The 72089-nt window shown below is 33.4% G+C and overlaps 1 long non-coding RNA gene across 1 annotated transcript; it reads right to left on the bottom strand.

The window, feature by feature from the left end:
• Nucleotides 1-48080: 48080 nt before the first annotated feature.
• LOC110350395 (uncharacterized) lies at nucleotides 48081-65680 on the bottom strand. Its single transcript, XR_002396937.2, has 5 exons — nucleotides 65551-65680; nucleotides 57838-57929; nucleotides 52122-52189; nucleotides 51891-51935; nucleotides 48081-48249 (listed from the first exon to the last, which is right to left on the bottom strand). It is a non-coding gene; the product is annotated as an uncharacterized LOC110350395 (long non-coding RNA).
• Between the last annotated feature and the right edge of the window lie 6409 nt (nucleotides 65681-72089).

The raw sequence follows: 72089 nt of genomic DNA, 5'->3' as shown, positions 1-72089 counted from the left end.
AAGTTCATCTGAATTATGTTCAATTTAAAATAAATAGATATTTGGTATTTTTTTCTTTACATTTTGATTTTTCAAAACTAATTTACCACCATAGTTTATTTTTCATTTTACTAGCAATTCTAGGTGGAAAAAATAAAGAAAAACAGGTGGATAAAATTTATATAAAAGGAATTAAACATCTTTATGATATATTTCACTTAAAAAGAGGTAAAGAACTAACAGTCATAGAGTTTATAAAACTGAAAAGCAAATTCATGTTTCAAAAGTTATTTACCATTCCTGAGATCCCATCACAGTGTGTATTATTCCCTAAAAAGGAGTATATGATCACTCTATTAAACCAGGAAGCTAATATTTATAGGACCAACTGGGCTGTGTAAAGCAGATTATTTAAGTGTTTTTTAAACGACCCTATAATAAGATATCAGGTTTGCCTTTTACAGGTCCGGCACTTTTAAAATGTACCCAATGCCCAGGAGTGGTAAGTAGCTTACTCAACGTTTCAGTCCACACTAATTGTACAGAGTCCAAATGACCATATACACTGTCCCACGCAGCCTCTCCACCTGTGTACTCTGTCCAGCTCCGTGTGTTTACAAAGTGTGACACATTCTGCATGTGAACCACTGGGAAGTAGGCAGAGGAATCGATCCTGAAACCCAACTGAAATGCAAACCATTACTGAAAATTTTATTTTAAAATGTAATAATGGAATCTGGTCCTGCATATTCGATGAAAAATCAATGCCCAGCACATGTTTCTTAAAAAGTTTACATGGTATTTGATCAGATTATTATAATTTATGCTTACTTAATTATTAATCCATTAGAGTATACAAAAGAATACTTTACTTGCTCCTTGACTATAGAATATTTATTTATAATTATTGGAATAAATGTAAAATAAAGGACTATCATTTTATATTTCTGTACTTTAAAATGTGGTGGCTACTAGACATTTTTTTCCTGTTGAGTTGGTATGTTTTGATAGAACTAAAACAATTCAAAGAATATTGAATTTTATAATAATTTGAAATTTAAGACCATAAATCATTATAGAACTAATATATTCCACTTTCTTTAATTACAAAAGCCTCTGAAGAAAATGACACCAAAAATATTATGAAAAGTGAAATATTGAGAACATTGTGAACTCTAAAATACTTTAAGATTTTTGTTTGAAGTTTATAGGTAGTACATACATACAAATATAACTGACAAAATGCATTTTCTCAAAAAAAATTGCTAAATTAAAAGAATGTAACTCAGACTCCTACTTTTCAGGAAAATCCATATATTTCATAAAAGGTATTTATTAGCGTCATCATGAGCATGAGGACAACTGTGAGATAACATCATCTATGTAAAACTAGTATCAGACATTGTTAACATGTTTGTTCTTTTTTAAAAACTTTTTTCTTAATTGTATGTTTGCAACCCATGACTATAATCAGCATGGGGAGTTCATAAATGCATATATTGAATCCTAATCCTTTTCACATCTCCTTCCCCTGTCTTTTCTATTTTTCTTCCGCATCCTTAGATTCCCTTCTCATCTTCAAAGTGTGAACCCTTCTGGTAGCATGCCCATGACACATTCTCTTGAAGACAGTTCATGCAAAATTTCTGCAATTCTTTTTTTAAAAAGTAATTAATTAATTTTTTTGCAATTCTTTCAGATTAATATTTCCTTAGCTGTGCATTAACAAAGAAAAAGACCTAAGACTACTTGTCAAAAGTTATTTAGGACTTAACTATCTTTAATACTCTAAAAGAAAGAGATTTAGATGGGGTTGATGCACCACTTCTCATAAGCTGAGACAAATTAACATGAATAAGTATAATATTTAACTAGGAATTGGGCTACTGCATTTGAAAACCAAGATAGTGAATGCAGTGAGTTTGACACTGAGTGTATTGTTGTATGTGCTGTCTAAATTAGATAAGGGATAATTTTGATCAAGGAAAAGTACAATATCTCTGTGTGGTAAGTAGAATTTCATAGTTGGCCCATTGGTTTGTTTTTAAATGTTTACTCTTCAGCAGACTCTCATGTTTCACTGGGACTTCGTGAAACACTAAATTATATTGTTTAATGCTTCTGGAAAGGTATGGCTGTTTATTTAGATACAATTCTAGAACTTCACATATATTCATACAAAGGCAAAGTGCTTGAAAATCTACAAAAAGGAGAAAAGGTAACTATTTTGAAAAATATTCTAAAGATTATCAAACAAAATACAATGAGAACAAAATGAGTGCCATCAATCTCCATTACTACTGCCTGATGTTTTCCATAATTATGTAAATGTGGAAAGCGCGTTACCAAGGACATTTGAAGGTATGTGCAACGTGGTAAGGGATACAGTTCTCTTAAATTCATGAAAACATAATGACAGAAAATCTATATTTCCATTCTTTCCAACAATTGCCCATGTGGAGTGTACCAAGTTATTTTGAATTTTATATCTTCATTCCTAAAATCCAAGATTGAATAATTAAATAATAGCTGAAGTTCATGGTCACTTTGAATATTTTAGTATTTTTAGATTTTCATTTTCCTCTTGTTCCTGTTTTCTGGTATATTATTTTTTAGCACTTAAATGTACTTAGTGTACTTAAAATATACTTAGTGTACATTTTTCTCTATTTTGCAGACTTAAATACCATGTCTAATACTATTTTAACAAATAACTTTTAAATTTATAACTCTATGCAGACTTTCCCCTCAGTATTTCTCTCAGAGGGTTATTGAGCTATATTTTTCATAATTGAAAATACACACAAAAAGAAAACTTCACAGAGGATAAAAATTATTTGGGCTTTGAGGTAAAATAAAAACTAATAAAATGTATGTAATCATACATTTCTATAAAACACTCATAATTTTTAGAATAAACAGATTTAAAACATTATTAGGAAGCCCATAAAACATTTTTTAAAATCTATTTAAAATATATTTAGCTAGAATAAATTATAAACTAAATTTTTATTTCAATGAAATTTTATATAAATGGTTTCAGTATGAATGCTTGGCATGAATTATGAGTATGCTAATCTATTATTTTTCCTTTAAATCTAAGTATTAATTCCATTTGCAAAAACTATACACATTTGATTACAAAAAGCAGTTGAGTATCCCCTATTCAAAATACTTGGGACAAGAAATATTCTAGACTTCAAATTTTATTTCATATATGTATATATGTGATTAGATATCTTGATGTAAAATTCAAGTCTAACAACAAAATCCATTTCTTTCATATACTGATGTTGATTGTATACAACATTTAAAAATATCAATACTTTTATGAAGCCTCTCAGTTGAAATCAAATACAGAATTTTCCACTTGTGTCATTTCAGAATTTAAAGTTTCATGTTTTGAAGAATTACTAAGATTGGACTTTTGGGTTAAAAATGTCAGTCTTATTTCATTGATGATATGGACTGATGAAATTCAACTGTTACCTAACCAAGCAGTAGAACTAAGTGTTGCCAATATTTAACTAAGTTTGATGTAATTTTATTAGTGCATGTTTGCAGCACATAATGACCACACATCATGAGGAGTTGGTGCACGTACATAAAACATCTTCTTTCTTTTTCTATCCTCTTCTGCCCATCTTCCTCTCTGCTGCCATCCTCTCTTGGCTCCCTTCCCTTTTGTAAAATATCTAGCTATCTGTTTACTATTACCTATCTTTTTTTTTTTTTTTTTTTCGTACTGGGGATCGAACTCGGGTCCTTGCGCTTGCAAGGCAGACAGTGGAAACACTGAGCTAAATCCCCAGGCCTATCTATCTTTTTATTACTCTTTAACTTGTTTATATTTTTGGTCCCATATAAGAGAAAGTATGCAGTATCTAAACTTATGTCTCTGATGTACTTTAAAATATTTTTAAAATTAAATATATTAGCAAATCCCTCCTAGAACATCAGCTAGTTTACAATGTGTAGTAAAAAAAAAAATCACACTATGTATATTATAAATTGTAACACTTCTAACATTTCATAGAACTTACAAACTAATTAATTAGATTATCATAGTTTTGTTGACCTACTAGATGATATGAGATTCTTGAATCAATGATGGACCGTTTATTGCTAAAACCAATAGCAGGAACAGAAAGATCTTCTTTATTTTAATCTTTGCCCTAGATCCCAATTTTACCAAGAGACATAAAGTTAACCAGATGACAACACATGGGATAAATTTATAATAGGAGAGGAACATTGAGTTTATTGAATTGCAATCTCTTCTAATGGGAAATTAGTGTGACAGCCCTTTGTTCCAGTGAATGACATATCTCTAGCTTTAGCCCTGTACTCTATAAAAATATCCTTAAAATGACAATTGCATGATAGAAGAAAAAAGTTTTGATGTTATTTGACACAGACCAGTGAATATAATTATCTATGATGCATCATGTATCTCAAAGTACTTATGAGAGAGAAATTTCAAGGTACTCACCATAAAAAATGTTAAATTTTTGATGTACAGCAAAGTATATGCTAATTGCACTGAGTCAATGGGCTACCCAATGAATACATGGGTTGAAACATCACATTTTAACTCATCAACATGCAGAGATATTATGTCAATAAAAAATAATGAAATTACAAAAATATCTGGGAAAAATCAGTGTTTTGCTCACAATATACATAAAACCATAAGAGTCAAGGAAAATCATCTCTCAATGGATGTTTTACATAAACAGATTACATTAAATACAAATGCAAACTTGGAATTAATTTTCCACTAAATACCTGTTGAAGAAATTAAAAATTAGAGTTAAGTGACAATATACCAATTTTCAATCAGAAAAATGATAAAATCTATTTAAATTTATATATACATAAATTTTTAAAACAAATGTAAGTACATTTCAAATTATCTTGCTGCTTCTACTTAGAGAAAAAAAATGTTTTCTGTAATAGTTACAGAATTAGATTTGGGATCCAGACTTGTCTGGACTCAAGTACTGGGCTTGCTACCCATGAATGTTGTGAATTGTTTTAATCACTTTTTCATTTTTCTACCTTAATTTCTTTCTCCATAAAACAAGGAAGTTGTGAGTCCTTAAATAATTATCCATTAACAAAAATTATGCATGATAATTCAAAAATATAGAGAGTAGAATATAAAAAACTCAATAAGTGTTATTGGTATTTCCTTTTCATTATGTATGTGTATTCAACATGCAAAGCCATGAAGAAAGTATTACAAATGACTGTATATACAACACATCCCTTTATCTCATGAAGATTATAGGACAGAATAGATACAGCCATGAAAAATAATTTTTTAATCTTTACTTATGGAAAATATAAGTGGGAACATTTCATTTTCTATTGAGAAAGATTATAATTTTTATTGATATATAAGGACAGATATCAACATAATTTATAATGTTTATAGAAAGATTTAACGCATATTAGTATTGAGCCTGAAAACTCAGTAGTTGATATCTTATTTTAATTATTTTCTTCTGTGAAGCTAATATCTGCATACTAGTCCATTTTATACTTTATTTATTATAGCCATTATCTGTTTACTTCTCTTTATATATAATTGTAACTGCAACATTTTCATCCTGTTCTATCATTCTCTAACCTATCATTCGTAAGTAAACTATAACTGATTACTTCTAGAATATAAAAATTAAGCTCCTACACACTTGTTTATTTATAATTTATCTTAAGAAAGTGTGTAAAAGACAAGTATTCCAAAGGGTTACATGTTTATTGTGTTTCATATAGACTTGAAAGAGATTATTTCTTGATGAAAAATACTAGATATTCCCAAAATCTCACTCCATTCTGTTTTGGAATAAAACCTAATTTGAAGAATTTGGAATCTAAGTCTGATTTTATTTATTTCCAAAAGACTTTTATTCTTTTAGGTTGATGTCCAAGATAATGTTTTCATTATTTTCAAAATCCAACCATTTTATTTGGATATGCCTCAGTGTTGAATGTGTTAAGTTTTACTTTACAGTATAATGTGTGTGGTTTTCTAATAGCCATATTCAACTCTTTGGAGATTTTTCATCACTTAACATTTTTAAATAATGTTATTTTCTACCAAGTTAATTATTTTTTGAAAATCTCAGATGTTAATCCAATTTACTTTCTTTCCAAAGTCTTCCTCTCGTGTTATTTTTTGCTTCTGTATCATCACCTCAGGATTTTTCACTGTTTATTACTTACTTTACTATGATTTCTGATGTAACAATTTGCCTTTGCATTTAGTCATTTATGGCGGGACTTTAGCTAGTTAATCATTGTATTCTGAAGCTTTTTTAATATCTTGCTCTAGTTTAAGTTTAGTAAATACTTATTCTGTGCATATGAAACATTTTGGGCTGCAAGTGTAGCTCAGTGGGAGAGCGTCCTGCAGGCAGGAGGCCCTGGGTTGGGTCCTAGTACTGAGAAGAGAGAGGGAGGAAGGCGGGGTGAAGGTGGGTGGGAGGGAGGTACTGAGACTTTTAAGGGATGCTAGAACTGTTAAGACATGTTTCTCTGGAGTGAGAAACTGAAACAGTAAATAAGGACTAAAAGGTATGATAGATAATGTGAAATAAGAAGAAAAGGGGCAAACAGGGAAGGGGAAGTGGGAGGGGTAGGGGAAAGGAAAGAAGGGAATGGAATATGAGAAAAATGAAAAAATGGAAACAGTGTAAATAGGGAGGGGTGGAGTGGTTGCAGGGAGGGAGGGAAATGGGGAAAAAAATAAGAACCAAGAGAACTTAGTAATGGTGCAAATTTCCAATGATGACTGTCATTATATTGTACACCTAAAATGTACCAATAAAATTAATTTTTAAAAAAAGAATTAGTGCGTTTGGGTTGTACAGAGAACAGTTATATTAGATGACATAATGACTTTGTTATCCTGTTGATTTGGAAATTTAAGTGTGGTTTGAAGGATATGATTAGGTGTCAAGTTGACCAAGTGTGCATTTGTGATGATTAATTATCGATTTCATGTTGATTAAGAAATACCTAGGAGATGTGAGATGCACAGTTTTGGGTGTGTCTGAGTGTATCTATGGAGGTGTTTCCAGTGATAGTTGGTTTGTAGGACAGGAAACTCGTTGGGGAGACATGCCCTGGATATGAGCAGCACTATTTCATAGGTTGGAGACCCAGATGGGACAAACAAGGAAGCAGAAGGGAGCCGGCCAGCACATGCTCATTTTATTTGTTTCCTAGCTGTCATGAAGTGAGGAGTTTTGTTTTATTGCACTCTGTTCACAGTAATCATTTTCCCTCACCGCAAGCCCCAGAACAAAGAAGCTCAGTGACTGTGGACAAGAAACTCTGAAATCATAAGATAAAACAAACCTTACCCCCTTTACATGGTTATTCCCCTGTGTTTTATCACAGCAATAAAAATAATTGCTAATAGTGTTTCTACATTTAAATTTCAAAAAAGAATTCTCTGTATTGCTACATATCTGCCTCCCAAGTAAGCCAATTCAAAATTACTTCCCACCTTCCTTGTGTCTTAAAGAGCTTCCCAAGCCTTTTCTATAAGATAGTGTTCCTGTTTATGAAGAATTTGTCTTGCTACTAAACTGCCTTTTGAATTTTGCCTCTTCACCTATCTTACTTCATATTTAAATTTTCAGTATGTCTATGATTCTCAGCACTTGACCCAGAATCTGTGCTCTTTGCAATATTTGGGAATTATCTTCTGTCAAGAAAAGAAATAGTTCTCTATTTGCTATAAATGTTCCTCCCACATTTCACATATTGGCATCGTCAATTACTTTGGAAATAATATTGGAACAGAATGTGCATAGGGGTTGATTAAGTCAGGAGGGCTTATTAGTGGATTGATATCATTGTGGTCAGAGTGAGTTAGTTACCCAGAGAATGGGTTATTGTAAAAATTAGCTCAAGCCAGGTGTGGGGCATACACTTGTAATCTCAGCACTCTGGGAGGCTGAGGAAGGAGGATAGCAAATTTGAGCCCAGCCTGAGCATTTTAGTGTTATACAATCTCAAAAAGGAAAAAAATAGAGAAAAGAGGAAGGAAAGGGCGTGGAGCAGCTGGGGATTTAGCTTTAGGCATAAAGGCCCTGGATGCAATCCTCAGAACTGCAAGAAAAGTGAGTTCACTGACCTTTGGACCTCTAGCACACTGTCCCCTGGCTTACCCATCCACATTCTGCCAAGGGATGAAACAGCATGAAAGACTGCATCTGCCAATACCTCTGTATTAACCTTCAACCTTCATAACTGTGAGAAATAAATATCTGCTAGCAGCACAAATGTGAAACTCATTTTTGAAAATTTGAAGCCTGTGAGAACTTTGAGATTTGTCAGTTTAATTACATTTGCTGCTTAGCTAAATGCTTCTCTTTTAGGAAGTGTAAAATAGTGGACAATATCTTCTTCCTGAGATGGGTGAAACCCTTTTTATATAATATGTGTTTCCTCTACCATTTCTGCTGAAACCTGTTAGGCTTGGTCACACATACCTAAATTCAGAGTTTGTTGGCATTTCCCTGTTAGTTTCCCTTATAAAAATTTCCATGTGGTTTTTTGCTATTACTCCAGAACTCACTCTGGAGTCGGTTATATTTTAAAAATAGAATATATTGGTTATATTTTTCAAATAAAATTAAGATGTGTTATGTACATGTACCAACTCCCTACATTGAACGTAACCATCACATATTGCAAACATGCACTGATAAAAAATTTAAAATAAATGTAAGGTCACTACTATGTTCATACATCTGTAATTCTTGTTGCTGAGATTCTATAATGATGTTAGATATCATGAGATAATATGAGGTAGACTAGTAAGAAAACAGGGACCTTGAGAAACTGTCACAATGCAGAGATTGGAAAATAGAAAAGACAGAATCAGAGATTAGTGGGCAGATGTTAAGAAGATAATGCATGATGAAACCAAAATTTACAATATTTAAACCAGATAAAAGTGCCATTGATGGGTTATGATAAGAACTTACATAATGTAGGATTGCTATATGTTAGGATAGTGAAACATATCTATAAAAGTTTTGAAGTGTGTGAATTCAAATAGATATTTAATATATGATGTCAGCTTGGTCAACATTGTAGATGTTCCACTAAAGACTGAATGAATATTTTTTAAGAATGTTCACCAAGCCCGCTGCAGACAGGCAGGTCTGTGCACGCCCTACCAAGGTCGCGAGTTGCATGGAAAACACCAAATCAGCCCACTGCAGACAGGCAGCCACCTAGTTCCACACTACAAAGATGCAGAGGGCAGAAGACACTGGACCGCCAGACCACAGTACTGAGTCCCACAGCTCCCGGCCCAGAGGTAGGGGCTTCTGAGCCGCCATCCCACTGCTCCTGGTCCAGAGGAAGGGGCTTCCTGGCCACCATCCCTCCCGCTGCTCCTGGCCCCTGTCCCACCTCTCCCAGCTCAGAGGAGGTAATCCGTGCAGGCACCAACAGCCCCCCCTCACCCTGTCGAAATGAGAAAACATGTAAATAAGTCTCAAAACCAGACTTCCAGATCACCTACAGCAACCACAAAGGGAAATGAGATGGAACACTCTGATACTCAAAACCTGGACCCCCTGAAATGGCAACAAAAGGGGATCTGTAAAAAATGAAATCAGAAATAATTTCTCAGATAACAGGAGAAATTGTGTCCCTAGTGCAAGACATGATTAATAAATCTAGAGAGGAGCTGAGGAATGGGATGGAATCCCAACATAGGAAACAAATGGAATCCATACAACATATTCAAATAGATTTCCAGGACATGAAAAACTCCACTGAAAGTCTACACAGCAGAATGAGCCAATATGAGGACAGAATTTCATATATAGAAGATATGATTGCAATTAATGACCAGGAAAAGAAAAATTGCTTCAAAATAATAAGGGAACATGAGAAATCAATCCAGCAGCTGCTAGATGATGCAAAGAAGAATAACATAAAACTGACTGGAGTCAATGAAGAAACAGGAGAGAGTGGAGATGACATAAAAAAACTCTTCAAAGAAATACTGGCAGAAAACTTCCCAAGCAGGGGAAAAGAGCTTGACATACAGATAAGTGAGGCATATAGGACTTCAAATAGCCTTGACCAAAAAAAAATCTATACATAGGCATTTAATGGTTAAGATTCCAGAAACTCAACAGAAGAACAAAGTTCTACAAGCAGTGAGAGAAAAGAAACAAATCACATACAAAGGAAAGTCCATCAGAATCACAGTAGACTTCTCAACACAAACCAACAAAGCAAGAAGATCTTGGAATGACATATTCCAAGCCCTAAAAGAAAACAGCCTCCAACCCAGATTGATGTACCCTGCAAAACTATATTTCAAAATGGATGGAGAAATAAGATACTTTCATGATAAAGAGCACCTTAGGAACTTTGTAAATACCAAACCAGCACTTCAAAAACTTTTACACGATATCCTAGCAACAGACATTGAAGATCACAACCCCAGGAAGCAAGGCAGAATGAACACATCTGGCATGACAGGAAATTAAATGTAAAGGGGGAGAACCCAACAAAAAGAAAAAGTCATGGCAATGACAAGTCAATATGTTTCAGTTATAACCATCAACATTAATGGTCTCAATTCACCAATCAAAAGAAATAGACTGGCAGAATGGGTCAAGAAGCAAAATCCAACAATATGCTGCATACAAGAAACACACTTAATTCAAAAGGAAACTCATAGACTGAAAGTTAAAGGGTGGAAAACAATACTCCATGTGACAGGAACCCGAAAAAAGCAGGAGTAGCTATCTTCTTGGCAGATCAAGTAGATTTCAAACCAACACTGATTAAGAGAGATGAAGAAGGACACTACATCCTTGTAAAGGGAAGAATCCAAGAGGAAGAGATGACAATCATAAATATCTATGCACCAAACACTAGTGCACCCAACTATATAAAACAAATACTAACAGACATGAAAAGTCATATATGCACTAATACAATTGTAGTGGGGGACCTCAACACCCCACTGTCACAAAAGGATAGATCAACTAGACAAAAAATAAATAATGAAATACTAGAACTCAATTGAACTCTTGAACATATGAACTTAACAGATGTTTACAGAGTGTTCAACACCACAAAATTAGAATACACATTCTTCTCAGCTGCACATGGGTCATTCTCCAAAATAGACCACATACTCACTCATAGAACATGTTTAAGTAAGTGCAAAGGAATTGAAGTTATCCCCTGTATATTATCAGACTACAATGCAATGAAATTGGAGATCCATAGCAAGAGAAACTGGAAAAATTTCATAAACACATGGAAATTGAACAACACACTTCTGAATAACCAGTGGGTCACAGAGGAAATTACAGAAGAAATCAGATAGTTCCTTCAATTAAATGACAATGACATTACAACATATCGAAATCATGGGACACAATGAAAGCAGTCTTACGAGGGAAATTCATAGCAGTGAATATGCATATTAGGGAAACAGAATGAGCCCAATTAAACAACCTGATGCTGCACCTCAAGCTTATAGAAAAAGAAGAGTAGGACAACCCCAGAGCTCATACAAGGGAGGAAATTATAAAGATCAGAGGAGAATCAATGCAATGGAGACTAAGAGAATGATACAAAAAATCAATGAAGCCAATAGTTGGTTCTTCAAAATAATAAACAAAATTAACAAACCCTTAGCCAACATTATCAGAAAAAGGAAAAACAAGGCCCAAATCCATTCAATTTGGAATGGAAACAGTGAAATTACAACAGACCCAGGGGAAATCCAGAGGATCATCAATACCTACTTCCAGAACCTATACGCCAATAGATGGACAACACTGAAGAAATGGACAGATTCCTAGATACATAGGAATTACCAAAGTTGAATGAAGAAGACCTAAAAATTCTGAACAACCCAATATCAACCAATGAAATTGAAAACAATAGAAAACTTATCAACTAAGAAAAGCCCGGGCCCTGATGACTTCATTGCTGAATTCTACAAGACATTTAGAGAGGAACTGCTGCCACCACTACTGTTTAAACTCTTCAAGGAAATTGAAAGGGAAGCAATACTCCCAAATTCATTCCTGGAAGCAAGCATCACCTTGATCCCCAAAGCAGAGAAAGACCCAACCGAAAAGGACAACTATAGGCCCATCTCACTAATGAACATAGATGCAAAAATCCTTAATAAGATACTGGCAAACAGAATGCAGAAGATCATCAAGAAAATCATAAACCTTGATCAAGTGGGATTCATCCCAGGGATGCAGGGATGGTTCAAATATGAAAATCAATCAATATAATACACCATCAAAAACCATATGATTATCTCCATAGATGCAGAAAGAGCATTTGACAAAATCCAACATGCACTTATGATAAAAACTCTACAAAAAATTGGAATAGATGGTCTCTACCTCAAACTGATAAAAGCCATCTATGAAAAACCAACAGCCAATAGCATACTAAATGGTCAAAAATTGAAATCCTGCACACTAAAATCAGGAACAAGACAAGGATGTCCACTCTCACCACTCTTGTTCAATATAGTTCTGGAAACATTAGCCATGGAAATTAGACAAGAGAAAGAAATAAAAGGAATAAAGATAGGAAATTAAGAAGCCAAATTGTCAGTATTTGCAGATGACAAATTACTGTATATAGAAGACCCCAAGAACTCCACCAAAAGTCTTCTAGACTTAATAACAAAATTCAGTCAAGTAGCTGGTTACAAGGTCAACACATAAAAATCAATAGCTTTCCTCTACACCAATGACTCACTGAGAGAGAAATAGGGCAAATAATTCCTTTCACAATAGCATCCAAAAAACTGAAATACCTAGGAATCAACCTAACGAAAGAAATCAAAGACCTCTTCTCTGAAAACTATGGCACTCTGAAAAGAGATATTGAAAATGGTATCAGAAAATGGACAGATATCCCCTGTTCCTGGGTTGGAAGGATTAATATATTCAAAATGGCCATCCTTCCAAAACTGCTATATAGATTTAATGCAATTCCAATTGAGACCCAGTAGCATACTTCATGGACCTTGAGAAAACAATCCAAAAGTTCATTTGGAGCAAGAAGAGACCCAGAAGAGCAAAAGCAATTCTGGGTAACAGAGACATGACAGGGGGTATCACAATCCCCAACCTGCAACTCTACTACAAAGCTCCTGTGATAAAAACAGCATGGTACTGGCAAAGAAACAGACTTGAGGACCAGGGGAACAGATTAGAAGATGCAGAAACAACACCAGACACACTCAGCCATCTCATCTTCAATAAAGGAGCCAAACACCCTCACTGGAGGAAAGATAGCCTCTTTAATAAATGGTGCTGGAAAAATTGGGCTTCAACTTGCCAAAGATTAAAACTAGACCTATATCTCTTGCCATGCACTAAACTAAAATCAAAATGGATTAAAGATCTAAATATTAAAATAGAAACTCTGAACCAGTTGGAACAGAGGTTAGGTAGAACTCTTGAAGACATCGGTGTAGGAAAAGATTTTATGAACAAAACCTCAGTTGCCCGTGAACTAGCACAAACAATCAATAAGTGGGATCTCTTCTTATTATAAAGCTTCTTCACATTAAGAGAAACCACCAGCAGTGTGAAGAGACAACCCACAATGTGGGAAAAAAATCTTCACCTGCTCTTCCTCAGACCAAAGGTCTACTATCTTGAATCTATAAAGAACTTAAAAGGATCAGACCTCCCACATTTAAAGACCCAATCCAAAAATGAGCATCTGAAAAGAACAGACATTTCTCAGACAAACAAGTAGAAATATCAAATAAATACATGAAAAAATGTTCAACATCACTGGTCATTTGAGAGATGCAAATGAAAACAACACTGAGATTCTACCTCACTCCAGAAAGAATGGCTGCTATCATGAAATCAACCAATAACAAATGCTGGTGGGGCTGTGGGGAAAGAGGAACCCTGCTCCACTGCTGGTGGGAGTGTAGACTGGTGTAGTCACTGTGGAAATCAGTGTGGAGATACCTCAAAGAACTAGGACTGGAAGTCCCATTTGACCCAGCCATTCCACTGCTGGGGATCTTCCCCAAAGAATTAAAAGAATCATACCACAATGATATATGTGTGCCCACGTTCATAGCAGCACAGTTTGTGATAGCTAAAACTTGGAAACAGCCCAAATGCCCATCAACTGGAGACTGGATAAAGAAAATGTGGGTTTTTTTTTTATAAAATGGAGTACTACTCAGCCATAAAAAATGAGAAATTAGAGACATTTATATCTAAGTGGATGCACATTGAGGCGATACTCTTTAGTGAAATCAATAGGACACACATGAATAAATACCAAATAGTTTCTCTGGTGTGAGAAAGTGAAAGTGTAAATAAGGACTAAAATGTATAATAGGTCATGTGAAATAGGAAGAAAAGGAGCAAAGGGGAAGGAAGTGAGAGGGCTAGGGGAAAAAATGGAAGGGAATGGGATTAATATGAGAAAATGGAAAAATAGGAACAAAATCTTTGTAAATAGGGAGGACTGGAGGGGTTGAAGGGAGGGCTGGGCAAGGGTGAAAAATAAGAACCAAGAGAGATTATGTAAAGGTGCAAATTTCCAGGGATGAATGTCATCATATTGTATACCTAAAATGTACCATTGATTAGAATGAATAATCGATAATGCAAAATATGAAGAAAAGGTCCAAAGGGGTAAGGGTGGTGGGAGGTGCAGGGGAAAGGAAAGAAGGGAAAGGAAAAATGCTGAGAAATGGAAAAAATGGAAATAAAGTCTTTGTAAATAGGGAAGGATGGAGGGGGTGAAGGGAAGGCTAGGGAGGGGGAAAAATAGAACCAAGATGCATTATGTAAAGGTACAATTCCCAGTGAGAAATGTAATTGTGTTGTATACCTAAAATGTACTAATAAAAGAATTTAACAACAACAACAAAAAAATGAATTTTCACCAAGGGCCGGGGGTTTGGCTCAGTGGTTTCACTGCCTGCCTTGCAAACGCAGGATCCTGAGTTCGATCCCAGGTACCAAAAAAAAAAAAAGTATGTTCACCAATTGAAGATCTTGTTATAATACAAGTGCAAACATTTGTGGATTTACCAACTCTTCAGGCTTTCTAGAATTTATGCTAGCAAGAAATATGTTCAATCATTTAGGACAAGGAATAGAAATATGAAGTTTTCATATTCATATTGTTTGTGTTGTGATACATCTTTTATTGACTTATTATCCTGCTATAAATTCACCCTGCTTTACAAAAAACGGTTCTTGACCTTTCAAATATGTTTTTCCTATGCCAGCTGGCATGGAGCTTTGTCAGGAGAAGAGCTGGGGAGGTATTACAGGAAGCAACAGTTTTTCTTCTTGAGTCAGGTCTGCTTACATGTAGTAACAGGCTGAGCAAACCCTTGCAACCTCTGCTGTGTCTGGGAGCCTGGGCCAGTAGCATAATACACCAGCACATTTGCCCCGCATTCTGCCACCTTTGCAGGCAGCTTGGTACCAGGGTCTCTTTAGCTCTGTCAGTGGTTTCTGGACCTCCAATTCCTGCAGTTCCTGCAGTTCCTGCAGTGCACAGCCGCAAGCATTCATCAGCCAGCTGCTTCCCAGCACCTTGCCCCCATCAGGCAGTTTTGTAGCAAAGTCCCAGTGACCCTTGCATTACACCTGGTATCACCCATGTTGGTATCACCATGACAACTAGCAACTCTTATCAGGGAATGGCTTTCCCTGGCACAACAGGTTTTTGGGCATTTATACTGCAGGTAGAACACGAGAAGTACTTCTCTGTTACCTCGTGTGTCAAGACTGAGCCTTTTCTGGCAAGGTCTAAGACTTCAGCCTTGCAAAAGCAGGGGTCTTCCTTGGGCATTGTGTCTCAGCCTCAAGGTTAGAGACTACTGTGTTTAGAGTTTTCTTTACTTCTCTCTAGCCAATTCCTCTTTACTCTAATCCTCTGTAATAAGTAACAATTAATTACACTAAAATTCCTTGTCTAAGTCACTGCATAGTTTATCTTTCTTGATCAGACATGAACAGATATAAAATACATGTAAGGAAGGCAAAATTCATAATCTACATTTCCACTTGCTGATGGTATTCCATTTAAATTAGACTATGTCTCTTAATATTCTAGCCTCATAAGTCTCATCATCACCATATTTTGCATTAAATATTTAACATGAATCTGGCACTATCTTAATACACTAATAAATGTCTCAAGTCAAATGATCTTTAAAAGTACTGAATGAAAAACAATCTTATTTTCTTATTCCTTAATGGGTGAGTTAACTGATACTAGGTAGGTTAAATATGTTGTCCAACATTATGCTGAGGTTTGTTTAAGTGGCAAAGATAACATTCACACACAAGTTATCTGTCTCTGAGATTTATGTTACTGACACTGCATTCCTAATTAAGGTTTTCTTACATTCAAAATAGGCATCCATTTCTCTACACAAGAAGATACATCAATGGTTTGTATTAATAATGCAGGTAAATGTGTAATAATCGTCTTTGTATTAGATCTATCTTGCATTATTTCCACACTGCACGAGAAGGAAAGTGAAGTTTTAGCACATATACATATAATATTCTGTTACTATTTGTGAGGGTGGGGATTAATGGTTAACTTGGTTGGCTTGAGAGCCACCTCCACATTAGTAAATGACCCTTCTGGGTGTGTCTGGGTGGGTCTTGGAGTCCATATCTGGGCTCTTGCTCCTTCCTGTCTTTGGCTCTTCTGCATTCTGCTTTCTGTTCACCAGGAAGTAACAGTTTTCTTCTGCCCTGACATTTCTATCTTACCTTTCTATCTACTGGCACACAGCCAGCTGACCATAGACTAAAACCTCTATGTGAACCAAAATTATCTGTTCTCACTTAAGTTATGGGTGTTAAGTATTTTGACTCAGCAAAGGAAAAGCTGACAAACACACTGTTGCATTGATTGTAAGTACAGGACATATGTAAATCTTTTTTTATGTTAGACATTCATTCAAGTCCATTTTCTGTTGCTGTAACAGAATATGTAAAACTGAGTAATTTATAAAGAGCATAAAAATGAAACAAAGCATACACACAAGCTTAAATATTGCATGGTTTTTCTGATATGAAAAACTATATAAATAAAGAATGAAATAAAAGATACATAATAGGAAAAAAGAGAGTGAAAAGAAGTCATTGTAATCCAGTGTGGACAAGGTGTCTAAAAGTGTAACTTGACTGAGTACAATTGTCTTCTGTACTTTATGTTTTTTGGCCTTTTAGTCTGTTTTTAAAATTTCTATATATGATAATTAACTCTATAAGTTTTTATAAGTTAAATAAATAAATCTGATGTTGACAAAAAGAGGATGGAGAGAAGAGGAAAAATTGAAATGTGTTATATATATGTACCAATTCTCTATAGTGAATGTAATCATTATGTACTGCAAACATGTACTAATAAAAGTCAGAAAATAAAAAGAAAGAACACATGAATTTACTATGGTTCTGGAGCCTTGAAAGGCCAAGAGCAAGGCTCTGACATCTGAAGATAAGGACCTTCTTGTGTTACAACATTAGGAAGGGTGTCACATGGCAGGGGAGGGCGAATTCTGGCTTAGACTTTGTCTTCCTCCGCTTCTGCAGCTCCTACCTTATCACGGGCCAAGGCCTCGTGATGTCACCTGACCTAATTCCCTCCCAAAGGCTTCATCTCTAACTTCCTTCAACATATGAACCTGAAGGTGAGGTTTCGAACACATAAACTTTTAGTGGACACATTCGAATATTTACTAAGATAAACATTAAGTAAATTGGCCAAAGCAATATTTTATTGCCATTATACTTCATTGACTATTCCACCAGAATGTATTACTTTAATTCATTATTCCTTACAAATGTTTTTATTTTCAGTACAGTTATAAATAACTGGAAAATGCAGTGTGTCCAAATTTTATAAGTCATTTACTAAGTTCATAGAATAGCCAATATTAATGTCCTGGAATTTTCTTTCTGAACATCTACCAATTATCTGTATCTAATTTTATGTAACTACATATGTTTTGTCTGTTTCACTTTATACAAAGTATGCTACTTGTGGGGAAGTGTCATCTTTCTTATTCATCTTTAAAGATTAGCACACAGCTTCCTTGTATTCAATGAATAGATGTATAATGAAAAACAAAATGATTTTCTTTTTGGTACCAGAGATTGAACTCGGGACCTTGCGCTTGTGAGGCAGGCATGGCGCCACAACGCTAAATCCTCAGCCCACTAAAATGATTTTCTTAAATTTTATTATATAATTCTTTTAAAGCTGGAATGTATTTTCCTTTTTTTTTTCTTTTTAGTTCTATTTTGACCACACTAAGGTTTTTACTTTCTATTGTAAATCAACCTCATTAAGCAAAATGTATAACTTATAATATTTTTAATAAATAATACTTTGTTACCACCCATATTTAATAGATTCTCAAAACTCTGCTCATTTTTTAGAAAGTTGTTAACAGATTCTTTAATGTACAGCTTCTCTCTCTCAGTGAGGGAATATAATGAAGTAACCCAATACATAGCATTTTCTAGATGTCAGTGCTTTGAATTATGTTTCTTCTAATGTTGTTATGCTTAGGAAATGGAATGTGAAGAACCATTCTGAGCCTGTGAATGTGGCATGTTGCATAATGGAAAAGAAAAAGTGTCACTTGTTCAGAGATATGTTGGTGGAGCCTTACTGCATAATAGACATGAAAAACACAGAGGGTGAGCTAGCAGATATTTTAAGCCCTGCTTTCATCTCTTTCATTTGTTTCTTCTCCAGTTCTATGATTTAATTAAAAGAGTAAATTGAAACAGCCTGAATCTTTTAGCACCAATGTTCTCAAGGGATGTTACACAGCCAATTGGGTTAAGAATTAGGCATCTGAAACATAATTTTCAGCCAACTAGTCTAAGACTAGCACTCTGGCCCTGGGTAAATCCCATAATCCCTGTGTAACAGTTGCAGTACTGGCAGAGCACAATGGCGAGTTTATCCACTCAGACTAGTTCCACTCTCTGGGAAAAACACGTCTCCAAGGCAACGCTCATCAATAAGGGATACTGGATTCACTCTAAGCTCAATACCACAAAGGAAAGAAAAGTTGGCAGATCTTGATGATTAACTTCAAGTCATGATGCAAAGAATGTATTAATATTTAAATCCTAAGAGAAATACATAACCAAAAATTATGAACTTTATTACCTAATATCTGTGTTAAGTATATTGTAGGAAAATGGATGTACTCTGAGATATTATGATATTAAGTGAAATAAATCAAACACATGAGCTTAAATATCACATGGTTTCTTTTATATGAGAAACCCAAATTATACATAAAGAGCCAAATAAAATATAAGTAATAGGAAGTAGTGAGGTCTATCTTTCTCAAATAGAAAGCAGACTGAGAGATGGAAGGAGCAGGGAGAGAAAGAAGGTAAGGGATGAAAAAAGGAAGTAAGACGTGTTATGCATGTGTACCAACTCCACACAAAGAATAGAACATTAGGCACTGCAAATATGTCCTAATAAATATTAAAAATGTATGTATATATAGCAAGTAGATGAACAATTCAGCAGGCCCTATTATTAACATTTTTCATTTTAATGATTTCTATATAAGTATTTGGGGAGATTTATAATTTCTTATAATAAATTGGCTTAGAACAAATTAGGTTAGATTTTGATTTAAGTTAGATTTTGACTATAGTCTTCATAAAGTTGGGCAACAAATATATTTTTCATGGATTTACTGGTCTAAAACAAAACAAAACTAACAATTAAGAAAGAAACAGTTAACAAGATAAAGCAAAGAAAATCTGATACCTGAAGCAACAGAGTAATCCGTCTAATTCTTTAAATCTCATTTGTAGCTGCATGTAAACCTCGGGCAGTTGGAATCTATATTGTCAAGATAATTTGGACATATGTAGTCCTGTTATTATAATCATGTAATTAATAAGTGTAAACATTTAGCTGAAACAGATGACCTAGATGTATTTAACAGTCTAGACTTCATACAGGCCTTTGTATTAGCTTGGCATGACTCGGGAAATTCTTGAGACAGGGAACTTATGAAGAAATGAGTTTTCTTTAGTTCGGAGTTTTGGTGACCCAAGGGCATGGCTCCCGCACCAACTAAGTTCAGGTGGGGGCCCTCGCGATGGGCTGAGTCACATCGTGGTGGTGAGCAATCTGGGACAGCATGATGGATCCAGCCCAGGAAGCAAGGTCATGGAACGCACCAGGCTTGTTTTTACGTAACTCACCAGAACCCAGGGCATTAAAAGAAAAGGATCTGAGAGCACGACCTCAGTGACCTTCATCTCCCACTAGGCCCTTTCTCCCTGTACCACCATGTTGGAGACCAAGTCTTAATCACATTTAATTGTAGTGTCACACAACTGAACATATTCAAACTACTGCACCTGGGGCTGGGGTTGGGGAAGAATCATAGGTACAATAAAGAAGAAAAAATTAAAAACTGACCACAGAAAGAAAATGAGATAGGCTTGAAGAAGGAAAGGAGAAAAAAAGAAAGAAAGAAAAAAAAAAAGGAGAAAAAAAGGAGACCATAAGCCCTGCTATGGACTTAATATTTGTGTCCTCCTAAAACAGCTAAGTTTATATCTTCAACCCTAATTCTCCATGTGAGAACATTTAGAGGCACTGTATTCAGTATATATTTAGGTTTACATAAAGTCATGAGGGTAAAGCTTTAGATATGGGGTTATTGGGCCAGGGGTTTAGCTCAGTGGTTTCGCCGCCTGCTGTGCAAGACAAGGACCTGAGTTTGATCCCCAGTACCAAGAAAAAAAAATATATGGGGTTATTATATTTATATGGTATTCTCTCTCCTGTCTTCTCTTGCTTTTCTTTCCTCTTGAAAAAAAAAACCTGTGTCCCAATTTACTATCTTCTTTTCCTTTTCCCTACAATTTATTTATATTTCAGTTTTCTCTAAAATTTAAAAACAGTTGTTCAAGAGAAAAATTTATTATTCTGATTTTGTCATTATATACTATATAAATTTATATAGCTAAAATAATAATAAAAGAAAGCTATTCACATGAGAGAAAATCCACTACCTTCTTGGGATACATGCTTAAAAGAATAATGCTGAGGGCCAGAGATTTAGCTTAATGATTCTGCCACCTGCCTCACAAGTGCAAGGTCCCAAGTTCGACCACCAGCATCAAAAAAAAAAGAAAAAAAGAAAAAGAATAATGCTGAAACTAAACTCAAAGCAGTGTTAAAAAAAACAAAAAAAAAGGAAGATACCAACTATCTTTCCTCCATATGAGATGACAGTTGTTCTCAAGCTGGGAAAGGGACTCTTGCTAGGAGATGAATTGGTCAGCTCATCCCCTGGGATTTCTTAGATGCCAGAGTGTGAGGAATAACTGTCTGCTGTTTAAGACACAAAATCTTTGGTGTTCTGATATAGAACCTGAGATGACTTATACAATCTCTATAAAAAGTGATTTGAATTCATACTTTTGAATACTTTGAGTTGTTTAAATGACTCATCTGGACTGGATTTCCTAACCCAGAGCGATTGATTTTGGGGAACAATTTACTTGTGAGTAAGTACATGGATAAAGGAGAAGCAGTGAAGTGATGCTCTGGTTGTAAGTCATAGAATATAACCCGCTCCCCCAAGAAAACAGGTGTTGGATTTAATCTCCAGCCCAAGGTAAAACAGTGTTAATGAGGCCATGAGTGTTGCTGCACCATGAATGTAGCCACCAGGCTACAGATTCCATTTCTTGCTCTTTTTCTCCTTCACTTTGCACTTCTGCCATAGAAATCCAGAAGGCTCTCACCACCTTCAAAGATTTTTAACTTCCTAGCCTCCACAACTGTCAGCTAAAGGTACGTTATTGTTTATAAATTATCTAGTCTGTCAGAACAGCAGAAAAATGATTGTGATATCTTTCCTTCACTGTGCAAACTTTTATCTCCATACGTTTGACAATATGGGCTTCAGGCTCTCACTGTACAAACCATTCTAGACCACTGTATATGCTGATTCTGGAAATGCTGCCATTTGGGCCACTATTCCCATTCATGACAGGCTAAATTAAGCTCATCTTTTAGGTCCTATTAGATACCACAGTATGAAACAAATTTTCTCAAATATAGGCAAGGTGTTCATCATTTTGGATACTGTAAAACATTAAACTTACATGTGATATTATTTATCATAATATATTACTGGAATTTCTTTTTTTCTATTTAAGAAAACTAAGCACTAAGATTATTTTAAAAAGGGTGTTAATATATATTTTACATTATATAAATTTCCACAGGTATCAAGTATAATATTTTAAAGAAATCATTGTCCTAAATATTTTACACTAAATTTAATCCTCACCATGACTCTTGAAGGCAAGTAAGTGGTCTTATTCGTTTTTCATCATTAGAGTGAAGGAAGCAAATAAAGATTAAAGAGTTTACCCAGTGCCCCTAGTAAGTAATAATAGAAGGCTTCACACACAAAACAGTGATACCAAAGACTTTGATTTTAAACAATATGATACTACTTTGTACCATTATTTTAGCTCCAAGCTAGTTTTAGTATCAGTAGCTGGAACACACTATGCATGCAAAAGGTATTGCTAAACTTTTAATTGCTTGACTATTTATAAGTAAAAAAACCCATGTAAAAATACATCTATTATTTTCAGATATTTTGTTTTTCTTTTCAAAATGTTTACATTGATTCTATGTTGATGTTTCGCCAACACCAAGTAACAATGCATTTTATTTCTCTTAAATGTTTAAGTAGTTTCTATTTAGCTTATTAATTACCTTAATTTCAGGTCAAATAAAATAATATCAATATAATAATCGTGTTAAAATGAGTATTTTGTAAAGCTGTGCCCATGGTGATTTCCTTAAAAGAAAGGTAAAATCACAATATGTTTAGTAAGTTCATTCATCCATTTATTAATCTATCCTTCTATGGAAAATTATTAATGAAATTCCTATTATGAGCCAGATATCATGTTAGTGTGGGAGTTATAAGAGTAGTTAAAAAGCACAGTATTTCATTCATGGATATTTTTTGACTCACAACACAAATAAGTATATATTAAATTAAAATGTATGTATTTTGAAATGACATTGATTTAAAGGAGGAATATATAACCTGATGGAACCTATGGCTGGAGCTCACCATAGGCTGTCCAACCAGAGAAGCACTGGGTAAGGAAGAAGCTGGAGTAGCTGAACAGAGTCTGGAAATGAACTTGGAGAAAAGCTTAGAATCACATCAGCAAGGACCTTAGAGGTTATGTAAATTGGGTCATCCTTCATTCTAAATAAAACACAACAGTATTAATGAGCATTTATTCAGAATATAGCATGGTGATATTTGCATTTTAAAAGGACTATTATTGTTCTCTAGAACTAAGCAATGTAAAAAATACATTTTTACATAGGACACAAACATCATGTTCTGCATGAAGATAAAGATTCAGGTACTTATTGTCATTCCCAGGAGAAAGATTTTGTAAAAAGTTAACTCATCAATCCTTTAATGATACTTTATATGAATATTGAATGCATAAGTCCATTTACTGGTAAAATTACCATCATTATTAGTCCTGTTTTTGTAGATAGGAAAACTGAATCAAAGTGGTATGAGTCTCGCCTGCACACCATTTAGGCACAATGCAAAGATGTCATTCTCAAAGCATCTTAGGTTGTATCCTAATCATTAAAATAGAGAAAAAGAGTTAATTTAAAAGCTATTTAGTTACTCTGTACTTTGACTTATTCAAGTGAGAGTTACCATAAATCTTTAGCCTTATGTGTCTAGTTTATTTTGCTCAACATTGTTTTTCTCCAGATGCACACATTTTCTTACAAATTTCTCAAATATATCCTTCTTTGAAGAACAGTAGTATTCCACTGTGTACAGACACCACATTTTCTTTACCTTTTCATCTATTGATAGGCATAAAGAACACTTCCAGGATTTAGCTATTATGACTCATGCTGCTATAAACATTGGTATTCATGCACTGCTATAGTATGATGTCTTTAGCTCTTTGGGAAAGATACCTAGAAGGAGGTATAACTGGACTATATGGAATTTCTAATTTTAGTTTGTCTCCATATTGATTTCCATAACAATTGTACTAGTTTACATTCCCACCAACAATGAGGAGGGTTCCTTTTTCACTACAGTCATGTCAGCATTTTTATTCTTTGACTTCTTGATGATTACCATTCTTGCTGGTATAAGTAGAAATAAGGTGTACTGTGTACAGGAACCTAATCACCTGAATAACTAAACATTCTATGTCATAAACATGAGATAAGAGTAATAATAACAATGAGAATGAAAATGAGGAAAAGGGACTTAGAGACGGATGGAGAGAGGTGAGTGGGAAGGGAAGGGAAATAAGAAAAAGAAACAAGCTGTATTAGGTACATGTACCCACTCCTCAAGATAAACGTAAGCTTCATGTATGGCAAACATGTTCTAATAAAATTTTAAAAATTATTTTGGAGTTAGTATACAGCATACTTCATGAGAGATTCATTTGGTGATCATTTAAAGGGGGAGTGAGGAGGGGAAATGCATAGTTAACTCTTAGGTTTGATTTTTTTAATCTATTCAACTGGTTGTGAATGATCCTATTCAGTGAGATTAGGAAGAACCAATTTTCCAGAAAAGATAACATTTTAGTTTTGAACATGAACCCTTTAATGATTTTGAGATGTTTCAGGTGGCATGCAATGTGGGAATTGGGTAGAGTTCTGTAAGTCAGACACTACAAAGAGAGGTTCTCAGTACTTAGAGTCTAAATACTACTGGGATTTGGTGGGAAGGGCTGCCAAGGACAGGTGCCGTTCCCACAAAGATAAGAATATGCAAAGAAGTGAATTTAGGTCTAAGAATTTAGAAGCTCCAAAAATTGAAACTAGAGCTTTGTGGCCTTAAAGAATCTCAAGATGTGGTTATAATTAATTCCCCACATAAATATAATCATTATGTACTGAAAACATGTACAAATAAACTTTTTTTAAATTATTGTAGGAAAATTTCACATCATTTTGGATGAAGTGTGTTTCAATTTGGAGGAGTTAGTCAAGAGTATAGAATGATTTCAATTCAAGAGTGTAATAAATCTGTCTTTAAGTGAGAAATAAAATATATCTTCAAGTTTTAAACAATAAAGATAGCCTGACCTTAATTAGAACTATTTCAGTGTAACAGAGAGACAGGATAAGATAAGAAGTTGCCAGTTAAGGACATGAAAACAAACAGCGTGGGGCAGATTGAAGCTTTTAAAACAAAATAGAAGAAAAACACCAAGAAAAGTAATGGGTGGAATGGAGAATGATTGACTTGTCATTTTAATCTAAGAAAATTTGTATTTAACACCTACACATAAAGGATCAACAAGTAAATGTGACACAGAAAGCAGAAGGGAGAGGCAAAGTAAGTGGTAACATACAGCTCATCACAGAGCATAAGACAACAGTCCACCCTATAATCATGTGGAGGAATGTTTTCTCAGTTGTGACGAAATTAAATTACTACACCTATGTTAAAAATACCAAGCAAATTTTACTCTTGTTGTTCCAATTACACGTAGGGATGGATAATGTTTGCTAAATATAAATACATTCCACATCATACCCACATTATTATATTTCAACAAATACCAGGGAAAGCTTTGCAATCGCAGAATTCTCTTTCAGCGACATAAAAGACTCTTCCAGAGAGCCTGGGGGAGACTAGAGGAGCCCAGTGCTTACTGGAGAAAAGTGAGGAATTATAACTCTCTGGTATATATCCAGCTAGTTGAAGGAACATAATTTAAGACCAAATTTAAATCCTACTGAGTCCTAGTAGAATAAGTAAGTAACCTACCTGTAAATCAGTACTCTTAAGCAGTCATGATTCTTGAACCAAATAAATGACGGGCCAATCATCCACGGGAAGATATAAGAACCTTGAGAGTATTTGCTCTGGTGGATTGGCAAGGAGAATGGGGCATGTGCTTCATGTCATAGTGGCTCAGCAAAGTGTTTGTCTACCATTCGCATATTTAATTACTTATTGGTCTATGACATCCATATGTTCTAGCATCTCTTCTTTAATTAACCACCCTATAATGAACACTGTAGTTGGTTGATGCATGACAATAGGATTTGCATTAACAAACCCTATATCTCATGATGTGTAAAAGCTCTTCTTAAATAATATGATGTAGGGAGGACTGCATAAAACTTTTTCAATAGATCGGTAACCCTAAAATGAGAATTAATATGTTTCTAAATGAAAAAGGCAATTGGAAGGAAGGTGGGTGGTTCTACAAATACACGTACAAGAAAACAGAATCACAGAGGGCTCTTGTATAGTGAGAACAATAAATAATAACTAGATATATTATTTTTATAAATATAGTTGAAGCCTGATGATACAAGTGATAAGTTAATGTGTTTCAAAGGTATATGTGAAATTTAGAGCTATTATTTGAACTAAAATACATAGAAATGTACCTTCTCACATAGATATTTATGGGTGAGGAGCTACTTGAAATAGGAACTACAGAATAATAGTTCTCTGAGAAAATTCACACACACAATGCATCTCTCCTCTTTTAATCCTTTTACTATTTTGGAGATAACCAAAAAATAAAAAAAAATTTAACAATTTGAGTGTAGTGGGAAATCAATCAATTAGCACCTCCAATTTTTATATTAATAATGATAATCTTTTTCATCTCTTTATATTTGCAATGTATATTGCTTTGTTAATGCTATATTTCAGGTGAATAACAGTTTAATGTATCAATTATTGGTATTACATTATAATTATATTAATTTATTTTAATATACTGTTGATATTGATGTTATTTATTGACACAAATTCATAAAATACATTTTATTTCATATTTCTATACATAGTTTATAATAAATATTGGACTTATAAGCACAAAATGCTCTCACTTTTATTTTTGTGATGGTTATATACAAAAAGAAAAATATCTTAAGGGAAAATACATTATTAAAAAAAGAAAGAGTATTAGGTCAGTATTCAGTGAGTAAAACTGTGGTGTACACATTCTAGGTGCATTTACAAAAATAAATTACTGATTTGAAATAAAACACGACCACTCAATATTACCTTATGTATTTACATTTTCCAAAGTGTACATGTAGCAGTTAAAAGTGAAAGTATTAACTGTTTGATGTTGGGAATGATACTGAATTCATGATTAAAAGGATTTAATTCCACAGACTATGAAGTAAAAAATATATCTTTAGTGTTAGCGGGAGAAAGGAAACTTTCATGATATAAAACAGAAGATTTGAGGAACTATTACTTTGCCCCAGTGTAGGGGTTGAAACAGATTTAAAGTTCTGTGCAGGGCTGAAGTTGGAATGAGCCCCATGGTACTAGTTGAATGCTTGAAGTACATTACTTCATTGAAATTTATAATCCTACCAATCTTCTAAACTAGGAGTTTCTAATCTTCTCATTCATGTCAGTATGATCTAATATTTGTGAACTTTATATAAATTTTACCCTCAATTTCAAATGAGCATATAATTATTATGATATATTAAGTGACAATTACTGACAATTTCTTTTACGGAAATCTCCTTTGTAATAGAAGATGGGAAGAAAAATGATTTTATGTATTTCTACAAAATATGACATAATCCTAAATCTCTTTCATTCACATGTATAAGATTGAGCATAATAGTCTATAAAAGGAATGTTCGCCAATTGCAAATTTCTCATTTTTGGAAAGATAGTTTACAAGTGACGATATATCCAAAGCTGCTTGCTGTAAAGCACTAGGTAAAAATTGTTGTTTTTCATCCTCAGAGACATTAACTATCCTCTAAATCCTTTTGTTGTCTATTATACAGCTCTTTTCTTACTCAGTCACCTTACTTTGTCAGGTGAATTCGTGCAAATTTAGGAAAATAGGACTTAGTAATTCAGTTACCAGATACAAAATTGGCTGCTATTGGAAAGCAGGTGAAAAGACTTTACTTCTTCAGATGCACTATAGTCATGGAAATGATTGTCAGACTTAGAATCAACCTAGAACAATTCAATGTTTGTTTAATTCTTCTGATGATTAGAGAATTATTGAAAATGCCTTTTGCTTGTGGATGTGGTGAATGTTAAAATTATGTACATTGGATATCACATACTTTAGTCATAGCACTGCATACACCCACTGAAAGTCTGTTTTTTGTTTCTGATATATGTGATTATTTTTCTTCACACTGCACAACCTTTGTAGATGACTTTGTTTTTTGGCTTCTACAACAAGTAATTAGCAAGTTTCAATCTCCTAAATATCTGTCCAAATCATCTAATCCCTCTAGCCTAAGTGGGACTCCTAGAAATTAATCCACCACAACATCTTTTCTCAATTGCCTAGTGGCCACACAATTTCTTTTTAATAACTTCTATCTTGAATACTTTTCATCTTTTCTTCTGTCAAAAGGAATGTTCTAAAATTCAAACATTATGCCACTTCCCATTTCCCTCAGTATAAAATCAAAATTTCCTAATATACCATCAATATTCTTTAATAAACCACGTTTTGAATCTTCACCTCTTTGCTCACCAATTCTACAGACTCAAGCCATTTTAAACTATGCTCAGCTGTATGAAAATTCAATATTTTGATTATACTCTATTTGTTTTAAACACTACCTGTGATCCTTCCTTATATTTGAATAGCATTTTTAATCTTTTGTGTTCACCTTCATATTACCTCCTTCAGAAAATTTTTAAAATCCTAATAGGAATCATCTTTTCTTCCTTCATTTATCAATTTTAGTGTCCTGTACTTCCCTCATTACGTCTTCATGATAGCAAGAAATGTATTGTTCTGTTAACCCTATGCTCATACTGTATAGAAATTTACTTGCAAATTCAAAGAAAATGTTATATGAATGATATTTGAAATGAATAAGAATGTGTTAGAAACCTGAAGGAAAAATTGGAGTGTGTTTGGCAGCAAGAATTAGGAGTTAGAAAGGAGAATAATATAGTAACATTTGAAGCAATTCTGACCTTATATCCTCTCTAGGGAAATTCTTCCCTATAATAATTGAGACATCAAAATTATGCACTGAGGCACAGTTGCAGAGAGAAAAAAATGAAAATAATCCAAATATTTTATGACAGGAAATGTAAAAATAAATTGTGATGTTTTCTTGCTGGGAAATGGATAACCTGGATGTGCCTGTATCTGCAGGAATAATCTGGAAAAGTTATATTAGTTGTAGAATCAATACAGTAGGGCAAAATCATACTTTACTAGCCTGGCACATACTTATTTCATACTAGATATGGACTCCATTAAGAGATGGAGAACCTTGGGATCAGGATTTCAGTTCTGTCTGTAACATTTTATCAGCTAGAAATCATTAATCAAATAAAACAAAAAGTGTTATTTCCTTGAGGAGATGCTTCTACTTTTCTTCATTTAAACGTTTTATTATATAAAAATTAAGAAAATATCGCCAGGGATTTAGCTCAGTGGTTTCGCCGCCTGCTATGCAGCCGCAAGGACCGGAGTTCGATCCCTGGTACCAAAAAAAAGAAAAGAAAAAAAGAAAAGAAAATATTATATAGGCCTATGTTTCCGTTAGCATTTATTGTATAATACTCTGCAATGAAATATGAAACAATAATGATCTATTATTTCTCGTAATCAAGGGTGATTTGGGGCAATTTTTCTTTTGATTTGCTCTGTGTTCACTCATACATGGATCAAGTATTTAGGTCTAGCGAGGATATTGGGGAGAGTTGAGCTTCTTTCTTTCCAGATATTTCTTACCATGACGCCTCCCAGCATGACAATCCAGGACAATATCCTAAGAGAGTAAAAGTGGAAGTTGGAAGCCTAGCTTTGGAATTTGCATAACCACTTCTGCCATATTCTTTTCATCAATACAAATCACAAATACACCACATATAGAAGCAGTAGAAATTGACTACATCTTGATAAACAGAAGAAAATGTGCAGTCCAAACAACCATGTGAATTAGAATGAGAGGAATATGTGGCCATGTTTGGGTAATTATGCCCATACTTTCCATTCATTTTACCTATAACCACATTGCTGATATCTAATAATATATACACTAATATTACTAGGTTTATTTTGATCAGCGTTCTAAGGATTCCACTTAGGTTATTTATTTCTCTGGTTTTTATTCTTTTTAGTTGGAATTTTAATCTATTGTTATTAATGTCCACCTACTGACTGAAAAACAGGTTCCAAATTTTCTTAAATAAGTAGATATTTCATCTTCCAATTTGTAAAAATATCTAGATTATCAATGAATATTTATGTTCATTTTCCATGGTGTTGGCTTGCTTTTGGAAGAGAGCTACTGCATCTAGATAAGTTTACAGCATTGAATCCTGAGTGGAGTAAATCAGGAGAAAGAGATGAATGCTCCCTCTAGAATTAGCCCATAAAAACCTCCACAGAATTCACCATACCACTTTTTTGCCCTATCTGTAGTCAGGACTGCTTTGAAGTAATTTCTGAAGTTGCTTACCAAAAACAGAAGACATTTCATTATTGTGCATCTATAAGCAACCAGATGGAGGCTTATCTTCTTAACTTGGCCATCCTCACTAAAAAGTAAACATTTGTATGTTTTTAAAAAGCAAAAGCCTCTTTGTAATTACAAAGATTTCAGGTATTATTATGTCAGTTAATGTTAAATTGAACTTTAAAGGTCTCCATTCTCTTCAAAAGGGACATAGTACAATACTATTTAAATGCTCATCTAAAAATATGGTTATATGATCTATGATCGGACATGATTTATTCATTTGTGTAGCAAGCACAGTGAGAATTATACAGATGTTAAATAGGAAATTGTGTTAGTTACTTTTCTCTTGTGCTGACCCACTACTAAAACTTAAAGGGGGAAATCTTTATTTAGCTTACAGTTCATAGAAGTTTCAGTCTATAATTGGCTGCCTCTGAGGCAGAGTGGCAGAGCAGCAACAGTTCATGGTGGACAGATGGTAGTAAAGCAACAAGGAAAGTTATGTGAAATAGGAAGAAAAGGGGAAAAGAGGAAGGGGAAGTGGGAGGGGTAGGGGAAAGGAAAGAAGGGAATGGAATCAATATGAGAAAACAAACTCTTTGTAAATAGGGAGGGATGGAGGGGTTGAAGGGAGGGCAGGGAAGGGGGAAAAATAAGAACCAAGAGAGTATGTAAAGGTGCATATCTCCAATGATGAATGTCATTATACTGTACACCTAAAATGTACCAATAAAAGCATATACAAAAAAAAAGTTAATAGTGTCTCCCTGCCCCTTTTATCTTATTCAGATTACTTAGGGTGTGTAGCACTCACACCCTTAATCCTAGTGCCCTTGAGCCTAGCATTGCAGCATGAATCAGTTCCAGTTTCACACATTCTAGATCCACCCACCTCTGCAAAGGCTATGAGCACATGAGGCTTTGGGGGAACATCTAGACACAAACCATAACAGAAATAATATAAAATAGAATAGTAGTTAAGTGTATTTTATTTTTCCAAAAACTTCAAAGATTTTTTTATCATAATAAACACACAAGAATAAGAAAGGAAGGAACATCTTTCTAAGAGTTTCTTAATGAGAAAGAGAAATTCAAGTAACTTGTACCTACATTTGAATTCCACCTTACCTCAAATGGATACATTATGATTTATATGTGAGCTTTAGGGAGCATGAAGGAGTGATGCATTAAAACATCTATATCTTCCTTCAAAATATACTAGGTAAATGTCCAACACTAATAGGTACCTAAAATAGTGCCTGACATTGAGTATTAATTCATAAATATTGGAATAGAATTTTCCATTATGGTGAAAATATAGAATTAAAACAGTAATATCATATAAGTAATTATGAATAATTGAATAAATATTAGTATATAAAATATAAGGAAATTTAAATATTATGAGCTATAAATACATAACTTAGCAGGAAACCACAGCACTTTGTTCGGTGTGCTAAATAGTCAACACTGCTGATCCAGGTTCATACTGAAAAATAGTTAATGTAAGTCAGGGGAAAATTCACTGTGTTAGTTAATTTAAAGTAGATGCAATATTCTCCAAATGAAGCATTTTGCTACAAGGATGAAATTACTTGTACTGTTCTATTTTAATGGTTTCTAGACAATGGAATCTATAAAGTATTAATACATTAAAAGTGATATTAAACTTTTTCTTTCCATTGGGATTAAATTTTTAGAGGCCTAAAAGATTAATTCAATTGCTGTTTAAATCTCAAAACTCAGTTGAGGGTATAATTTCTGTAAAGATCAGAAAAACAAGGAAAAAAAATCTGAAAAAATGACAGCATTAGAGAAATCTCATTAGATAAAAACAAATTCTTCTTTGAGATCTAAATAATACTATGTCAAAAGTTATACAAATTAATTCTAAAACTGTTTAACTTTTAGCATTTCCTAATTTTCTGCAACAAATACATATATGTGACATTGTCAAACGTATATGTAAGAGCAATATAACTAAAAATAATGTAGAAAATTAAATAAGTTATCCATGCAATCTTAGTGACAGTCTTGATTGTTGTAGTCTTAATTAATCATGCTTTATGAGAGTCTATATTAGTCATAGAGTTATTAAAATAATTAATAACATAATTCTTTTGAAAATTCCCTTATATCTTCCATATAATGACACAGTCTTTTTCTTATGTAGATTTCATTAAATTTTAATCAATTAATTGGTAAGTATAAAAATTAACAAAAGAATGTCAAACTGAGTATTATATAAAATGAAGTTGATGACCTTCTTGAATAAAATTTGTATTGAAAGATATAGATCATTAAGGAGGAATGAATGTAGAGGACTTTTTTAAACCAGGTGATTGGAAGTCCTGTATAGGTAAAATAAGTTTTGATTTAAGATTTTATTTATAAAAAAAAAAACTATGAGGGAAATATAAAAAAGAACACACTTCAATTATTGATTCCCCCTGATGTTATTCTCATACTCTGTGGGAGGAATATAAATTGTTACCAATAATTTGGCAAGTACTTAACAATATCTTCTTCAAATCTTAAAAATGTCATGTCTCACTGGTTTATAATCCAGTTCTATGAAAAGAATTTAGGAAGACAAAGCAGAAATCATTGATGAAGAGCAGACACCTAACACCAGTCTAGAGAGGTCATGGGTAATGATGGCTTTGCAGCAACTTAAGTGATTTTCATTGACCCAGAATTGCCCTTCATTTTCCTCAAAACAAACATGAAGAAGTGGGGAAAAGAACAACTTCTAAAATTCCTTTGCTCAGGAAAGTGATAGGTAAGTAAGAAGGCTGGGTTTTGGAAGACAGTATTCCTTAGGCAGAAGGAGTCTGCTGCATAGACAAGGTAATTGTCAATAAAGTAAGGGAGAAAAGTATGTAAATGACCAACTACAGCTAGATTACTCTGGCACCAAAATGTAGGACAGATATGTGGAGTTTCAGGCTGTAACACATCAAATAATGAGATAGTGACCTTTGTAGATTAGGATTATATATTGTTATATCTACAGTATTACTATTATCAACACTTAATGAGAAAATTTATTCTTTTAATCGGAAAACTAATCATTACATAATTTTTCTGGTTAAAAAGACTTCCTTATTTTTCATTAAATATCCGTAAGTCAAAGCAAATGACCAAAATGGTCAGCTAGTAAATATCACATTATTCTTTTTTTTTTCATTAAGTTTATTGGTACATTTTAGGTATATAATACATTTTAGGTATAAAGTTACATTCATCATTGGGATCTTGTACCTTTGCATGATGCATCTTGGTTCTTATTTTTTCCCCATTCCACTGCCCTCCCTTCACCCCCTCAACCTTTCCCTATTTACAAAGACTTTGTTTCATTTTTTTTCTTTTCTCTTATTTTTTCTTTTCCCTTCTTTCCTTTCTCCTATCCCTCATACTTCCCCTAGTCCTTTAGATCTTTTCTTCCTATTTCACATTATCAAGTATACATTTTGATCCTTATTTACACTTTTAGTTTTTCACACCAGAGAAACTTTTTGGTATTTACACATATGTGTCCTATTTATTTCACTTAAGAGTATGGCTTCAATATGCATCCATTTAGCTATAAATGTCTCTAGTTTCTTGTTCTTTGTGGCTGAGTTGTATTCCATTTTATAAAAAAACCAAATCTTCTTTATCCAGTCTCCAGTTGATGGGCAATTGGGCTGTTTCCATGCTTTAGCTATTATAAACTGTGCCGCTATAAACATGGGTGCTCATATATCACTATGTTATGATTCATTTAATTCTTTTGGGAAGATTATTCTTAATTCTTTAGGTACTTTTTTATGTTTTTCATAATCATGATTACTTTCTCTTTTTTTGTACCAGGGATTGAGCTCGGGACCTTCTGCGTGCGAGGCAGGTGGTGGAATCACTGAGCTAAATCCCCTGCCCTGTATGATCCTATTGTTTATAAAGAAAACTAAATGAATATAACCCATGCTTCTATAATTTGGAAAAAAATACTGTGTCACATCAATCGTATTGGGCTTTTTGCACTGAATCATTCTGAAGATCAGCTATTTTATGTGGGCTATAAATAGTAGAATATTGAACTTCCTAGAAAGTATCAATGTTATTTTCATTATTTTTAAAATATACCTCCAGATGAATATTTTATTAGAAGATTAACAAAAAAATTTTACAGCCACATTAATTTCCATGAGATACAATAAGGTGATGGTTGCTTATGTTTCATTTTCATTTATCATTTTGCATAAATATTTCAGTAGCATATTTCACTAGAGTGTCATAAAGTTAACTCAAATATTATGCCTTTTGTGAAATAAGAATAAAGATAATAAGAGAAATTATTGTGTATTATGAGGAAAGCAAATTACAGTATGTATGGAGGCTTCCCTGAGAACCCTCCACCTGTTGGTTGAAGAATTTGTATTCTACAGGTGTCTGTCACTATGGATGGTTCTGACTCCCTGCATTATGTTCTTTCTTTCTTTGAAATATATGAGGGTCTTTTGCTTTCTTGATATAATCTTGACTAATCAATTAGAATTCACAGTGGATTGTATCCGAAACTCTACTCTTAATTAAGAATGTGTTCTTCAAGTATGATTTTTCTATCTCTTAAGACAGCTGACAGACACCAAAAACTGTGTTCAATATGTTTTTTAATATTTAAGACTTTAAAAAAGCACAAATCTCAATATTCATGAGCTAGTTCTACATTATTAAATAATAATATTCTAATTTAGACAAATGAACATTAACTGAAACAAATATGATTTTATAATGCTAATTCTCCTAAATACCACTTAAATTTAGCTTTTGTAATTTCTTTCTAATTTATTTTGCTTACATACTAACAGTACATGTATGGTTCTCTTTCTCATAGAACATACTATAGGGAAAGGGTAATGGGAGTTGCCAGAGACCCCCGCAGTGGTCTTGGCCTCATGCAAGCCAGTATGACCTCTGTGAGAGAGGAAAGTAGAAAATAGAAAAAACACACAGAGACTTGAGAGAAACTGAGTCTTGGGCTGATCTAAACTGCTCTAGGCAGTAAAGACAAAGAACTCGCAGGACATCCAGTGTTTATTCATTGCAGGGTGGGAAGAGGGGAAGCTGGGCAGGCCTTGGGACACCTGCTGATAACAAGTATCAAGCAGGCAGGACTGTAGAACAAGGACCCAAGCATATCGTTGCTGAAGAGAACAAATGGCTAATTCAGAGAGGAAGAATATAGTAAGTTGACCTTGACTGGGAGTGAACTCAGCCAAGCTCTTCTACTTCCAATGTAACACAGCTGAATTATGGAGGGGCAACAAGCTTGTGCTACTATAGCCTGCTAATACTAGGCAGAGGTGACTGTTACAGCATACTAAAAATTGTTGATCACTAGTAGGTAACTTGCTCAATTTTCCAGGTATTTGGCATAATATACTTTAGTTTCTTTTTTGCTTAATAAATTATAATTAAGTTAAATATATTTCAGTCTTATTTCAAAGTCATTATCTCAAAAAACTGGTTTGATATAATATACACATTGACAATTTTGTAGCTATCTTCTCAGTGTTCAGTCAATACTACCATCAATTTCAGTGAAAATACTAGTTTAATTTCTGTGTAAATATGAACCTGTATCAATTGAATTCAGTAAATGTACACATATATAAAATTTTAATTTCAAAGAATTTTATCTTAGCAATGTGCATTTCACACAATTCTATGAACTGTAAAAAAAAGTGCATCCCATCATGTAGATGGGATAACAATAATCTAGTCATGAGATCTCTATGAAAATACAGCTTTAGAGTCTTGATTAATATCTTAAATTAAATTACTTGAGTTTTGATTAATTTAAAAGTATTATTAGATATACCTAAACTTCTTATTAAATCCAATCAAGACTGATTTAGAGAGATTGAGAAAATAAACATAATTAAAATCAGTCTACCACCAGAAATATCAATTCTAAAAGTGTTTGCACAGTTAGATTATATTTTAATATGAGCAGTCAACTTGTCTACTTTTTTTTCCATTGCACAATTAGAAAAAGTAACTTGGGTAATCATTTAAAATTTTGTTTGTTCTAATTTAAAGGAATTCCACAGGAGCTCGCATCTAATTTCACCTGACTTATTTAAGCACAGAATATTAAAATAATAAATTACACTCAGAATATATTTTAAACATAAATAGCAATAAAATGTAAAGAGACTGTGTAATCTTTGAAAATACCACATTTTTTAAAAATTCCTTTTTATCTTAATTTTGAAGTTCACATAAAACTTTATTCTTAACCTGCAGTTTACTTTGGGGGGGCGCGCAGGAGGATAACCAGAAATCGAACTCTGGACCTTGCACTCAACAGGTAGGCACGGTGCCACCGAGCTAAATCCCTGGCTGACCTGCAGTTTAATCGCACATGCTGTGTTACTTAATTAAAGATAAATTTATCACAAGAAGGGAAATAAAATTTCGTGGGATTTAGGATTAGTAATACATATTTGTTTCTGTGTTCATCTTCTACCATTTTTATTTTAATGTAGTAAAGGTAGATATTAATAAAGAAAATATAAAACCATTCATACTTCCATTCAAAAAATTTAAAATTTTCATACTAAAATATTTAGAGACTAACAATGGTTAATATACTGTGTACCATGATCTTAAAGGAATGGCCAAAATGTTACTCAGAGTACACATCATAGACAAAAAGATTCTTTCTTGCAAAGAATATAGCAAACTAAAGGACATCATAAGTATCAAAATAAAGTTTGAGAAAATATGATGGAGACATATGTTTGAGATCTAATCTACTCTGAAAGACCAGGTAATAACATGCTTCAAATCCAAAACCAGAAGAATATTTTAAGAGCTGAATTAATAAATTCTATATGAATTGTATTGTCTACATTTAATTTTGATTTTCATTTACTTTGTCAAAACCACTATTATTAAACATATACCAAATTATTACTTACCTATACAAAAAAAAACCCAGTATATAGTTGACATTAAACCCTTAATGGCCTGAAGGCCTTCAGGTCTTGGAGAAAGTTGATGGCATATGCATCAAATAATTTTAAGTAACATTTGTAAAATAGATCCTGTCAAACTAACAGTAGCATCATAGCATTGACAGACTTGAGAATCAATATGCCAATCAAGTTGTCTGCTTATACAAATTCAGTACCAATTCATCACAAATGAATAATACATTCAGAATTGAACATGAATGGGGGAATAAGTGTAAAACAAGCTGCATGGTATAAGAGAGATGATATTTTTAAAATGTCCTCACCAGAGTGAATATAGAGAAAAACAAAAATGTAGTTGGTAACATGTGTTTAAAAAACAAACAAAACAGTTCTTTATAGTCTCTGAAGACTGTCCAAGGAGTGTATAGCCAATGAAGAAACATCATGTGTTTGTTTTTTGTATTTTGGTTTTTTTGTTTGTATGTTTAGTAAGGCCCCAAAAGCACAGGCAACAAAACCAAAATAGACAAATGGGACTGTCTGATGTGCATTAGACTAAATTCTGATCAGCTAAGGAAATAATCATTAGAACTAAAAGACAATAAACAGAATGAGAGAAAAATTTTGTAAACATTTGATCAAAGGATTTATATTTCAATACATAAGGAACTCAAAGCTAATCCAATTAAATATAGGCTAGTTGTGTAAATCGATTATCATAAGAAGAATTTCAGGAAGATATCCATGTTTATAGCACCATAATTCAAAATAGCAAAATCTTGAAAGTGGTCTATATGTCTGTCCCTCAACAGATGAAAAGTTAAAGACAATATAGTATTTATACATATTGGTGTGTTACTTTGCCATAAAGAAATATAAACTCGAGTCATGTGTAGGCATATAAATAAAATACAAAATGAAGTAGTGAGATTAATCTCTGCAAAATGAAAAGGCATCAGGGCTGGGGATTAAGCTTAGTGGTTTTGCCACCTGCCTCGCAAGCACAAGGACCCGAGTTTGATCCCTGATACCAAAAAAAAAAAAAAAAAAAGAAAGGGCATCAAGAGATGGGGGGGCAGGAAAGATGATGAATTTAAGATATGTTATGTACATGTACCAACTCGCCATGAAGAATTTGATCATTATACCCTGGAAACATGTACTAATTAAAAAAAAACTGAAACAAAAGCAAATTACAAAATTCAAAGGATTTTAAATGGATGAACTACAAACTTATAAAAACAATCATCAATATCATCACATAAGGGAAGTGTAAGTCAAAACCAATATGTGATATTTTTATACACCAGTTAGAAAAGCTATTGTCAAAGATACATAAAGCACTGTTTGAGATATGGAGAAAATGGGACTTGTACAATTTTGGCAGGAATACAAATTAGTATGGCAAATATAGAGAACTAAAAATACATCTCCCATATAAGCCACCTATCCCACATCTGGATATATATCCAACAAAGATGAATCCAGCATGTCACAGAGATGCCTGAATGCATGTGTGAATTGTGGCACTATTAAAAATGGTTAAATTATGGAATCAAATGAGATATCCAACAGTGGAAGTGTGCACATGTGGTATACATACACAATAGAATATTCTTCAGTCAAATACATAACATCCTATCATTTCCAGTGAAATGGATAAAACTGAAAGACATAATATGAGAGGGAGCCAGACACTGAATGGCCAACAGTACATATCAGTTCTTTTCTGTGGAAGATGAAAAAACTAATTTTCATGTAGAATAGTGACATGCAGGCCAGAGGTGTTCAGGGGAGGGAGGACAGACAAAGCTGGGTTACAGTTACCCAGATCTTGTCACTGGACAGAGGCTACAGTGCACAATAACATATATTTTATGGCTAACCCAGAGGAGCTTGAAGACTACCAGTGGAAAAGCTAATTACCTGGTTCTAATAGCATATATTTTACATATGGATTGGAATGTCACACTGTAATAGATATAGATATAGTTATAGATATAGATATAGATACAGTTATAGATATGGAGGTACTGAATCAAATTCAATGGTTAGATTCAATATTCACCATATGGGGAAATTTGATTCAATGCTTGTTCAGTTTGTTGTGCAACACAATCATGGAAAGAATTAAATTCGTGAACCAAAGAACTACTGTTCAATCATTAAGCATTGATCAAAAATTCCAATCTAAAGAGCTACTTAAGAATTGCTCACTACCCTGATTTTGTCTTTCCAGATTATGTCATGACACTACCCCACAAATACAACTATAATAATAAAAGATAAAAGTGAAAATAAAACATGTAGTGGAATTTAACAAATTTTGTAAACAGAGCTAATCATGGTAATTAATTCTGAAAACCCTATGAATGAATGGTAAATTTAATGAATATATATGTCAATTTAATTTTAAATTAATAAAATTTAAACCAAAAAAAGAAAATTTGCTAAAATCAGTAAGAATAGCAAAACCTGCACCATTTGAACAGTATCTCATTCAATCAGTCCCCTTTTCTTGGTCCCAAGTTAGGAAAGAAGGTTTATGTATACAAGTTAGGGCTGCTTCTCCTAGAAGCTCCCAGTGTGAGCTGAAGTTTCACAGAGGATTGAGGTAGGTAGGCAATGGGCAGGATTTCCACCTCATTAACCCTCTTTCTAGTAGCTTCATTCTGAAGAGGCAAGGCTCAGAGCACCTGATCTCCCTTCCCCCCTCAGACAGCTTTCTAGAATGCAAGCTCCAGCCTTGAAAGGTTGATCCTACTGGGGTTCCAGCCTCCTCTCTTCATGCATTCATATGTCTGTGTTTTTATGCAATTAAAGAAAAACTGAGGTTGTTAGGAGCTGTCACCCTATCATGGTCCCCACATAGTAATGGGTGTTAGTCTAGGACAGAGGCTCCCTCATCCCTGGAACCAGTACAGTGGCCTGGGGCTTCAAGAGGAAAGTCAAACTACAAGCAAAAAGAGCTCTGCCAGAGCTTGCTGGCAAAACTGACTTGACTGAGAGCACCATACATAAGGTCTTTGTTGCAAACAAGAGATCCTAACGGCAAGCAGGAAAGAAATGACTGGTAGCTCTGGTAAAAGCAAAAGAGAAATTAAAAAGAGAGAATGGAGGGGAAAGATAACCAAAAATGCCTGTTCTGGGTTAAGAATCAACTGTGTGTATGTCAAGAAGGCTGTGTACAAATGCTAAGATGAACCCTCTCCGATGGCAATCAGAGTCAGATGCTCAGCAGACTTGAAAATATTCTCCAATGAATACAGAGTCCTATGAAAGCAAGGAAGAAAACTCCCTGGAAGAAGGGGCTTAAAAATTAAATTTGACCACCGAGTGACTGAGTAGTAAGCTCATCTTACCAAGGAGTAACTCCTAAGGGGCAAAAGTAAAATACTATTATTGCCATCACTGACAGCCTGGAAGAATATGTGCACATCTACATTTGCTTTCTGTGGCTATGATAACAAATTGTCATAAAGTTAATAGCATTAAATGATGCAAGTATCATTGCACTTATGGCTTCAGCAAGCCAGAATAAAGATTTGTGTAGGATTTTTAGAGCTCTAGAGGATAAATCTCTTTGGGTTTATGTTTCAACTTCTAGAAGCCATTTAGATTCTGTGACTCTTGCCTAGATTCTTCTAACTTCATTTTCAAATTAAATATTTTCTGATGGAATCCATTTTACCATCTGTCTTGTCCTCCTCTGCTTCTTTCTTCTAAGACGTTGATTATTATCCTTTATAAACCATGATATTAATCTCATTTAGAGGTAAATTGTTAACAGCCATAACTGTACTGGCAACTTTAAATTGTTCTTTGCTGGTCAAGCTATTATGTTTAACAGAAATTGTAGACATGAGAATGTGAGAATCTTTCAGGGGAGGCATTATCCTGATGGCCACAATGATTGAGTAAGTGTCCTCTCAAAACTGAGTAGAAAAATAACATCTATGCTACTACTTCTTAGTTGAATATGGAAAAACAACCAAGAAAAATCTATAATAACCATGTCCAAGACAGGCACATGCACACACACAAACACACACACACAAACACAAAGTTTTAGTAGTTAAGGGTAAAAATCTAAATCATTAAGCATCCTTAAACTGGACCTTTGACCAATAAAGCTTAATCTAAAATAAGGGTAATACCTCTTAGCTAGAGAGCCCAACTAAAAGATTAAGAATGAGGTAAAAAAATACAGACATTAAAAGCATCACACTGAAGGGGAAATAAAATTCACAGTTACATCACTAAAATAATGATGAGAAATACGAAACCCGTGAAAAAATAACAACCATTGCAAAATGTGATAGAACAGAGAAAAACTTAATGAAAAATTAATAAAACATATATAACTGATAAAATATTCTACAAAATCAATGTAGAAAGAAACTGTTTAACTTAATAAAAACATCCGTGATAAACACCATGGCTCACTTCACAATTGCTGGTAGAAGAGTGAACATTTTATCAGTAAGATCAGAACAAGACACTGGTTTTCAGTCTGTCATTTCTGTTATTATTGTACTAGAGGTTATAGTCAGAACAATTAGGCTAGAAAGACAAATGTAATGTAAGATGTGTAATTTAAAAAAGAAGAGATAAAATTATTTCTACTAGATATGACATGATCTTAGCTAAGAACTCCTAAAGAAACTACTAGAAAAAGAACAACCAAACACATGGAGCAAAATATAAGATAAATATTTAGAAATTAATTCTATTTCTATACAGTAGCAATGAGTATTTAAAAATGGAATCAAGGGAACAAGTGTTTTTTTATAATTTCATAAAACAAAATAAGTGTATGTATATTTTAAAAGAATGGAAAACAGTGAAAACTATAAAATTTTATTATGTTTTAAAAGAACTCAATAAATTGGAAGGCATTCCATATTCATGGGTCAGAAGATTAATAATTTTAAGGTTGCAGTAATAACTGAATTATCTATACATATGGATAGGAACTTTTGGGGGGTAATAAAGATAATATGAGATCTACTGATAATAAATATGATATACACTCTCTAGTATTGTTAATAATAAGTACAATGTAGTACAGAAAATCTCTAAAACTTATTTATCTTTTACAGTGAATGTATGATCACTGAACACATATCCTCATTTCTTCCTTTTCTGGCTTCTGGAAACAATCATCCTAATATCTTTTTCTATGAATTGGATTATGTTAGCTCCTTCATGTAAATGGAATACAACAGTACATTTCTTTCTCTGGTTATTTGCTTTATCACATCCTCAACATCCATCTGTTTTTACATGTGTATAATTTCTTTCAATTTTAAAAGCTTAATAGTGTTTAATTGCTGTACAGTCCACATTTTCTTTATTCAAGAGTCAAAATGTCCACATCTGCCTAATTTGAATTAACCTCCATTGAACAGGGAAGTATGCATCTCTTGATCTTGATATCAAATCTCTTGGATAAATACACAGAAATACTAGGGCATAGAAAAGTTCTATTTATACCCATAAACGTGTGTATATAAATATATATACATATATATGTATATATATAAAAATATGTATTTAAATTCTTACAGTGCAGAGGTATGTGTATATATATATATATATATATATATCTCCATAAAAATTTGGCTCACAATTTTATGAGTTATGTAATTCAAACTGAACTATCTCAATTTACAAAATCAAGACAGAATGATATTTTCTTTTGCTAGACTAATGATAATTGCTATTTAAAGACTTCTCAGATATATATATATATATATATTCAGATGATTACCTATAAAGACATTGCCAAATACAGAAGATAACTGAAATTTGAATTCCTTTAATGCTGTATAGATAATTTTATGCTCTACTTCTTACTTTTTTATTCACAGGAGGAAATCAAGGTCCTTTATAATTATGATCTTCATAGAAGTAATGGTTTTCTGACTAAGAGGCTTCTATGGATAAAGTATGGTTTTTCTATTCTCATTTAGCAATACTTACTCTGAAGAATTACATGACAAAATTGAACTAAGCACATTGTAGAATGTGACAAAAATATGCTTGCATTTTTAACCAATCTGTGTAATTCTTTGAATCTTTTTCATGTTTTCATTATTTGAGATAAGTGCTTTTGTAACTGTCTTCTCAGAAAAGGTAATGAACATCTGTACCTGATCTGAATTATGAAGTCTGGTTTTTTTCCTTGTGAAAAATATGAAAGGCACAGTGGAATCCTCTAATAATCATCAGCCTAAACAGTTCAGATGAATCATTGCTTTTGAATGATCACTATATACCAAAATTCCCTAAATGCTAATTTTACTAATTCATATATTATCCAAAAAGAACCCCAGACAATTACTATTTAACTGGTATAATATCTTGTATTTTGGAATGTGCACTTGCTAGACAATTCATTGTGAATTCCAATTAGAGGTGTCAACACCTATAACAACTAAGCAGCTCTCAAAATTGTAATGTCCTTTATTATGATTTTAAAAATCTTTGAAATATTCACATTTTAAATTTCAAAGTAAGAAGTTAGTGGTGAGTCATTTCTCTTAGGTAACAAAGGTTAAGAAAGGGTGTAGCACAGAAAACCAAGTAATAACCAGCAATATACTTTTCTAACATAATGTTTCCATCCACGGTAAGGACATTATCTATCCCAGTATATAAAAATATGTACAATCATATCTCTCAGAAAGAAATTAAGAGAAAATGAAATAATACTAAAATAATCATTTCAAACTAATAAATATGACATTCCTTCAGCTGAATTAGTTATCCCTTTAGGAAAGAAAACTACGAAATGAAATTGAGTTAAAGGAAGACTTCCCTTGGAATTCTGTGGCCATTAACGGAGGAGGGTGGATGTTCTTTCCTGTTAACCCAACAAGGAAAAAAGGAAAATGGGCAATGAATACTATGCCTATATCAAGAGGGAAAAATAAATGATTATCAACATGGAATTTAGAAAAGAAATTAATTTATCTTGAAATCAATTAACAGTTTTGATGGCATCATGATGGGGAAAATTCACTATTTTATTGATGATGCTCAAAAATATTAAAGGACTTTGGATGAGGTCAACATAATACACAGGTTACTTGCATAGTTTCAGTAGCAAAATCAGTTTCCATTGTACTCAAGGCCTTAAACCTGAGAAATTCAATAACCTTAGGTTGAATGTAATGAGGTTTGTGTTAATTGTCCCAAAAGATTGCTGGGAAAATGGTTATACAGACAAAAATAATTGTTTTAGTGTATCAATATTGAGATTATGCTGGTTTTATTGAATACCTTAAAATGATGTTCTGTGAAGTGTACAGGAGTTATACTATGAATAGCATGGATATGACCATATAACAATTTATAATTGGACTTTTTTGTTACCATAAATTTGAGTTTTTCATTTGTGTGGAAGTGTTAGCATGAGTACATGATTTTAAAATAATGCCATTGCATTCATTAATCAGTGTAGTGGTGTTTACCCAAGATACAAAGAAAAAGGGAGAGAGAGAGAAAGAGACACAGGTAGAGATAGATTGGTATTATAGGAATTTCCTCACATAATTATGAAATCTGAACAATTTTACCATCTGCAAGCTGCAGAACTGGCAAAGGTGGTAACCAGTGGTGTAATTCTGCCTAAGTCAGGATGTATGGAGGAAATACTGGTGTGAGTGCCAGACTTCAAAACCCAAATCAGGAATTATAATGTCCAAGGGTGGCATAAGATGTTCCACCTCAGCAAGTGCATATCAGAATATTCAAAGAGTTGTATGATACTCACCATATACAAGTGAGGTGGACCTTCTTACTCTACTGATTCAAATGCTGATCTCTTCTAGAAGCATCGGTACAGACACACTTATAAAAAAGGTTGTATCATTTATCTGTGCATCACCTCACAGGGATGTGCATTCAACTTTGCTAAACACATCTTAGTTTTACTAGGTTTTTGGAAGTAAGTTTTTAGGAATTTTTTACATAGAAAATGATTTTGTTTATGAATAATGTTATTTTTTCCTTTTATCTCTATGTTCGCAATTATTTTATTTTAAATACTGCCATAAATAGCATTATTGTTATTAGTGGGGGGGGCTTGTAGTATTGGCTAGAATCTCTACTGTGATGTTGAATAGAATTGGTGATATTAAATAGTTCAGTCTTCCAAAATTTGGTATGATGTTAGCTACAGAGTCCTCACAGATGTGCCCTCTATAATGTTGAGATGACTATTAGGAAATTGAAATACATTGGTTTATTTTTAATGCAAAATCAATCCTTTATTTTGGGGAGGAAGCTCTCTGTCTTCCTTCCCTTAGCTGCCTCATTGCTGAGGTACCATAGCCAACACCTACAACTAAAAGGAGAAGTTCATTTTGGCTCACAGTTTCACAGGCTGCAGTCCTTCCATGGCTGGCAGAAATGTCATAGTGTGAAGGTCTGGAGAGAGGAAGCTGCTTACACTATGGTGGGCAGAAAGCAGGCAAGAGGCAAGGAGAAGGCAGGGAAGACAAAGCATTCCAAGCTACGTCCCCAATGACCTGCCTCTTCCCACCAAAGTCCACCTCCTAACAGTTAGTCTGCTATATGAGTCCAATAAGCCAGTCACCTCCAAGAGCCACACCCTTGAATGCATGAGATATTTAGGGAACATTCTCATCCAGACCATAATGCGCATGTACATTATTTTCTTTGTATATTGTAGGATGGGTCTATCATTTTGTTAGAAATTTTAATGTTCAAGGTGAATATTGTGCTGTAGTTCACTTTTACTATTCTTTTGTGTTTTCAATCCAAATAATGTTGACTTCATAGAATGTGTTTGTAACTTCAATATTGTGAAATACTTTGTACATAAGTAGTGCACTAGGTACAATTCATTAGTGAAGTTATTTGGACCAGATGTTTTCTTTCCAGGAAAAATGTAAATAAAATTTTAAGTTTGGGGTTTTTTAAAAAATGAATTTAAGATCATTTGGATACTTTCTTTCTCTCTCTTGCTTTTCTCTCTTTCTCGCTTTTCTCTCTCTCTCTCTTTCTCTCTTTCTTTTCTTTTCTTTTCTTTTCTTTTCTTTCTTTTGGTACCAGGGATCAAACTCGGGTCCTTGCACTTGTACAGCAGGTGGCAAAAACACTGAGCTAAATCCCTGGCCTGGATACTTTATTTTTATCTTTAGATTCAGTAATTCTTATCTTTTATAGAATTTATCCATGAATTCTTATTTATTTAGCTCATTGAGAAAATATCTCATAATGTCCCATTTATATCAACTCTGGAATAATGTCAGCCTGTACATTGAAAATATTAATAATCAGTACCTATCTTTTGTCATGAAAGGTCAGGCTAGCTATTTATTGATTTGTAAGTATTAATGTATATTATATTTGTATAAGATTTATATCAACAGGGGCAGGGGAAAGGAAAGAAGGGAAAGGAAAAAATGATGAGAAATGGAAAAAATGGAAATAAAGTCTTTGTAAATAGGGAAGGGTAGAGGGCCTGAAGGGAGGGCTAGGAATGGGGAAAAAATAAGAACCAAGATGCATTATATAAAGGTACAATTCCCAATGAGAAATGTAATTGTGTTGTATGCCTACAATGTACCAATAAAAGAATTTAATACAAAAAAAAGATTTATATCAACAATCATTCTTGTTATTTTTCTTTAATAGTTTTAAATACTGCACTTCATGGTCTTCTCTTTTCTTTAATAATTACCTGTTGTTTCTGTTGTGTCCATCACATTCCTTCTTTTTATATAAATATTGGCTTAATTTAGGCTTATCCATTCCTACTTTAATGCCACATTCATATTTGTTGTATTTATAGGAAAAATAACATTACATTTTAATTTGTAGGCCACCAGTTGAAGAGGAACAATACATGAAACATATAAATCTATAAATTCTGAATTTCAAACCCGATCATGATTGGATTAATCTCTCTTGCTTCCTGGTATTATAGTGATAATATTTTGCTCATAGAGGGATGCAAATCAGGGCATCCAAGAAGAAAGACTCTGGTAAGTTCATGTGATGATTTCTATACTTTGCCCTTCCCTTCAGGGAACCCTGTGCCATTAGTTGGTGTTTCTTCCTGCTAGGATGTTTGAGCATATTTTCTGATTTGTGGAATTTGGGCTTGGCTGCTTACTACGTTTAGGAGAATAAAACAAGTACCAATATTTCTCTTCCAATTCTGGAGTTCAAGATGCCCTGTACACTATTATCTGCCCTCCTACTCCTCCATCACTACCTTAAGAACATTCATGGACTAGCCTGTTGCTGCCAGAGAAACAATTATAGATAGAGAATAAGAAGGTGCAGAGTATTCATTGTGTCTTCATATGAAGAAGAGGTTTGGCCAGGCACATAGTAGAGCTATACAGTGAAACACAACTGCATAAACTAAATGGAGCTTGGAATAGATAGCTGAGAAATAAATATTTGTTTTTGTATATCCCTAGTTTAGAATTATTATTTTGTTAGTGCTAACCAGTAAAATCAATTATCATCTCAATCATAAAGCAAATGTAATAAATGACCATAGACTGGAAGTCTTTTTTATTTTTTGGAAGTCTTATAAATAACAGAAGTTTATTTCTCACAGTTCTGGAGCATGGAAATCTGAGACCAGAGTGTCAGCTTGATTCATCTTCCAAGATGCCCACTTCTGCTTCGTGTTTTACCCTCACCTGGTGGAAAACTTCGAGAATAAAATCAACAAAATAAAAATAAGCAAATCTAACTATTTCTCTTAACTGAATATAATAAAAATCATGTGACTAGCTCTTTTTTCATTGATTTTTTATCACCTAATTAACAGCAGAATTACTCTAGTGCATTATAGGAAATCTATGAATGCAAGCATATTTTCCTTCCTGGAGGAACTTTTAGGCACTGTTTCATTATTTTCAGGGCTAAAATGGAACCCCTACTAATCCTTACAGCCATCAACAGGAATAAAAACAAAACACTAGGCTGAGTGCCCAGGTAATTGTACTAGATGCTTTTTATCGTAGAGATCAGACTGGGAGAGGCTCAGCCAACATCATAAAAGTGGGAAATTGTGACTGTTTGAAGGCTGGTTAGCCATGCCTCAGTCGAATTGTCACTTTGTCCATGAAGAGTTTTATTGAACCACTTCCACCTTTGACACAAGCAGGCAGTCTTCCAGGGAGCTTAGTTTTGAAGTCCAAGGTTAAATTGATTTAAAATTATCTGGAATCCTTTCATGCTGAGTTCAGAAGACACTTGTTTCGCTAAGGAAAATACAGTCACATTGACAATGACATAGGCTTTGCAACACGTAACTATGGAAAAAATGTTTCTGACATAATTTTTTCAATTTTATTATGCCTTATTGCTTGAATCACACTATAAACATGTTTACATGCACTTTCCATACTATTATATTAATAATTATGACAACTAGGTAAGCACTAAAATGTTAAAGCAAATTTAAGCTTCTACTTATTTGTTAAAGCTGAGGAAGAAACTGTTTACAGTGGGGAAAAGGTAGCATTAGGATAAGGCCAAAAGCAAGATTAGTAAGACCACCACAATAGATAATCTAAGCCTGTCACAAACTCTGCTCTACAAAGGTAAGGCTGGACATGTTTATATTTCACATGGATACCCATCAGCTATCATTGTATATTGGGTAGTAATGACAAAAAAATATGAATATATTAGTTAATATGAATATCTGAGCAAATGTAATTCACATACATTAATTGTCATTACTATTTGTATGAAAGTATTAAGTTAATGAGAGACTAACTTCAGAAGAAAGATATTGTTTAAAATAAAATTTAATGTATACCAGAATTGAAATTGGGGCTTTTAATAAAACTAAATGGGTGGATGGTAGAAGGTTCAATGCAAAACATTTCATTATATTTCATTAATGCTATTTCATTATTCTAATTTTAAATGAATTTTTAATCTTATCTTTTGAAAACAATTTTTAGATACAAGATTTATACAAGGAGATTATAGATGTTACATTTAATTTAAGAAAAGCTACACTGAGATACATTCATTCTTCAGTTTCATTAATAATTAGTTGTAAAAGTTTTAAGATTCTGAGAAATACTTCAAAATATATATGTTAGTCTATGTCTTTATTCATATTTATTTATATTTTTATCTGAATCTGTACCTATATTCATTTATATAAACTTTTGTATGCATATGTGATACACATATTCATTTTTACGTAAAGCAATTAAATGATCTAAAATTGACACTAACTTATTTTATAAAATATTTCTATTTTCAGAGAAGCACCCTTATTTACATTGTTTCAAAACACTGTCAGGAATATTGTCACTTCCTTTAAAAAATAATTCTAGTTTTCAACCTATGACACTTTCTCTAAATCAAAGAATAATTTTGACCATTTTAAGTTTAAAAACTCCATCTCACACATATGTACTAGAATTAGTCTAAAGAATGTAACCTAGATATGGCAGTATTTTCCTAAACTTTATCTATTTTAAAAATAATTTTGCAATTTCTGAAAATACTGAGTGATTCCTTAAAGCATAGAATCAAAAGATTTTAAATTCTTAGAAAAAGATAAATACTCATTACATACATTGCATTTGAGTTTAAATTGACTGGTGAAAATAGCAATACTAAACATTTTGATTTCCAAAATCTGTAACCCTTGAGATAGGTAGTCTCTGGGGCTTTATAGGGCCAAATTATTTTTACAATAACACTAAAATATCATTTGCTTTTTAAAACATACATTTTCTTATAAATATGCAGAGTACAAAAAAGTTACTTATATGGTTTCTAATCAAATATTTCATTAAACATTGAACACACAACTTGTTGAGATTTGGTATATTATTCAATGAGAATTTTCACAATTATTTGAAAGAAATATTAAATAAATTTCCAACTATCTCTAAAAGACATAATTACTTCATATCCTTCAACCAAATTGTGTATCATTACAGGTTGGAAGCCAAAACAGACCTGACAATCAAGGTAACTTCCAACAAGAGAGGCATCAAAAAATATTCCCAAATAGTACAATAGTGATTCTTTTCTCATTTTTGTTTTAAAAAATGAACTTTTGAAAATTTATACATTTAATTATTTTATTTCCCTCTGATTCTCATGATTTTATATTATTATTTTAAAAAACCCATAAGGGATATCTGTTCTTTCATTTTCTTCTGACAAAAAGCAATATTTGTAATAAAAATATTTGTTAACAAAGAAAAATAGCAGTACTATTTTTAACCAAATGAAAGTTATTATTCTTGATTGTAAATGATGAATTTTTTCCTTTCCCAGTATATTTCAATACAAAAGGGATTAAAGTGATTATATTTCAATATAAACGCATAGACGCAGTGGAAATTTCTTCATGTGTGTGTGTGTGTGTGTGTGTGTGTTTCCTCACATATCTGTGGAGTTGCTGATATAGGGTTTGTTTCCATCCTCGAGCTTTGAGGAATCTCATTGTAATTAAACTACACCTAAAAGGAATCATTTAACTCATAAACATTTACATAAAGTTACAGCAAACTAACTTATGTCTATAATTATATTTATTATCTCCTTTTCCTATTCTGTAATTTTAGCAAAACATAATTATACACAAAACTGCAGGGTTAGAAAGTAAAAGGAACAGTACTTGAGACTATGGAGTTTATGAACTCTAATATGTAATCGTAAATTTGTTTAAATATTAGGTAAATTGTACCCACAAAATTTTTAGTCTAAGTATAATTTGTGCTCATTTAAAAATAATGATATTTATTCTCTTCTAAGTGCTTTATACAACAGAAAAAATGAGAAAATTAGCAACAAAGAAATTTAAATACGATTTCCCACTCTATTCAAAGTGTCCAGTGCATTATCTCTAAAAACATTTCATATGGGAAGTGACAAGCTGTTATTGCAGTGCTTGACCTGGTGTCACTTTAACTGTCAGAGGTGAGCTCCTGTGAAGCAGACACTTGTAATAGAAGATCTAACAAGAACCACAGTTGTGTGATCAGAGGATTTCCCTGTAGTCATATGGCTGAGATTTGACAATTCAACTTCAAAATTAGACCCTGAAATTTTGTAATTTTCAAAGCATAATACCACATGAATTTACCATTATATACATGTAGAGTAATACGTTGGTTCATGAGAGCTTTTGTTTGCAAACAACTCAGTTCAGAAACAAAAGTCTTCAGGAGAATTTTGCCTCTGTTCACCAACTCTACATTGGATGACAAAGAGGACCATGGCCGTCTCCTCCACACAAACACAAACACGGCCATCTTCCCCGAAATTCTAAACCAAACTAAGTTCATAAAATGACGTGCAACTTACTCTGAAAAATGTCCCAAAGACCCACACAGGAACTCCGTGTGTTATCTAGATTTAATAAAAAAGTAAAAGGAAGCAATTCTCAGAACCTGTAACATGGGTCTCAACATGATCTAGAACTTTAATTTGTTTGACGTGTTTCAGAAAATATTATAAAGGCAGAAACTGAATCAGACCTCACTGTAATTTGATGACGCCTGCACCCCATCATGCAGGAAGAACTCCAGAGTTTACCTGTGTCCTTCATTGTTCTGAGGCCTTTTCATCAGAGATACAGATCTCTTCTTTCTCAGCAGAAATTACTGCAGAAGAAATAATCAGCATTTTAAGAAATGTCAACTTCTTTTTTCTAGTTTCAGGGTCATCAGTTACCATCTTCACAAAAACAAAAACTGACATTTTTCTGTTTTGTTTTTAGAAAATAAATTCCTGTCATTTTGAAGTGAGCCAGGAGGTAGGGGGTTCTGTTACAACAAGGAAGCGGACTTGGGTCCTGGATCACAGAGTCAGGAGGACAAAGGTTGTCTAACGAAGTCACTGGAGAATGAACTTTTGACATTCTCACCAAGTCAGGAAGGGCACCAGGACTCTGGTCGGGGCGGGGGAGTTGGAAGTAATTTCGCCTGTAGCCCAAAGGCTTTAGCTGAATTGGAGTGGTGATAGATAAGTGATTCTAAGCATCTCTTTTCAGAGGGCCTTGGAAGAAGATTGGTTTTTTTCCTAGTAGCTACTTCCTTTCTCTGTTCTTATTTTTACTGACAGAATTGGATTTGCTAATACTGGACTTATCACCAGAAGAAAGGCTATGTTTTTAACAATTATTGAGGCAAAATGCAGGTTAACATGAAGTTAAATTTTTAAAATGAAAATAATAGATATATAGATTGATTTATAAAACTCAGGATTAAATCCGAGCCCTTTGGACTGAACTGCATTTCCAAACATTTTTTATTTTTATATTTTTTGAGAGATGGGTAAGTTGCCTAATCAGACTGGGGTAGAACTTTTAAGACTTTATTTCTTATTCAACAAAGTACTTATATTTAGATTGAGGTTGTCTATAACTGAGCAAAACAGTTTCATTTTAATAACACAAAAATAGTTGTTTAAATAGGTGAACTTCCCATAGGTTTTTTTAAACATATCTAGGCTCCAACATCAGAGGTTCTAAAAATCATTTCCTTTCTATTTTATAACAATAGATAACACATATAGCTTATGTTTGTGTCTTCGGAATATTATTCAAAGGTACTAATTGTGTTCAGGGTGGCTGTGCATAAGCTAAATATATATGTGGTACTTTGCTTTGAAAATCACAAATTTCTCAGCTTCCAATTTAGAAATTGAATTGCCAAATCTCAGCCATATGGCTTCTGCTAAAACCTCTGACTTCACACTGTGGTTCTCGCAAGAGCTTCTACTACAAGTGTCTGCTTCACAGGACCTCACCTCCGATAGTTAAAAGTGACACCAGGTCAAGCACTACAATAACAGTTGTCACTCTCCATATAAAATGTTATCATGTATAATGGACACTTTTAGCACATGGGATAATCATATGTCAATTTTCTGATTGCTAATTTTCTCATTGTGGTTATTTTTCTGTAGCATAAAACTTTTAGAGAAGAACAGACATTGTTATGCTTTACAGGACCAAATATTTTATGTAAACTATAGAAATTTGACTTTTGTTCCATAATATTTAGAGCTGAAGTCCAAAATAGTTTTTTAAGTGTACCCCTCTGAATCTCCTGGAAAATGAAGACTACATTGTTGTCCCTCACCCTCTCCCCCAAACACATTCATGAGCAAGCAAGGTAAGCTTTGTAACAAAATTGATACATCCATATTAATATTAAAATATATCATTTAACACCAAGACATATTTGAGAGTAAAGAAGCTGATTCTAAAACTTTAAAAAATGTAATTGAACCATATAATATATGGATTTTAAATATAGTACAGTTGAAACATAGCTTGACTATATAAAAGCAATACACGTTAATAGAACTTCAGGGGTTCTGCATTATAGAGGATGATTTAAATATACTTTCCATTAATTGGTAGATAAAGCAGATAATGATTAGAGAAACAGTTGAACAGTAGTGAATAAAATAACAAGTTTGCTCATGTCACCATGATCTGAAATAGTTGTGATTTTAGTAATTTTAGGTTGACCTACTTACAGATACATATGAAATATCCATGCATCTGTTATAATACCAGTCTCAGTAAACTTCACAGGTTATTTTAGACTACGCTTCCTGGCCAAAACGCAATTTAAATGGAAGTTATTTTCTAAACATATAGTGAAACCCAATAAATTAGCAAATTAAATATAATTTATTGAATAATGTAATGAATCATATCAAAATAAATTATAATTTATATTTAAAAATATTTAAAATCAAGAATAATGAAATGATTGTATATTAAACTATTTCATATCACAGAAGTGAGATTTCACACAATATTTATAGAAATAAATGGCTTTTAAAAGGAAGTGATTTAAATATTTTTAACCTAGTAAGCAAAATTTCTAACACAAAAGTGTGAGATGAATAATTGAAGATCATGTCAGGGTAAATTAAAGTTAATTTTTAGTAAAATAGAGGAAAAATCAATAAAATGGAAAAAAGCAAACAAAAAGACAATCAACAAAGTTATAAATTTGTTCTTTGAAAATCTATAAAGATAACATCACCTATAGTTAAAAGTATTGACAATACAAGACAAGCAAGCAAATGAAAAAGAATTATTTAATTAGTAATGAGGCAAATTCTTTTATCTCTTCAGTCACAATCAAGAAAGCTTCCACTGTAAATCAGGAAGATGATAAAATGATCTTACAGGCATACTTTTGAGATACTATGTGTTTGAGTGAGACCATCACAATAAAGTGAATATTGAAATTAAGCAAGTCACAAAGACTTTAGGGTTTTCCAATCCAATGCCTATAAAAGTTATGCTTACATTGTGCTATAATCTATTAAATGTTCAATAGCATTATTTCTAAAACATATGTGTACCTTATTTAAAAGACTTTATTCCAAAATATGCTAATAATTCTCTGATCCGTTAGCAAATGGTCACCATTTTTCTGCTGGGGTGTTTTGCTTCCCTGTTGCTAATGACTCTTGGATGGTCAGGGTGGTGATTTCTAAACACTGAGGTTGACAACAATGAAGTTTTATACATAGAGTTATTCTTTCTTCCAGGAAGATTTCTCTCTAGCATGTGATGAAATTTGACAGCATTTTGATCACAGAACAATTTCTTTCAGTGGAGTAGATCCTCCCAAACTCTTCAGCACTGCTGAGGTAAACTGGGCTTATGTAATATTGTAAGCTCTTTGCTGTCATTATCATCATGTTCACAGCTTCTTCACTGAAAGTAAAGAAACTACTTTCCTTGGTCATCCATAAGATGTAATATTGAAGCAATGGGCTCCACTTCCTTTTCTAGTTCCCTTTCTATTTCCACCATGTCTACACTCATTTTCTCTATTAAAATTTTGACTTCATAGAAATCATCTGTGAGATTGGAAGAAACTGTTTCCAAACTCTTGCTGATGTTGGTATTTTGAACCCCTCCATGAATCAAAAGTGTTCTTAATTGAATCAAGAATGATGAATTAGGTGCAGAGAACTTTTGATTTTCTTGCCCCAACCTATCAGAGGAATCAATATATATATGCAACAGAGACCTAATGGAAAAGTATCTCTTTAAACAATAGAAGTTGGAATTATTTTTTGATCCATGGATTACAGAATGGATGGTGTGTTAAGAATCATGAAAATGATAGCAATGTTGCTGTACATTTCCAAAAGACTTCATCAGTAATTAGGTGCAGTGTCAATGAGCAGGAATATTTTGAAGAAAATCCTATTTTTCTGAGCTATAGTTGTCAGCAGTGGGCATGTAACATTCCGCAAACTGCAATGAAACAGATGTGCTGCTAACCTTTGCTTTGTCCTTCTATTTATAGAGCACATGAAAAGTAGATTTAGTATAAGCATGAGGGGTTCCCCAGATTTTGGAAAGATAAGTGAACACTTGCTTGACCATAAACTCATTGGTTGCATTAGGCTTTAATTAGAAAATTAACATGTTCTTTGAAGCATTTGAAGCCAGACAGTGTCTTCTGCTCTCCAGTTATGAAAGTCCTATATATCGTCTTCTTCCACTACAAGAATCTTTTGTCTACACTGAATAACTGTAATTGTGTAGTTACAGTTATCAGTTATCTTAGGTAGATCTTCTGGAGCTTTTACACCAGCACTTCTACTTTTCTTTTCACTTTTATATTACGGAAATGGCTTCTTGCCTTAAATATCAAGAACCAACCTCTGCTAGCTTCAAATTCTGATTTAGAGTGAACCAAGTCTGATGAAGGATGTGGTCAAGTTCTTTTATGAAAGGCTAGTTACCATTTATCTCAAGAATATGCATCTAATTGGTTTGATCTGTTTGGATACATAATAAGGTGAGATCTGCCTGCAAATTCTTTAATGTAGTATCACACTGTGGTTTAATGTTTACTCACTAAAAATATTCATTGTCTCCTTTTTACCTTTGTGGGAAGTTGTTGTTTTTTTTTCCTATTGGAAGGAAACTGTTTATAATTGTATTTTCCCCATCAACCCTGGTGTTGAGGACTGCATGTCTAACATTTTCTGAATTGAACAAACCATCTTCAGGTGTGTGGGCATTCTATGCTCAGGTAGAAGGTCATCAAGATAGTTTGCTAATGCTATATTTCCTTGAAAATATGACCTAAGTAGAGATGAAAATGCTGTCCCAAAAAGCCTATCCTGGAACTACCTGCCATTACAGATTAGCCAGTAAGCAAGAGAAGAGTGATATTGGCCATCACCACTGTAATGACCAGGTACAAGTATATAGACCTGAAGTGTATTTTCCAGCTAGGTCTTATTTTCAGGGAAATACAGTAGCTCACAATTCACTGGCATGTACCTGAGTGCATAAATCTAAATCCTTATGTTAACATACTTTGCTGTCTTTTTCATGCTGAGTCTCTAAACTCAAATTGGGGAAAATATGGTAGGATGGCAAAGAATGTCTACTAATCAAATCTGAACAGCAGCTGTTTAGCTTTGTCACAATATTTTTTTAAAAAGAAGTAATTAAAAACTTCTATTACAGCATCATTTAGAATTCTTTATAATGGTCAGGTCAATGCACTAGACAATGTGGGAAAGATAAGTCCTACGAAGGATAAATATTCTTACTTTCTCCTAATTCTAATGGAATAGAGATTACTGCGCAATATAAGGTTGCTCTACTTTATATGCCAGTCAGAGTGTCTGCAGAGCTACTTGGATGAGAACTCCTAGTTAAGTGAGTATGCAAGTCCAGGACATGTTACAAGGAGTGAATGACAACTTTTCATAAAATTCAAGGACACACAAAAATAAGTAACTATTTTTAGGCTTAAGGGTAAAAGAAATAAATCAAACACTAATATCCACACAGTGACCAATTTTTAGATCCTCTCTGTTCATTATTTTATATACCATATGCCCTCTTTTGAGAGGAAGTTGAGGGGTTGAGCAGAAGACAAAAGGAAATGAAATTAATGTGTAATGTTCTAGCTCCTGCGTTTTGTGGAGGATGCACAGGAAAGACTAAATAAGTGATTATTTATTAATAATAAATGATTCACATGTAAATCAGTGATGGAATATTTTATAATTATATTAAAATATAAATTAGGATTAGTCAACTTTATATTCTTAATACACAAAGATAAACAAAGAAACAAAAATATCCCCCTAATGACATGTCCAAAACAAATGAGTCCCTAACAAATATAAGGAAAACTTAATACCTCTATGTTTATTTTTTTCATTAAAAGAGCAGCTCAAACCAATATACTAGAGCAGTTTTAAGACAAAGAAAGACATTTCAAGAAGATACATTACATACTTGTAAAAACCGGTGATAATGAACCGTGCTTTTCATGTCCTCCCAATTTGACTGGTGCAGCAATGATCATCCACATTCTTCTATCAAGTCAGCTATCAGAACAATAAAAAAAATCTGCATATTATCCCAAACATATACTGCTAAAAGTATGAGTGAATACAAATCTACACACACACACACACACACACACACACACACAGTCATATGGTATATAAAATGGTGAGCAGAGAAGACAAAACTTGGGAAAGACCACACGGCTGTCTAGAAGAATAGCTAAATTCTGATTCATTACCTGGTATACTGCTGTCTATGCATGATTCATTCCCAAAGCAAAGTCCAAAGTCAATTTTGATACAACTAAGTCTATACGTAAAGTATCAGGAGACATGTAATCTAAACTATTAACAGTGGGGACCATTCATGTGAGCTCAAAAGGATCTATTTTTATACTACTTTTACTTACCACTTTTATTATTTCAAAAAAACATTTGGAGACGATCATCTGATCTTTAAAGAAAACAACATGGAAGTGCAAGGACCCGAGTTCAATCCCCAGTACCAAAAAATAAATAAATAAAATTTAAAAAAAAGAAAACAATATGGAGTTATTCACACACAATATTCATGATAGTTTATGTGATTCGATCATTAGCTGATAAATATTCTCTAATAATCAGAATGATAATCACTCAAATTGATATATTAATATACACAAAATTTAACAGAAAATGTTAAGTGTGTATATGGATATATATTTTTAAACGTATGTCAAAAATGGACTTGCTACATATAAGCAAATTAAAGTTAATAATGTAAAGATTATAACAATAAAACCACTAAGAAATTGTCAAATCTACTAAATTTTTCAGATTTAATTGTATTACTTTTCTCAGGTAGTTTATTGTCTCCCAAAATGATTTATTTTACTTCTAAAATATATACTGACTCCACCGTTAACTCTTTATTTTTACTCTTACCTCTCAAGGTCATACATTATATCATATCTAAACTGAAACTCTATTTTCAAAGTCAATTTTGTCCTTAAAGTATTCACAGAAATCTCAACACTTTTTTTTTTTTTAATGTTCAACACAGACTATTAGTTTCTTGGTTAAAATCTTCACTGGGTCCCCAAATAATTTCCAATGACAATTCTCATTCTTTCTTCTCTCTCTCTCTCTCTCTCTCTCTCTCTCTCTCTCTCTCTCTCATCTATGGTGCTGATCATGGAACTCAGGACTTTATATGTGAAAGACAAGTCCTTCACTGCTAAGATATACCCCCCTCTCTACTATTTATCATGTTTCCAAATTTCTACATAATTGCATCTAAGGGTTACTTCTACGGTTTCATACTGATAGGAAATCATATTGATGAGATCTACTATAGTCTTTTTTAATTCCTTGAACCTACTAAATGTTATTTTTGTTGGGGACCTTTTGGAAGATAGTTCTTGTACATGGAAGGTTTTCCTTTTCCTAGCTCTATGACTGGGTTATTCTTGGATTTCATGTCTTAGTCCCAGGACTTAGTATGATTCATAACCATTTTAATTAAATGTTCCAGTCCTGTTTGTCTCTTCATTTTTGTTTTCAAAACTCTCTGACTTCTCTCTTTATTTCCTTTCTTTAGTTGTTTATTGTTTAATTGCCATCATTCATCTTCCATAAAAATTAAGAACCTGGAACCAAAGAACATCTGTCATATATTTTACTAATGCTATGACCCAAATAACAGTGAATGGATCATTAAAACTTTTAATTAATATTTGATAAACAAATAAATAAATGCCCAAAGAGAGAATCAAAACTAACATGACCTTAAAAATAAAACAATTGAAAATGCCTTGAATATTCTCTAAAACATCCTTGGAGGAAAACTTACTGCACTTAGCAGTCTAATAAAAATAATCAAATTAATATTTCATTATTGATATTGAAAATGGAAGGAAATATTTGAAGAAAATCAACTAATAAGTGTTGAGAAATTTTTTAGTTAAATCATGAAAAATAATAAATAAAACAATAGTATTTTAACAAAACAGAAACAACCTCGCTATTTTAATAAAAATGTTTGTTGAAACCCAAATGAAAATTAAAAGTTGTAATCGAAGGCAAGTAAAGATGAACTTTTTTAAAAGAGCAGATAAGCATAACTCCATACTAAACTATGACATTAACAATGGAAATATTTTCCTAGAAATATATATTATCTCAAAATCTACATAGTATTGTTTCTTTGTTTCAAAAACCACTCTAGCTGGGCAGAGCACCTCATATGTATAAATCTAGAAATTAGGAGAGTAGGGCAGGAGGATCATCAGGAGTTTGAGGACAGTCTGGACTACACAGAGAGACCTTTTATCATATAAAACAACAATAACAAAAACTTTGAAAAAAATATGTGAAGCATTGGAAAATAGTATCACCCACAGATGTGGGTGAATTTCTTTGCTTAGTTTTTATGCCATATGTAACTTTAATTTAACTGGCCCTCATATGAATTAAAGGAATGATGTCTAATTTTTCTTTGTTAAGGGTTAGTGAAATCATAGAAACCTCTTGATATATTTTGGTGTACAATAGGCATTCATTTGATGTTAGATCTTATTCAAGTTATAATTATTACAATCATATTTTCTCAATGCATTACTTTTAATAGGTAATAAGATGCAACATCTTAGGTGAGCTGTTATGAATTTTCAAGGAACAAATATCACTGCCATAAATGATTTAGTTATTTTTATTATGGATCTAAAACATTAATAAATGAAGACAAGCATCCAGCTAGAATGGATACAATTGGTAAATGAGAATAGTATTTTTCTTATCTCGATGAAAGTGGGCAGGGTATTTTTTTGAAATATATACTTGTTTTTTATTCTCCCTTTCAATTTCTTAGTGGGAGCATTTATTTCCTTGCCCCAGAAGAAATAATGACCTGCTAGGTGGAACACTAAAAGCCTGTGCACAATAGCTCAGGTTTCTTATTTCTACACAACTTGATGTCCCTGGGGATATTTTGATAATATAGAAGGGAAGTGAATGACATTAAAATATGTGAGAAAGAAAGAGTGGGGAGATTAACTAAGGCTTTCTGTAGGTACATGGTAAAAAGTATGGGCATCACATTCCCTGAAGACACACCACGATGGAAATGATTATCCAGCGCAATGCTGGAGTGTTGCTGTCAGTCAACCTCGAGCATGGACTCCCTCACTCCCACTGTTGGCAAAAATTTAGGTCTAAGTTTGGTTCATAAGAAGAACCAAAATGGTCCAGAAGCATTACTTAATATTCTTTAATTCTCATGCAACACACATTGGGTGAACAAAACATAGTAATTACAGATGGATTTTCCTAATAGGCCACTAGTACATAGGTACTGAGCCATATTAGTGTGATTTCAAAAGTGTAGCTTTTATGTTATATCTCTTGAAGGCTGAATTAAGAGAGTAAAATTCAAACTTAGAGAATTCAATATTTTTAATATAATAACCTATTATTTAAATATATAAAGGACAAAGATAAGCTTAAATGTTGCAAGGACAAATTTGACAGTATTTAACATTTCTCCTGCGAATGGAATTTTGCTTTTCTTGGTGCCTCATCTTAATTTTCTTCTTTTAACTGGATAATAAAGAGGAGGAGCCCAGCAGATCCACCAGATCTGATGAGATCCCTCAGTACTGCCTGAGATGGAAATGACTCCAATCCAGCTAGAGACCACCTGGACCCATGACCGTCACTTCTCTGGGCCTGGGATCAGAAATGATATGGGCTCCAAACTTTGATGTTGCTCCCTGCTTTTTCAAAGCATCTATTAAAAATCCTATGATCTAAATGTCTTGACTTTCAAGTACTCAATTGACATAAATATGGAGGTGGAAAAGGAAGAAAGAACATAGATGAAATACAAACTCCTCAAGCTAACCTGCCATATATTCTGCAACAGAGATATCATGCCGAGGGCTGGTTGATTAGAGCAAACATTTTAGATTCAGTGATCCAGCAGCCCTGAGGAGACTAGAAAAAGAGCTGCCAATTCCAAAATGGGCACTTCCACTGCTTGGCTTCTCTGATTACTTGAAGTCATATTTCCAAAATTTTAATCTCAGCACAATATGTTGTTTCTCCTGCCTCTGTTATGTATATAAGGTAGAGCTTTTCTTAATCTTCCCATTGTTGTCTGGGGCCTCATGAAGGAGGAACCACAAAAAGTACCATTTTTTTGCTTGGTTTAGGCAATGAAAAAAAACCCTGGCTATCCCAGCGCAGCTGCTTCACAAAGCTGTTGATGTGCAGTATAAAAATTGATCCAAGTACTTTGCTCTCCATCTGTCCCATGGCTTGCTCTTGCTCCTGCAATTAGAGGGTGTTAGCTGGCTCCGGCCAGTAGCTCCCCTTTTGTTTTCTCAGTAAGCAGAACTGTGTGCTGATACATTGCCCCTAATCAGTCCCGGCTCTGGCTCTCTGCATTGGACCAGGAAGGAGAAAAACACCAAAACGAAACAAAAACAGCTTCTGGCCTGTGAAGTGTACTTATCTGTATTTTCTTATATTTTATGTACAGGCAGATTCTTTTTGTTCTTTAGTGATTTCAATGTACATGTAACTGGGGCAGAGGAGAGAAGAGTGTGAGATCCCTGCCCCAAAATTGTGTGCCACCTTTGTTATCAACATAGCTCATTGTTCAAAAGAATATTTTAGCCAGTCAATCCCTGATCATTTCTTCGAGCACTGCATCCCTTACACAGGGAGCATGAGCTGGACAACAGGTTAACTATAAGCTCAATTCTATCTTTATTTCCTATAGTTAACAGCTCACATTGACACCTTATCCATATTTCATGAATGCTCAATTGTTAAATGATTGATAAATCAATTAAGTTATAAATACAGAAGCGTAAGTGTGGGAAAATGATAAATAGGATGCAAAAATCTTGTGGACAGGAAACCATTAAATATGATGCAACCAGAATGGCACTTAATTGGAAGAAAATGCAAATGTAGAGGCAAGTGACAAAAATATATTTTAAATATATTTGTGGTATAGGTTAATTTTTCCACCTAAATGACTTTAACACTAAGTGGTTGTGTCTCATCTATCAAAAGCAGGCAAGCTTTTAAGATATGAGGAGAAAGAACTGCTTGGACAATGCTCATTATCAACTGTTTGCCCCTCTAATTTATTCCTGGAGGCTCATGCTGGAAAGAATTATTTCTGGTGTGTATTAACAACTGCATCTCAAGAAACTGTGGCTATTGTAATGCAGATGCAAACCTGAGTCAGCACCTTTCAGTTCTAACAGGAAATATTTTTTTTTATCGTGTCTGTGTTTATCTTCTCCCCTTGGAGCAGCTAAGGGATACACACACTTTCTATTAGCTACAAAAAGAGAAGACTCTTAGTGCCTGAGCTTAGTAACAAAGAAGTCTGCAATTCTAGGAAAGAAGAGGAAAAAGCAGAAAGAAAACCCAAGATGCTTGCTCTAGTTTCCCACAGAAGCATACAACTTGTGTTCATTTTTTCATGAAAGGAGACAGGAGTACATTTTCCTATGTGCAGTCTCTGGAGGCAGAAATATAAATCTGGCAGATCAATAGGAAAGTCACAGCAAGGAAAAGGGCTGCAGACCTGCTATATACTAGTTGATGATATTAGATCACATTTTAATTTCACAGACTTTCATTTAAAAAAGAAAAAGTTATCATAGTAGTGTCTCATCTAGTTTAAATTTCGTTTATTGTGCTAGTTTTGTTCTATATTCCATGAGATACAATAATATGCAAAGACAAATAAAAATAGAAACACAATATTTTATTCCAATTAGGATGTTTGGCATATATAAAATGTAGCATACATATTCCCAGTAGATAGGGTTTTATGAAAACTTTACCAGTTGATATATGTTCAATAAGCAGCAATTGCTTTTCATTAGTGCATAATGCAATTCTACTTAAATTCAGCAATATGAAATTTTAAAAATCTCAGATAATTAGATTACTTACAAGTAATTTTTATACTGAAATTCAGTCTTCTGAATGAGACAGAAAAGGAAAGAGTGAGAGATTACTGCACAAAACTATTACATTTGTTTTACTAAGCTGCATGATTGTTTTAAATAGTATATTGGCCATACATAAGTTTATATATGGCTATAAAAATGAATATGTTACTATTGCATATTAAAACATTTGCAATACATAAAACTTTAGTTTATCTTTTGATTTTTAAACAAAATTAGAAATTTTTCATGTGTCCCAAAGTAAAAATATAGTGGGTCCGAGACACGCTATCAAGTGATAAATCCATCCTGCCTGCTAGAGAACCACACGAGTAATCTCCTCTTAATTTGTGAGCCCTTAGAAACTTCATGAGAAATAAAATGGTTTTATTGGGAAAATATTTGTACAATCATAAAACAGGGGAGTTTTTAAAAATTCTACTTTTAAATAAAAACTAGTGAATTTTTTCTTACAAGTGCAAAATACGAAGAAAAAATAGATCAAAACAAAAACCTTAAATTTTTTATGAGATTGGAGTTTTCTGTTTCCTTGAGGATATTTTCTCCTGCAGAAGAACTACCGAAAGAGTTTAATTTGTAAACCCTGTAATCTTGGGGTGGGAGATGTCCCAAAACATAACATTTCCTACAATTTTATTATTTCAACTCTCCCTGAAGCTACAGGTTGTTTTGTAAGAAAGTTTGTCTCCTTTAATTTTGTAAACGTTTGAGGGATTTCAGACTGTGGAGAAGTATATCTAGAATCTGCAGGTCAAACTCACAGAGCTGGTTGTATTTGTAAATAAATTTTTATGGGAAAACTGTCACATCTGTTCATTGGTGACTCTTTATGGCCATCTTCACTCTCCTGCAAGGACACAAATAGTTGGAACAGAGAGTTTATTGGCCTACAGGGCCTAAATACTTTTAATGTGGAACATCCCAGGAAGATAGATCTTTGTATTAAACCAAGATTAATAATTCTGTATTGAATGTAATTTATTCATGTGGAAATCGAACAGCATAATGCCTAAAGAATTCTATGGTGGGCCAGGGATTTAGCTCAGTGGTTCTGCCGCCTGCCTCGCAAGCGCAAGTACCCGAGTTCTATCCCCGGTACGAAAAACAAAACAAAACAAAAAGAATTCTATGAAGACTAACTTTAATGTATTAATAAATGTGTTCTTTCTCCCATCCAAATCTAATAACTAATAGATAATCATCTATGTCCCTAAGGATCACAACATACTACTTTATTCTAGCTTTGATACAATTGTTTGCTTATTCTTATTTTTTATTTATACTGAAATATAAATATAAAAGTTCCTATACAATGCCAAAGATCTTCAAATGGTATCACTTAAACTGTTTAAAGAGTCATTCCTCCCAATATTTCATAGGTTACTAGAGTTTATTTAAATATTTGAAATGCAGCATGAAAACCAGATCACATATTTTTCTGAGAAAATGTAGATTTCGAACCTTACAAATTTTACCTTTATCAACCAAGACCCACATACATGTATTTACTAGGAGGACTTAAATTCAATATTTTCTGGACTATAGAATAGTTTGGGTGATGTTAAATATAAAGATGTGTTTTTCTCCACTATCAATTTTAATAGAAAATTAATTTAAAGTCAAGAATACTTTTATCTACAATAGGAAACCTTGCAAATCACAGCTTAATATATGACAGCACTTACTGTTTACTCAAGAGGTGGAAAGACAAGCAGTCAAGGGCTTTCGTATGTCAGCCGAACCCCAGCTGTTCCAAGCCTTCTGCTCTTTCCAACTCAGAGTGTCCCACTTGCTTTTTATAGCAGTTGCAATTTGTCAACCATAACCCAAGATATAATCTGTTATCATTAGTATACTAAATTTAAAGAGACAGAGGCCAATGTTTTTGGTGTTGTAGGTTTTCTTAATGAGAGTTTCTTGGAACCTCAATATGTATCCCCTTTCTTTGACTCTTTGCTAACCACATGGCAGTCCCCAGCTGAGGGTGGCTAGCCAAAACTTTCTCTGATAAAAGTGAATATATTTGGGGGCTGGGGATTTAGCTCAGTGATTCTGCCACCTGACTTGCAAGCACAAGGTCCCAAGTTCAAGCCCTGGTGCCAAAAAAAAAAGGGGGAATATATTTCATATACCTGACTTAGACTGGTAATGGTGATCTTTAGAATTTGGACCAATTGATGACCTAAATACATTAGTGTTCTGTTAAAACAACAGATGTTTAATAGAGGAAGGCTCCATAGCTACAAGTAATCAATATACTGCACTCAGAAAAGAATGCAATAATAAAACATACAATTTTTATTTCCTTTAGAGCTTCACTATTGAACACTATAATGATTGGTGAAATTTAAGATTTAAAAACTGAGGCTGACATTTCCATCAATAGAATATTTTCATACATTACATTTTAAAATATATCATACAATTACCTTCAAAGCCCTTTAATGGATGATAACATTAATACATACTGTATGCACTATTCTTCAGTTCTGACTTTGAAAAGCAAATAAGTACTTAAATGTTTTTTACTTTGTTACTTTGACTAATTAAAAAAATCCCGGACAATTTATATACAAAACAAATATTAATCATGTATTAAACATGAATTTTAATGCCAGGTGAGAAAGAGTAAGTCTTGCATTTTTGAATTTTTAAAATCATTTTTCCTCTGTTGCTAAATAAATTTAGTCAGCAAATAATGACTTCACTAGAAGATAAAGTAATGAATATTTCTTTCAAATATATTGTTGAAATTTTCATCAGCTTTCAAGTAGCATCACATTTTGGCTGAAAGCCCAGATACTTCTTAAGGTTGTAGTCAATAAAATCAGTTCAACATGGCGAGTAAGGATGGAGGGTAAGGGAAGAATCAAATGCTTTGATATTCTTAACTTTGTAAATTGCCTTTGTAAATTAATCTGGCTAACTACAGCGCAATGATAATTTTTAAATTGTTTAATCATCATTATCAGCAGTATGAAAATATAACTTCTAAAGGAAAATATTTTAAGGTGGGGTGAGAAGAAGTAGGAAAGAAGATAATTAGCAGCATCTCAGGTAAGTTCTCCGTGTCCCCGGATGATCACACAAAGGCCTGCAATGAGTACCGAACTCTTGCTTGGGATGATGAAGCCACTTACATCAGGGAAATAGGGAACTATCAGAGTTCATCTTACGGAGCTTATTTTCCATTTGGGTTAATTTATCTCTGATAAGCCAGACTCCCCTGTGGGAACAAGAGAATAAGCTTAGCACACAGTGGCTAAAGCAGAAGCACACATTTTAACCACAGTATAGAATATGATTAAATGGGTTCCCCAGGGATAGAATGACTCATAGGTTTTCTTAACCCAAAACTGCACACTTGAGCTCTGAAGCGTCTATGTGAGTATGAGACTTTAACGAATCTGTTTCTACTTTTTGTCCCTAAATCTCTTTATAAATGTGTTCTCAAAAAAAAAAAAAGAATTTTTTAATAAATAACTCTTAGGGAGTTGTCATAGAATGCAAAACATTAGAATAGAAAATAGACAAGAAAATGTTAAGTTCAGCTGAGTTTCCTACTCAAAAGACAAATCAGAGCTGCAAATAAGAAAACCAACTTCCTAGCTCATCTAATGTTATATTTCTTACTATATTAACCCTTGTCCATTTATCCTAGAAGAAGCATCTTAATCCAAACCAAAATGCAAAATTTTAGAATTAGTTAATATTCTGTGTTAAACAAAGTTAAATAAATCAAACCTAAGATCCAAAGTATGGAAAATACTAACCCTTTTCCCCTTTCTAGTAAGAATGAAAGTGGTTCTCAGTTCTGTGGGTTACATAAATCGAATTCCTCTCAGAAATAATGTATGACTAATGGTTCATATAATTAACCCTTATGGATGGATTTGTTAGTTGAAATTATCTTATTAACTTTTAATTGAGAATTGAAGGCTACACATTTCTCACCTAGCAAATCGGGAGCTATAGGAGTCACTGCACTATCAAGGTTAAGTCAGAAGACAGAAACTGCACCCGTTATGTTCACAGAATAAATTTAAAATAATTAGAAAAGGGCTGGGGATTTAGCTCAGTGGTTCTGCCGCCTACCTTGAAGGCAAAGGACCCAAGTTCGATTCCCAGTACCAAAAATAATAATAATAATAAAATAAAATAATTAGCAGAAATGGCACAGAAAAGATGGACTTGAAGACATTATGCACAGTGAAATAAGACTGACAAATGGATCATTATTACACGATTCCTACAATAATCAAATTCATAGGGACGGAAAATGAAATAGTAGTTACCACTAATCAGAGGAAAGGAAAAGTAGAGACAATGCTTTAAGGCAAAGCAAGCCCCAGTTTTGAAGGAAAACATTCTGGTTATGTCTTCACAACATGAATGTACACAAGACATTAAATGTCACACTTGAGCCAGGCATGGTGATGCATCCCTGTCATCCCAGTACTCAAGAGGCTGAGGCAGGAGGATCACCACAGGTTGGAGTCCAGAGTGGATTACATAGTGAGTTTAAGTCGAACCTGAACTACCCTGTCTCAAAAAACAAAAATAAATAAAATTATACAATTGAAATTAAGTCATGAATATTGTGTTGTATACGTTTTACCGCAAACCAATAAACAAAATTGTAGTTGTCTAGAATGTGAGAAAAAAGAAACAAACACTGTCATAGTAGAGAAATAGAAATTGTCGGAAGCAGCAGTCAAGTGATAGGGGATAGGGTAGGGGGTGGAATGACTGTCATTTAGTATTTTAGACAGGCTTTGACAAAGGGTGCTGCTCAGCCTTCACTGATCATTAGAAACAAGGATCCGGGAGCCTGGAATCTGAGGAATCCCATAGAGCAGGCGTCAATCTCACTGAGAGGACAATATCATCTTTAGTGGATTTGTTGAACCCATAAATTCTATCTAATGTTGCTGGTAAAACACAATGTTGTTGTTTCCATGAGGAGCAACCATAGTGAGAATAAGGCAGCAAAGAAAAGAAATCAGTTCCTACTTCTTCCACTGGGCGTCCAGTCTTTCTATAGTATGCTGCTGTTGTTGTTTTCCTTTTTGTACAGTATATGCTTGCAGTACATGCAGTTTACACTCATCTTGGGGAGTGGGTAAATGTACATAACACAGTTTGTTTCTTTTTGTAATCCTCTTCTCCTTCCCTCCCTCCTCCAAATCCCCTTTCTCCACTTTGTTCTTGTTGATATCATTGATTCTATCTTGTTTATGACATAAAATATTTACATTCATTGAGGTTATTAGGTTCCTGACTGTGACATATCTTTATTCTACTTATTTTCCCTTCCCTTCTCTCTCATTTTCCTGGACCCCTCCCCATTTGCAAAAGATCCATCCCCTTGTCTGCTTATATCCATCCTGTATTATGGTCTTTGTATTTTGCGTTACTTAAATGAGAGATATTATATGGTATTTAAGCTTATGTGTCTGATTTAGTTCACTTAACATTTTCTGGTGCATCCAATTTCTTTCAAATTTGTCCTTATGTATAGCTGAGTAGTATTCCATCATGTATAGAAAACACATTTTCTTTATCCAATCACCTATTGATGGGTTCATAATAGCTTAATCCTGGAAGTAGCCTGTAAACCCAGCATGTATTTCAGCTGAGCCTGTGGGATCCAGCTGGACAACAAAAAACACAGCATCACAGAGCAGAGCACAGAGGGACAGAAAGGGAGAGGCGAGTCCACAGCTTCTTGCTTCCACCAACACCAAATTGATAAAAAACACTAACATAGAAGCACATATACAACATGTGCTCATTAAATATTTGGTGAATTAGTGTATATTTAGTGAATAGTAAATTCTATTCCAGGACCTTACTATGTTAATGACCTTTTATTGGTTCACACTCCAGAGAAAACATGAAGAATATGATTTAGGACATCCAAGAGTTTGTGATTAAATTAGGAAAAAATGGCTTTATGTATTTTATAGTTTTGTGTATAAATTTTAAATTACACAAACTTTCTTGTAAGAAATACCTCCTAAAATATCATCAGTAGGCTGAAATGTAACCCTCCTTTTTCTATTGCATTTTTAATCATGAATTTTTCAGTGTCTCCAATTCCTACAAAAAAACCACCCCCCAGCTCATTGTCATGACTTTTAAGATCCCTGTGAGCAGTTTGCAGATGTGGGGAACCAGGGATCTTTACATCTGGACACATTCTAAGGGAAGTCTTCATTTGATTAAACCAGTTTGAACCAACTTTAAAAACATCCTGAAATAAGTAAAACCAATTCATAGACATCCACTGATGTCCAGGTTAAAAGAGAGCAAACTCATAACCATTGTGTTCTATCCTATGGTTAAAATGCATGAGACTGATTCTTTCAGCATGAAAATTTATGCTATTCACTGAGGCAGCTATTGTTAGTATTTCATTGATATGTACATTAAAAACCATTGAAAGAGTACAGTCTTAGAACAAAACAACAGATGATTTCTTGCAAAGTCAAGAATCATAAACAGGAAGACAATCATTTATACAGGGACCCAGTCATTCTCTTTCTGAACCCTGCTTTTATTCGTCGGAACAAATACAAATACTGCTATTATATTTGTAAAAGGTATGTTTGAATTAATACGTAATAGTTAGAAAGTAAGTGTTACATAGTTACCACAACTGGATGAATAAAAAAATATTTAACAAAATTATAAATACAAGTAAAATGACAGATTAGTGTAGTTGAAAGTTTCGGTTCTATACACAGACATAACTGCACATAGAAAGCACATATGAAGTTCTGTGCATATCAGACAAACCTCAACTGGAGAGTCCGAGTCAGTGCTACAGTTTAGTCAAGTCCAGAATCCACCAGATCTTTCAATAACTTCTTTTCATTATTTTTGTTGGGTGCTTATTTCTTTTAGTCATTCCTGTCTCCTCAGTAAGTAACCAATTGGTAACATCTTTATCCATCAGAAATAGCTGACTGAAAGTTGGGTTAAACAAAAGCAAAATTCACAGCTTTAAACTTTTTAATATAAAATTTCTCTAAGTTTGGGTTTAGGCTTACCTGGGTTTTATTCCTATAATTATACTATAGTCTAATTTGAAGTTTACCACCAACACACAAGGTGACCAGAAATGTGTTAGGACACTAATAAATTGAATTTTGGGTGTGGTAATTTACTTATGTTCACTGAACTAGCTGAAATAATATAATCAATAATGATTCAATTGCTAATAATATGAATAGTAGGAATTTATTGAACCCTTCTTTTTTATGAGTAGTTTTAGGGTTCTATATGAAAACCTCATTTAGTATGTAAAATAAGCCAATGATGAATCTCCCATTACCTTCAGATTAAAAGGTAAATAATTAAATATTATTCAGCCTTTAAAAATATTACCGTGACATATGTTACAAATATATAAATTAATATAGATGACATCATTCTAGGTGAAATAGTCAGTCACAGAAAGAAAAACACTGCATGATACAAGTAGTCCGATGAGTTATCTAAAGTAGTTTAACTCACAGAAATAGAGATAATAGAGGTGGATGTCAGGGAATTGAAGAACAGGAAACTTGTATCAAGATTCAGTCATAAAAGATGTGATAGTTCAGATAGCTGTAAAATATTGTGCCTATAGTTAACAAAAAATATACTGAGAGTAAACTTTGTGTTAACTGTTCTCAGCTATCTTTATAAAGTCACAGAGATAGTAAATATTTCTCAGGATTGATATGCAATGCTGCCTCTAATTATTTCCTTTAATTTAAAAAAAGTGCACATAAAAGAACACAGAACAATAACATACATTTTAATATGACTAACAATTAACATTTGACACAAAAAAATTCCCAATTTCATTGTAAATTATGATGGCTATTTTTGTCAAGTAATCTTGAAATGAAGCCTTACCACTTGGTTGTACATATTATTACATTATGCAAATAATGGTCAAACAAAATAGCAAGTGATTCACCAAGAATATCCAGGGAATAAGATGGTTCACTGTGTACCTCTGAGTATCTTATGTGATTTGGAAATATATGTTCTTGTGCAAGACTTTGAACACTCAAATCAGACCAGAGTGCACATATTTACCCCTAAGTATATGTTTCTACCCAGATAAATGATAAATGAAAACTAGACAAACCGTTGTCTCTGATCTTTCATATGCATTCCAAAATCTACATACAGATCCATATTTAAAAGTAGTGATTCATAAAATTCA

Source organism: Heterocephalus glaber, unplaced genomic scaffold (genome assembly GCF_053883595.1).
Source record: "Heterocephalus glaber isolate CG9 unplaced genomic scaffold, H.glaber_assembly_v1.0 deba00000901, whole genome shotgun sequence".
Lineage (NCBI taxonomy): Eukaryota > Metazoa > Chordata > Mammalia > Rodentia > Bathyergidae > Heterocephalus > Heterocephalus glaber.
Note: the sequence above shows the minus strand (reverse complement) of the source record. Positions and strands in the feature narration are given on the sequence as shown.